The sequence below is a fragment of the Malaya genurostris genome, chromosome 1 (genome assembly GCF_030247185.1).
Source record: "Malaya genurostris strain Urasoe2022 chromosome 1, Malgen_1.1, whole genome shotgun sequence".
Taxonomy (NCBI): Eukaryota; Metazoa; Arthropoda; class Insecta; order Diptera; family Culicidae; genus Malaya; species Malaya genurostris.
Window position 1 is genome coordinate 117,676,277 of NC_080570.1, and position 60,948 is coordinate 117,737,224.

General features: G+C 38.3%; 1 protein-coding gene across 1 annotated transcript; it reads right to left on the bottom strand.

The window, feature by feature from the left end:
• Positions 1-38,441: 38,441 nt before the first annotated feature.
• Positions 38,442-58,252, bottom strand: LOC131425575 (transcription factor btd). Its single transcript, XM_058587566.1, has 3 exons — positions 56,914-58,252; positions 41,966-42,315; positions 38,442-41,890 (listed from the first exon to the last, which is right to left on the bottom strand). Exons 1-3 carry the CDS (start codon positions 56,983-56,985, stop codon positions 40,342-40,344), a joined length of 1,971 nt encoding a protein of 656 aa, XP_058443549.1. The 5' UTR covers positions 56,986-58,252; the 3' UTR covers positions 38,442-40,341.
• Between the last annotated feature and the right edge of the window lie 2,696 nt (positions 58,253-60,948).

Genomic DNA, 60,948 nt, shown 5'->3' on the forward strand with positions numbered 1-60,948 from the left:
TTGATGTTAGTATTTTATTTGCAAGATTTTTTTCAGCGTCGGAAGATAATCATCGATCTGTCAAAAATAACCATGCTTTTGACAACTTTTTGACAACTTCAAAATAACCGCTCAAGTGTCAGATTTCAACCGAAAGTTAAAATTAACCGCGAAATGGTTCACAGCCTAAACATGGAAATTCTTCAGAAATGTGTGAAATTGGGTAAGGTTAGGTGTTGTCGGAGTCACAACTTTTTAAACAGAAACCAGTGCAATATTGATTTATTATGATTATTGAACTACGATTAAGGCTACGAACCATTACAGCCTAAATCTTAGTTTACACAAAAAAAGTAGTAGTAATCACTTTGAAATTGATTTTTTCTACTCCGAGTTTGCTTTTATTGCTGATGTCTATTTGAAGTATTGTATCAACCCTCCATTTCTTCACGCTTAAAAATAGTTACTCAAAAATGAGTAAGATCCCACTCATCTATAGAAAAAGTGGAACAACTCTAATTTAGAGTAACTCCTTAATTACTTAAATTTGAGTTCTTCCACTGGAAACGATTTTTGGGTAAAATCTACTCATTTACTAAGTAATGCTTTATTTACCCATGTGCCAAAAATAGAGTAATTAGTTATATTCTGAATGAAATTTTATTCCACATATACCAAATTTGCGTAAAATTGCTCGTTTTTTTAATTTTATTGTATTAAAATATTAAGTAATTGACACGCAATACATAAAATAATCATACTGTGTTTATTTATTATTCCGTTTACAATTGATTTCTAACTTCGAGATATCATATCAAGTGGCGATCGCTTGGAGTAGTGTGTCAATCGTAGCTTAACCCACAAGTCAGTACTGCTCAGATACCAATCAGACACTTGTTCCTAATAAATGACACACTTGAGCATATTGGTTTCCATTCTGGAGCACAGTACGGATCACTTCTGGACACAATAACTGCGTCGATGGCACAACCAAGAGGACAGTCTAAAAATTGTAGTTTTTGCAGACACAACACCGTTTGTGTTAAGCGACTCACTCTTGAAATACGCGATCTCACTGACAAAAAATAGAACCTGTTGCTACAAATGGTTATTACAACTTTTAGACTGATCTTGCAAATAGTAACATAAAAACGAGTTTAACTTGTTAAAGTCAAATTTAGAGTAAGAGTTACTCATTATCATTGATGATAACTACTCAATTTTTGACATTTCCATGTATCATTTGAAAATGAGTAACTAGTACTCAAACTCTGAGTAACTTTTTCTAAGCGTGTTGGTTCCAATTGTCATTGACAGGTTACTCAGTTTCGCGGCAATGTGCTAATCGCACAGAAATTATCATTTTTTTAATACCTGAAGTTTCATTCGTTTGATTAAAAACAAACAAACAAACGTGATCACTGGGTTCATCATTTTCCGAAGACAAAAATTTTGCGTTAGGGAGGAAAGCAAAAAAAATTAATCAATTCCATTACCATTTACACGCTTTTTACCATCATTTTATACCGTTCCATTATCGTTCGTAAGAATTAATAATAATAATAATAATAATAATAAAAGTATCCGCGTTAGGAACGAAAGTGAACTGGCCGCTGCTGCTGCTGCTGCTGCTGCTGCTGCTGCTTCTGCTGTTGATGAAATGGGGGTCTTTAAAAAGATCCAACTGCCTTGCGCCTCCATTTCGCTTCCATCATCCACTGGAAGGCTGACGGCAAGCTGTTAGCACAGGAAAACTGATGACTTTTCCTGCCTTCTGTTTGTTTCTTCCCTGCCCTTTCCCGGAGACTTCCGTCGGGGACCCCCGAGAACCGATGATGTTGTTTTGTTTTTTTATATGAGTTATTTCTACGGCAATTACTCTGCACCTCTTTTATGCTCTCATTGCTCCTCACTTTGGCCGCATGTTCCAGTATTTGTCCAACATTGTTTTGGTAGTTGTTGTTGTTGTCTTTGGGTGCCGTTCGGAAGGCCAGAACGACGCACTGTAAGGCAGTGTGTAAATATCCACAGATTGTTTCAGGTCCCAGCGACCCCGGTCTGAAACCAACGGCGCCAACTGGGGGAACTCATCAGCGGAATAGATTTATTTATTCTGTTGGTTTACATTTTCTCCGCTCCACATTGTCCTATAGGTGGTGGTAGTGGTGGTGGTATCTACTACACTTGCTAAATTACGAATCTCCCCCCTGTTTCGGAGGCGACGATTGACGATGGAAATGAGGGCCATCAGTTTGGAATCGCTGGAAAACGCTGTAATGGATGATGAACTCGGAGCCCCGGATGATACGCTGATGTACTCATTTGTGGCTGGATTAAAGGGCCTGTGCTGGCGAAAAAAAGGTGTGGCTTGAAAATGGAGTGCTTGCCGATGAAATATAATTTGAATCTCTGTAATAGCGTGTTTAAAATGTAATACCAACGTAACTGTCGTGGGCAGAGGCAGTGTAACACGAAAAGTACTATGCCGCTTTTCCAGTCGCACCCGGGGCGTCGGGGTTGGGATGAGTATATTGCCGAATTAAGTGCCCGTAATTCAACAAAGGAAGATTTATTGCTCCACACTCCCCGGCTAACAGGCAAGATTTCGTGCAGCACAATTAACTACGCCAAAAAAATATGCCAGACAGGAGTACCCATTTTGAAGCGGAATGTGAAAACTTCATTTAAAGTATGTTACGCTATATCATTTGAAGTTAACTAGTATATTAGGGAGTGGATAGTTTTTTAGTCCCCTTTAGTAGCTTATTGGAATCGTGGAAGAATCCTATAATTAAAAGTTTGTTTTGAGTTTTGTTTGACGGTTAGTAGGGCACTAGTCTTATAAGCCAGTTGTCGTCGGTTTGAGTTCCGAGCAGGAAGGATTCTTAGTGTCAATCAGTTCATGCAATAATTAGGTGGCAACAAAGTTCCCAAATTTAAATCTGCCTGTAGTGCTTGGTGTCATCTACTAGTTATAGGTTTAGTTTTAATTGTTAGCTTTTATTGTTAGTGTTAAGCCCTATTGTATCTGTTGGATTATTGTTATCTGTTGATACAAGAGATGAGGAGGTTTTATGCTTGCTGGCGAGAGAGATTGCCAACTTTCATCTCCATCGTGCTTTTCCCTGCTTCAAAAAAAAACAAAATCAACAAATATTCAAGTTTTAATTCACGCTACAAAAATCGGTAAAATTTGTGTTTCTTCTTTAAATTTATCTGTTTAATTCATTGCGTTCTGTTTTTTTGCCTTTCTCATCAAGAAAGGTTATGCAATCACTGTGAAACCCGACTTTCGAACCAAAGCCCGGAAGGCCGAGTATCATATGGGGCAGTCCATGAAAGACGTCACGCCGCAAGGGGGAGGGGGGTGTTTCATAAAACGTGACTTCCAATATTCTCAATGAGCGCATTTTTGAAATACCTAATTATATTACTGCTTTGCCCTATTTCCTGAAAAAAACTCCACAATAAACGTTTACATTCTATAGGAAAACGTGTATTTGTTGATGTAAAAGCTTCTTCTTGTAAATTCGGAAATGAATGATGCAGGAAATCATTTCTGTTGTGATCAGCAAAAGTGCACGGAGGAGCGAGTAAATTAGCGAAATTAATAAATAATACCTTATGATCAAAAAAGAACCGGAATTTTCATTTTAAAATTCCCGCGCTTGTCCAATCAGTAAACTTTTATTCTCTCAACGTTGGCGTGTTGCCGTCTTTGACGTCTATACAAAGAAGTTGAAAAATTTCCGTGTGGCGATTTTTATAATGGATGAAAATTTAGAACAACGGGTCGCCTTCGAAGCGCCATTCGGTCGATTGTTGTGCGGTTTCGACGTCATATTCATAGATCCACACCTCATCACCAGTTATGATGCATTCGATGAATGTGGGGTCACTATCTGTGTTGGAAATCATCTCTTTGGCCACATCAACACGACGCTGTTTTTGAATGAAATTCAGTTTTTTTTGGCACCAGCCGAGAAGCGACGCGTTTCAAACCCAAAACATCAGTTAAAATGTGTTCGGCTGATCCATAACAGTTCGGCTGAAAAGTTCGTATCGTTTAATAGAAACACACATTTTTTTTGCCAAAATTCGTTTCTATTATTCAACATAATTGCCATCAGAGGCGATAAAGCGACTATAGCGATCTTCCAACTTTTCGATACCATTTTTGTAGTACGATTTGTCCTTTGCCTCAAAATAGGCCTCAGTTTCAGCGATTACCTCTTCATTGCTTCTAATTTTTTTACCAGCGAGCATTCTCTTGAGGTCTGAAAACAGGAAAAAGTCACTGGGGGCCAAATCTGGAGAATACGGTGGATTAGGGAGCAATTCGAAGCCCAATTCGTTCAATTTCAGCATGGTTTTCATCGACTTGTGACACGGTGCGGTCTTGATGAAACAAAACTTTCTTCTTCTTCAAATGAGGCCGTTTTTTTAAATTTCGTCCTTCAAATGCTCTAATAACGCTATATAATAATCACTGTTGATGGTTTTTCCCTTTTCAAGGTGGTCGATGAAAATTATACGATGCGAATCCCAAAATACAGACGCCATAACCTTACCGGCCGATTGTTGAGTCTTTCCACGCTTTGGGTTCGGTTCATCGCGTGCAGTCCACTCAGCTGACTGTCGATTGGACTCCGGAGTGAAGTGATGGAGCCATGTTTCGTCCATTGTTATATATCGACGAAAAAATCGGGTTTATTTCGATATAACAGCTCCAAACACTGCTCAGAATCATCAATTCGTTGTTGTTTTTGATCGATTGTGAGCTCACGCGGCACCCATTTTGCACAAAGCTTTCTCATATCCAAATATTCGTGAATAATATGTCCAACACGTTCCTTTGATATCTTTAGGGTGTCAGCTATCTCGATCAACTTCACTTTACGGTCATTGAAAATCATTTTGTGGATTTTTTTCACGTTTTCATCGGTAACAGCCTCTTTTGGACGTCCACTGCGTTCATCGTCTTCGGTGCTCATATGACCAGTACGAAATTTTGAAAACCACTTACGAATTGTTGCTTCGCCCGGTGCAGAGTCTGGATAACACTCATCAAGCCATTTTTTGGTATCGGCGGCACTTTTTATTATCAAAAAGTAGTGTTTCATCAACACACGAAATTCCTTTTTTCCATTTTTTTCACAACAACAAAAGTAGCTTCACTCAAAATGCAATATCTCACAAACTAATAATCAGACAACTGTCAAATTTATACACGTATCTTTTGAAGGTTGGTACTAACTGAAAACGGTATGGATTTAATTCTAGTTGCGCCCTCTCATAGAAACGATACGAACTTTTCAGCCGATCTGTTAAGAGATGCCCAACAACACAGCAATCTCTCTAATCGGTACAAAACGATTTTGATGTTGTTGGGCGGCCAGGGATCTCATCATGATCCAAGCTTGTACGACCACCTTTGAAGCGTTTATACCACTCGTATGCCTGTGTTTTTCCTAGACACGATTGGCCAAAGGCCTTTTCTAACATTTTCAACGTTTCGGAACACTTAAATCCATTTGCAACACAAAATTTGATGCACGCACGTTGTTCTAAATTTTCATCCATTATAAAAATCGCCACACGAAAATTTTTCAACTTCTTTGTATAGACGCCAAACAAAAACTAATCGTACGATATGCGTCAAAATTTGACAGAATGTGTATAAAAGTATTGCCAACGTTGAGAGAGTAAAAGTTTACCGATTGGATAAGCGCGGGAATTTTAAAATGAAAATTCCGGTTTTTTTATCATAAGGTATAATGTGAGTAAAAAAGAAAAAGATGCCTTCAAACGGTTTAACTTAAGTTATGCCCTGATAATTTTTTCAGTAATTTGATTTTCTAGCATTGATAATAGTAGGGTAAGGGCTCCCTATTTCATCTCATTTGCAAGGACGTCGCCTTCAAACCTCGATTTAGCCACTAAAATCACTATAACTATTTAATATTACTGCTTCATTCGCCTTGCTCCACATTGAGATTTGATTCACATTCCTTGGAAATTAAAATAATGTTCATAAAACAGCAAAAAACACTTATGAAATGTTCACTACTCTGCTCCTAATTTCATCTCAATGGATTCTTATCCATCCTATCGTTGATCCTTTATTCATCCTATAAATTAGCAATGGCGACAGCAATCAAAACGAAATATTCCACTATTACACTCTCAGGTTCAAAATGTCAGAATTCTTCTTAAAAACGGCCTAATGCCAACTATGAGACAATATACGATATTTTTAGAACCAGTTTGAAATCATTTCAACGTTTAAAAATTTTTCAGTCGTTTCCGTTACTCCTCGCTTTAAATTTAAAATTTTACTGAAAAGTTAATTTGGTGAACTTTAAATAAAACAAAACTGTGATTGTTACTATTTATTCATTAGCCCTTCTTAAAACAAAGTGTAGAGCCAGAGATGCCATTTATACAGATTATATGTATTGTATAGATTTCTGCGTTCGCATGCTGGTTTAAATCAAAGTACCGATTTTGTAAAGATTTCCTAAATTTATTACAGATTTGTACAGGTTCATATAAAAAAAGAAATAAAAAATTAGACTTTTCTCTCTGAGTTTCTATTAGTATTTGATTGCAGTGATTCTTTAAAAGTTTATTAATCAACGAACAAATCACATGTTAAAGTGGAAATCTTTTATGTAGATAATTGATTATGAACACTGACAAACATTTATATTAAAATTTGGAACCAATTTGAACTATTTGAAGCCAGATATTTTCATAGAATATGTATTACGTTGCATAGAAAGTCTATGTCTGGTCTATCTGTTTTCACTAATAAAATGATGTTAACAGATTTTATTAGTGAAAACAGATTTAACATCATTTTATTAGTGAAAACAGATAGACCAGATATAGAGTTTCTATGCAAAGTAATACATATTCTATGAAAATATCTGGCATCTCTGTGCACAGCCGATGAAACACACACACTTCACAGCGTTATGTTGACGTATAGCGGAATGAAACCAGTGCTACTAGATTTGCAACAATGGTTATTTCAGTAGTATTTAACATGCTCTTCCTGGTAATATTCGATGCCAAAACAGTTTTATTGAAACATTAATATCAATAATATAATTAATCTAATGTCACGGATACCAAAAAACATACTTTTTGATGAGATTTTGAAGAAGAAAAACAATTTTTGTTTTGTAACATTATGAGATAACTTGGCAACTTTGCGAAACCAAATGAGATGAAAACAAAGCGCAATCAAGTGAACTAAGTGAAAAACTTTCATCTCATATTTTTAAAGACTTTTATTGTTTGTCGGGTAGTTTTTGAAGTTTTAAATCGTTAATTAATCAAGTGGCAAGTGAACATTACCAATTATGAAGTCATCCAGTATTCAATGGTAGTGTAATTGTGCGAAAAAGTGATCATGTTTTGAGACGAATCGATTAGTAGATAATCAGAAACATGACGAACTGTAAATCTTGCGACGAAAATGTGTCCTAAATTGAAAAGTAAGTTTATTTTTAATGAAAAAAATTATAAACGAAGAACTTAAAACCATTTCTTTCAATAGGAAACTGTGACAATAGCTTTTATAATCATTTAAAATCATGTCACAGTTTGGTTCAGGTAGGTTGTAAAATATTATTCATGTTTAAAGTAATGAGGTGAAGGGATGAGATGGAAATAGGAGCTCAGATGAAACAGGGAGCCGTTACCCTATATCATAAGAATTTCTCTTATCTGATTCTGATGCATTTTATTCAATTGTACTCCATTTGAAAAAGGGCGGGAGATCAACGATTTCAGACGTAGATCATGTCATGTCTTATCTTGATCATATGTGATTTTCCTCCACCAACATCAAAGCTTATCGAATCATCCAATGATTGAACTTACATAAATCAAGAATCATTTTAGCTCAAAATCACTACCCATTGTGTGACGGGAGATCAGTACCGATATTGATCGATGTGATTTAAAATTCACTGATCAACTGATCTTGAAAAGATTCTCCGGCAGTTATCTCGTTTTGATGAGGTTTTGGTCTTTATTTTCTCAGTAAGGAAATATTCTTTACCTAAAACAATAATATATCTGTGTATCCCTAGGAGGAATAAAACATTCCAACCAAATACTTTTGTTAATTTATATAATTGATATTAATAAAATAATTCCGATGATTTTGTAGTATGAGGGATATTTTTTAATCTAATGACAGCATGTAATAAATGGATTTTCCCTCATATTTGTATGGTTTCTTATACATATTGAGTATGTATTGAGATGAATTTTATTTATTTTGAACTCCTGACATTTGACATAGGGGGGTGGGGGATCTTTGCTGCAATGACAATGACAAAGGGGGGGGGGGGGGAGTCAAAAATTTCCGAAAAAAGCGTGACGTCTTTTATGGACAGCCCCCATACCATTCGATTCAGTACGTCGAGTATGCAAAATGTCTGTGTGTGTAACGTTTTTTTATACTAACTTTTCGCGGAGATGGCTGGACCGATTTTAACAAACTTAGATTTAAATGAATGGTCTAATGGTCCCATACAAAACTTCTGAATTTCATTTAGATCCGACTTCCGGTTCCGGAATTATAGGGTAAAGTATGTAAAAATTTTCATACCATCATTTAGAGGGGCGAAACAAAAACCGAAAGAAAAATTCTAAACTGACCCGCAAACTGATAATCATTACCAGTAGACGCCAAACAAACTGATTTTGGCTATCCTGGTTCCCAGTTTCCGATTCCGGAGGCACAGGAAATAGTGGACATAGTATTTTCTCAAATGGATCTCACTCAGTTTGCCTTCACATCTCATCCAAGTCAGTCGATAAAACAAAACCGCTTACGCTCGGGACAGAAGAAACCAAGTACAGTATTGTGTAGTGAACAATAGAACGACCTCGAAAAGAGTAAACTTAGTTCTATAAAGAGTTGAATGCAATTCAATTCGCTAAAGACAATAATAATGTGCACTATGTGGAGCATGAATATATCAAGTACAACATTCCAGTATAGATGGAAGATATCCCTCAAGCGTCATCGATCCTTATATTCGCAAAACTATGTCCCAATTTCTTTCTATCGAAAAAGAAAAGTGGAAGAATTTTTTCCCCGGTATTCTAGATTGGCGTACGTTTGTTACCCATGCGCTTGAGGAGGCCTATACCTTCTTATGTGACATTCGGTCAGGATACAAGAATACCGTGCAAATCACTTGTTACCTATGACAATCAGATGGCCACATGTCAATATTGCCAAAAAGCTGTTCACTACGGTAAGCCATGTGATAAACCGGACAAGGAGACAACTATACCAAAGGACAACGGTGCTTCCTTCACATCAACCCCAAGCAACCCCAGTACACCTGTGACAGTCACCAACAACAATGAAGCATCCCCTTCAACGAAACCATCCAACGTAACTCCTATAGAACAAAGTACACCAGCTGCAGTTAACAGCTTACCATCCAACCAACCAGCAACTGCAAACAATGTACAACAAGGCGCATCTACAGCAACTAGTAACGAAATCAACAACAATACCACGGCAATGAATGACGAGACGAACCGCGAACAAACTGCCCCTCAATCCTCGCAGGGGGAAAATGAAAGCTCCTCTCCCCCTAGAAAAAGGGTGACAACGAGATCCAATACAAAAAAAATTATCTAAAAACTCAGCTAAATCGGCCACGTAAAGCTTGTACGCAAATAGGCCTGAATAAAATATCTTTTAAATAAAAAAAAATGTTTTATTCGGCTGATGTAATATAATCGGCGGCATGATTAAAATGGGATAACGCTGACCATAATTTTTTTTTAATTGGCGGTGTGTCGAAATTATCGGCGATGGCGGCCTGGCGCGGCGGAGCACAAGTCTATATAAAACATCTTACTTTTCAGTCAGATCCAACTTCCGGTTTCGGAGATACAAGGTGATTAGTATAAAAATGTCTATTCCACATAAATTAATCAGGCTTATCGGGTTTGCCGATTTGGATAGTCGATAACCAAATAAACTTATTTTAGTTTTAGTGGTATTCAGTTTTCGATTCGGGAGGTACCCAAAATTTAATTCGCACTACGATTTTTCAAAGATGTCTACACTGATTTTCAAACATTTTGAAACAAATGTAAACTATACAGCTACTCAGGTGAATTTATCAGATTTCGGCTACACTGATTTTAGAATTCCGGTTCCTTATGGTACCATACAAAATTAATGAGTTTTATTCGATTCCAGCTTCCGATTCTGGAATTACAGGGTGATGTAAAAACTCATCACCATGTAATTCCAGAATCGGAAGCTGGAATCGAAGAAAACTCAATAATTCCGATATTCAGGAACCAGCATAACTCAAACCGATTCGTATGGCCATAACACATGGATCAATAACATAAGTCCCGAGACTAACAATGGAAACAAAATTTTTTTTGCAAAATTTTTTTTTATTCATCAACATAATCACCTTTTAGGGTGATACAAAGGTTCCAACGTTTTTCCAATTTTACAATACCAAGTTTATAAAAAAAAATAAGCTTCAGTTTCAGCGATGTCCTCCTCATTTGAGCCAAATCTTTTTCCATGGAAAGCCAGTAGTCACGAGGGGCTAAATCTGGCGAGTATGGGGGGTGGGGAAGCAGATCAAAGCCCAATTCGTTCAAATTCGCCATTGTTTTCATCGACTTGTGACAGGGTGCATTGTCTTGATGAAAAAGGATTTTTTTCTCTGCATGTGCGGTCGTTTTTTTGCGATTACCTCCTTCAAACGCACCAGTAAGTCAATATAATAATCACTGTTGATCGATTTACCTTTTTCGAGGTAGTCAATGAAAATCACGCCATGCGTATCCCAAAAAACTGACGCCATGACTTCGCCAGCTGACTGCTGCGTTTTCGGACGCTTCGGACGGCTTTCGCCAGCTGTGCGCCACTCAGATGACTGCCGCTTCGACTCTGGAGTGTAGTGATGTATCCATGTTTCGTCCATGGTCACGTAACGACGCGAGAATTTTTTTTTGTTGCGAGTAAATAGCGATAAACTACTTTCTGAATCATCGACTCGTTGCTGTTTTTGTTCCATCGAAAGCAATCGCGGCACCCACTTGGAAAAAACCTTTTTCATGATAAATTTTTCAAGAACGATAGTAAATACACTTCCATATGATATCTGTGTCACATTCACATTTTCCGGTGTAACGGCTTCCACAGGTCTACCCGAGTGTTCCGCGTCATTTGTGTCGGTACGACCACGTTTGAACTCGGCGAACCACCGACAAATCGTTGCTTTTGATGGACAAGAGTCCGGATAACATTTTTCAATCCATTGTTTCGCTTGCACGGTGTTTTTACCCATTAAAAAACAATGTTTTATCAAAACACGAAACTCGGTTTTTTCCATTTTTTAAACAAACTACAAAACGACTTTACTCCAACCTCGATAACTCAGCTGTTTCTGGTCGGATCGAGTTAAAATTTTAACCCATTTCAAGCAAAGGTTAGTACTATAGAAAGACGTGGTTACTGGTTTACTACGAGCGCCATCTCTGCTTTAGTCTCGGGACTTATTGATCCATGTGTTATGACGAATAAATTGCAATATTTTTGAGTCCAGCTTTGAAGCTTTTCGGGGTTGTCGTCTTCTATATCGGTATGAATTTTCAAATTTCATCATTCTGTAATTCCATCGGAAGTCAGAATTGGATAAAATTTATTGTTTATTGTTTATTGTGGAGCAGAGAAAAGCCCAGTGGAGCTGGTTTAGTTAAAACTTTCTCTCCAACAGGCATAAAACCTCCTCATCTTTAACTTCAACAGATTACAATGATCCTAAGGATACATAACACATAATATCTTAAAACTAAAACTTAGAAATTATACAATGATGAGAGAATACTAATACTAAATAACAGTTCGGCGGAAAGTTCGTATCGTTTAATAGAAACACACATTTTTTTGCCAAAATTCGTTTTTATTATTCAACATAATTCCCATCAGAGGCGATACAGCGATTATAGCGATCTTCCAACTTTTCGATACCGTTTTTGTAGTACAATTTATCCTTTGCCTCAAAATAGGCCTCAGTTTCAGCGATTACCTCTTCATTGCTTCTAATTTTTTTACCAGCGAGCATTCTATTGAGGTATGAGAACAGGAAAAAGTCACTGGGGGCCAAATCTGGAGAATACGGTGGATGAGGGAGCAATTCGAAGCCCAATTCGTTCAATTTCAGCATGGTTTTCATCGACTTGTGACACGGTGCATTGTCTTGATGAAACAAAACTTTTTTCTTCTTCAAATGAGGCCGTTTTTTTTTTAATTTCGTCCTTCAAACGCTCTAATAACGTTATATAATAATCACTGTTGATGGTTTTCCCTTTTCAAGGTAGTCGACGAAAATTATACCATGCGAATCCCAAAATACAGACGCTATAACCTTACCGGCCGATTGTTGAGTCTTTCCACGCTTTGTGTTCGGTTCATCGCGTGCAGTCCACTCAGCTGACTGTCGATTGGACTCCGGAGTGAAGTGATAGAGCCATGTTTCGTCCATTGTTATATATCGACGAAAAAATCGGTTTTATTTCGATATAACAGCTCCAAACACTGCTCAGAATCATCAATTCGTTGTTGTTTTTGATCGATTGTGAGCTCACGCGGCACCCATTTTACACAAAGCTTTCTCATATCCAAATATTCGTGAATAATATGTCCAACACGTTGCTTTGATATCTTTAGGGTGTCAGCTATCTCGATCAACTTCACTTTACGGTCATTGAAAATCATTTTGTGGATTTTTTTCACGTTTTCATCGGTAACAGCCTCTTTTGGACGTCCACTGCGTTCATCGTCTTCGGTGCTCATATGACCAGTACGAAATTTTGAAAACCACTTACGAATTGTTGCTTCGCCCGGTGCAGAGTCTGGATAACACTCATCAAACCATTTTTTGGTATCGGCGGCACTCTTTTTCATCAAAAAGTAGTGTTTCATCAACACACGAAATTCCTTTTTTTCCATTTTTTTCACAATAACAAAAGTAGCTACACTCAAAATGCAATATCTCACAAACTAATAATCAGACAGCTGTCAAATTTATACACGTATGTTTTGAAGGTTGGTACTAACTGAAAATGGTATGGATTTAATTCTAGTGGCGCCCTCTCATAGAAACGATACGAACTTTTCAGCCGATCTGTTATACTATTCTAATTACTAGAACCTATCGAGACTGATAACTGAAAAACAGCTATTTTAGAACATCACGAGAATGATGAAGGTCAAATACATTGCAGCAATTGCTAAATAGGCGGCACATATTAGTCAAAGGTTCGCAATAACCGTAGTTAGTTCTAGATGAGGGTATTTTTCACTAATGTCATTTTTCATGTGTTTCACATATTTTGTCAAACTAAAAGCCCAGGGCCGGGCTAGGTTGTTTATAACTTTTTCCCTAATTTTTATTTAGCAATGAAAAAATTCGCATATATGCTCAAGAGCTGTATCTTTAAGACAGCGCAAGAAGTCTAACCAGAATGAGTACAAAAATTCCGATAACTCGGCCTACCATCCCCTGTTTCTCCTATTTAAGGTAACAACTACTATTACTGGATTATATATTAAACAGCCAATAAATTTCATCCCATTTAAAACTAGGTGAAAAGTAGGATGGAAAATATTCACATAACTTTTCACGCAACTATGACGTAATTATTTTTTTGAGTGTATGGTTTCGAGAAAAACATTGAAGGTTTTTAGTTAGGGGAGACCGGGTCAGAGCCGGACTTTTTGTAAATTGAAAAAAAAACCTTTTTTAATTCACCGAGTTGTGTAATGATGCCTTTCATATATTACTCATACCGTCATGAATTTTCCTGTAAAATTCTAAAAAAAACTGTTCATTGAATTGAAACAGGAAAGTTTGTTTGGATGTAATCTAACAAAATCTACAAATCCGGTTCACATTGTAGTTCCGGAACCGGAAGTCGTATCCAAAACAAATTCAGGAATTCCGCATGAAACTGTAGGACTTTTCCTTTGAATCTATAAGTTTGTGAAAATAAATTTAGCAGTCTTGGGAAAAAATGAGAAAGTTGGGTTTTTGTGGGTTTTGACCATTATTTCCAATCCTTCCGAAACTGGATGCCGAGACCATAGCCTTTTTTCATAACCATAAGACCTTCTAAAGGGTGATTTTATAACAAGTTTGACAATGATATAAGACACGATTCACGCGTGATTTGTCAAAAGCAGTGTTGCCATTAAGACGCGAGCACAACCATCACCTATTTCTATTTGAACATAAGTTCGTGAAAATCGATCTAACCATCTCTGAGAAAATAGACTGCGATTTATTTTGGCGAATTTGAACACTACTTTCGGTGCCCTGTAATTGTGAAACCAGAAGTAGGATCCGGATTAAATTTCACAGTAGCTTTTGAGACAATTAATTTTATTCAAGATTTGTGGAAATTCGGTTCGAGCATCACGGAGAAATCGAATTGAATTCTACTTTCGAAGTTTTCTCTTCACTATTTTCGGTTCTTTCGGAACAGGAAACTGAAGACCAGTAGTGCCGAATTATGTTTGTATACCTACAAACTAACAAGATCTGCAAATTAGAAGAATTTATCAGTCAGTTTTATTTGATTTGTACCTGTTTTGTCCATCGTCTATGAAAAAAATACTCATGAAATTGATAGTAATTTCGGAACCGAAAATTGGATCCGGTTCAAACATTCAAGAATTTTTAAAGAACTTTTAGACCTTTCATTTAAATCTTAGCTTGTGAAAATTGGTTAAGCCGTTTCCGAGAAAATTGAGTGTACATTTTTGCATTAATTTTCACACAATACCCTCCAACACCGGAACCGAAAGTCGGATCAGGATGAAGTTCAATAGCATGCTATAACATTCGGCCGTCCGGACCTCGGTTGAAAAGTCGGTTTTCACAGTGATTGCATAGCCTTTCTTTATGAGAAAGATAAAATGTTAGTAGAATTTATTTAATTACTCAGTGCATTATTGAACATATGGCGTTATTCATTGGTAACTTTTTTGTACGCAACCGCCGCTGATGTTTTGCAGTTTCATACACAATATTGTTCGAGAACGATTCAGTGGTAGCACCAAACAATAAATCGCATAAAAAATATGCTTAACAACCCTCCAGTTCCGGGACTGAACATGCTTTCACCGGAAATGTATCGGATATCCGAGAGCTCTCCAATGACACACAACTATAGGAAGCGCACTCTGGCAGCATAAATAACTCATCGGATGTTGACAAAAAGATACACTCCATCTCCATCTCGTTCCATTGCCGGCGTTGTGCAGATCGGATCGAATCGGATAGGTGCTTATTTTATCAGCAGCGAGGGGACATCCGAGTCGAATAAAAAAATGAAACGGAACTTCCACATAGAGCCAGTGTCGTCGCACAGAACATACATTCAGTCTTCATTGCTGGAAGATGGTTCCGGTTGTTTATCACAGCAGTGTGGGTCGTTTTAGTTTATTTTTTATTTTATTTCTCTGTGCCGAACAAAAACCCTCTTATTTTCGTGTGATGGATGTGAGCCGGTCCAGCTAGGAAGGACATCGTCGATGAATAAAATAACAATTTTTGTGAGTAGAGCTTCGAAAGAGGAATTTTAACCCAAAGGGACGCATGATGCTGTGGGTTACAAGTTGGCTTTTTCGTGTGGGAATTTTATCAGATAAAAATTGCACAGTTTTTTTTTTGGAAAATCTTCAAAATTCGTTCAATGCTAAGATTAGGAAATTTTTCGAAACATCTCTAGACACCTTGAATCCAAAAGTAAATTAACGATCGAAGATGATTCGTTCGTTTTAGCAGACTCCATGGAAGAGAAAAAATCAACCTTACGGCTTTCGGGTCTTTCCCATGACCAATTCAAACGGATCAGCCGCCGCCGCGTAATTGGTCCATCAAATAAGTCAATAGATATTAACTAAAAAAGATAATAAAGAGGGGTTTGCCTAACTGACTCCCGTGACTGCTGTTACTGCGGCTGCTGCTGAGACTGGCTGTAAGAGATGATCCCAAAAGATGATCCCGTAGCAGCGGGAATAGCTTTTAGCTTTTGGATTTCTTTCACCCGGGCAACATTCTCACCTCATTGTTATTAATTGAGGCGCTCGTATCTGGCCACTGCCGTTCCCTCTGCATAAAGGAGAATAATAGAAGAGTAGGCCGAATAGATTAGGGCTGGCCGCCGCCGTCGTCGGGGTAACCAACCGGCCGATCAGCAGCCGTGAGGTCACGCGGTACGAGATATTGCGCAATTTCATTGTGGCTGTTCGTCGAGAAAAGATATTTTCCATTCTATTTGGTACAGTGATCTGATTTCAGGGCGCCAGACACCTTGCCCGTAGGAAATATCCCAGTAAGCAATTCAACAAAAGGTTTTCAAAATCGTTCGACACTAGAACCGTGCCGAAATCGTTTTAAACGATTTGCCGCAAAGATCCAATATTGGTAAAGCTACTTTTTTTTTCGACAACACGAAACTAAGCAAGCGTTGATAGTTTATAGAAGTATGAACACAGTTCGAGGGGGACGGCAGTGCAAAAATGTGTTTCAGATTGAACAGGAACACTCACTTCTTACCTTTTTTACCGTAGCACTAGTTCATACACGGTTTTGTTTATTTGTATTACACTTAGTTACGGTTGAAAATAGATTGATCGTCTTCTGTTGAGTTTTTTTGCATCCTGTGAATAAAACCTTTTTGAAATGATGTTCCACTAATATCAATACAAACTGAAGCTCAGTTTTCAAAGATAACAAAAACTTCGAAATTTTCATAATTTTTTGAGACGGAAGACTTCATGTTCTTTGAAAAAATAGTTTTCTATCATGTTCTTTGAAAAACTAGAAAAAATAATCATTTTTTCTAGGTGATATTTAAAATCCAATATTTTCAGGAACATCACTGAGTTGAAATAGAGAAGAAGTTTAAAGAGATTCCATGAAATATTTGACTGTGCGTACGGTGCTGTCAACTAGTCAAACTTTGTGTTGACATTTGGAAAATGTCAAATGTCTTTTTTTGACTTTTTTCCTACGATTGGAAACGCTTTAGAAAGGATCGATATAGTTCTTTTGGATAAGTGTATTTTGATTGGTTTTTATTGACCTTTTGTCACAGACTAACAGACATGACAGTATGAGTAAATTCTTATCAAAATAATTTTTCGTGATTCACTAGTTCCACCTATATTGTACTGCGCGAACTATTTACTATCGGTACACCCCTTGTGGTATGCGAAAGTTTTTTTACTAGTTGGTTTCCCCTCGTTTGTCAACACCGATCAGCTGCTTGCAGGGATGCCTGATTTCATCATAATATTTGGAAATGAATCATCACAATAAATTATTGGATTACGTTGATAATATACTTAACTTTTTCAGCGATGTTGGAAGGTAACCATTTATTTTTCTCAACGTTGCTCATCTAGATTATTTTTTATTGTGTTGGTAATTTTCATCCGAAATTAAGTGGCGGTAGACCAGAAGCAAGTAAATATTGTAACAAAACGGGTTCGATTTTGTACTGCGTTGGAGGATGAGAAGTAGCACAAATATGTATATAGTTTTGGCAATATGTATTAAATCTGTATCCTGCATGAAATTCGCATGGACGTAGACAAATCAATACATTACAAGTAATTCTGTATGAATGGCAACTCTGTTGGTAAATGAAAAAAATAAACACAGTCTAGATGACAGAAAGGATATTTTTGATAGGGTAACGTGGCGCCATCATGACACAGGTGAGTACTGTCCCAAATAAAGGAATATTCGAAATGACCGTTAAAATGATTGACGAATCTAATTTGAGTGTCCTGTCTGTTAGTCTGTGCTTTTGTTCCGGATTTGTCGTCCCCCTCGATACAGCTAGTGTTTTGGATTTCGATTTAGATGCAACAAACGTTTCCGAACCGACCTGAGTGTGTAGTTTTTTTCCCACTTGCTAGGAGTTATGACAGCCGAAATTCTAGTAGGATACCGGAAGCTGCCAAAATAACGTAAGCAAAGTTGTGTCATTACTCAATAAGACCAAACCAAACACAAATAATAATACCTCTTAGTCCCATACAAACGAACCGGCAATGTTTGGTTCACAGCCTGAACAAGTAAGCCTAGCAAATTACTCCCTTTCATTGCGATAGTTTGAAAATGTGGAAGGAGATCGTTTCTGTCAACGCTTTATGCTAGTTGCTACGGTGCAAAACAAACTTGTTTGTTTATGTTTATCGTTACTGTATTAAACTGCAACAATCAGTCTAAATATCACCGGCACTAGCACAAAAGATGAAAAATGAACACAAACACCCACGAATCTACAAATATTAATACAGCTAGTCAGCCACGTACCCAGAGGGGGGGGCCCAAGGGGCCCGGGCCCCTCCCGAAATCAAAAATAGATATATAATTATTTAGAAGGTCTCAGACAATAATGTAATACAATAACAGTTCCAGTGGAAAAGTTTAAAGTGTATGTTAAAAACACTCGTAAAAGGCACACCGAGAATTAAATACATAAACAATCTTCAGTAACATTATTTTTTTTATCTTTGGGCCCCTCCCGAAACGAAATCCTGGGTACGGGCCTGCAGCTAGTAGTATATTCATGATGGCTTAACCATTGAAGATTATTGTTTAACTTACATTTCGCTTGTGATCTTGATTATCAGATGAAAACTGTTTATTTATTTTTCACTATAATAAACAGTAACTATGGTGAACTTGTTCTTACCCTTCAGTGTTGCTAGTTTTATAGAAAACTCGTTAAAGTACATTGTCACTCTGATAGTGTATCATGACAGTGTACCGCACGATGCAAAATGTGTCCTTGAAAATTTGTCGAAGTATTCCGTATAATAATTTGTATTTGACCAAACTGTGTGAGTTTTCATCTTCTCAGATGCACATAAATGAAGAGCCGCAGTTCACGCAAAGTTACTATTGGGAACATGTAACATTATGATTAGGATATTACATGTCTTGAAATTATAGGAAATGAAGAAAAAAAAATGGTACCCACTTAGACTTCAGCCTAGAATCATTACACAGTAAAAAGTTATGAAATTTACCGGTGACATAAATCCGCGTATGGCTCAAATCATAAGAACGTAATTTGTAAAATGACTGAATTTTACAAGAATGATTTACATATGTGTCGAACATACTCTACTTTTAAAAACGACATGTAAATTTACATGCTTCAGCACATAAAAATATGTCAAAATGCGTGGAATATGTGTTATATCTAAATCCCAGAAAGTATGGACGCAAACAAAAACCGCTGCCATTTCGCAATGGTTCAGAATCTGTCAATTTTTATGGCTGCGTCCTGTTGTTTACACTCTTCTCTAAACACTTGTGCAGTTGTTTATTCGTTTTCATTAGTTTGTTTCGAAATGCGTGGCCTTTGTCAGAACTACGTCGAAAAATTGTGTACAAATGGTGCACAGAACGCGGACTGTCACTGAGAAAGATAGCAAAAATGGAAGGAGTAAGTGAAAAAGCCGTGCGAAATGCAATCAGGAAGTTCGGTGAGGATAACACCTTTGAGGATAGACCGAAAACGGGTCAAAAAATAGTCCTGCTAACCCTCAGTTGGATAAACGTATACTGAAGGCGTTCGAGCAAAAGAAGGAGGTTTCAGTTCGGGAAGTGGGCACTTTGAAGTCAAATGTTCTTCGAACCTATAAGAAACAAAAACAACCAAAACGTACTTCGAAACAAGAAGCATCGATCAGGCCGAGGGCTCGAAAGCTGTACAATACGATTCTTGCTGGAAATTTGAACTGCATAATCATGGACGACGAAACCTACGTGAAACTCGATTACAAATCCTTGCCGGGACCACAATATTATACGGTGCGAGAAGGGCAAGTGTTAAACCAGTCCGAGACATCGATTGAAGTCGAAAAATTTGGTAAGAAAGTTATGGTCTGGCAAGCAATTTGTAGCTGCGGTAAGATTTCGGAACCCTTCATCACCACTGCTTCAATGAACAGCGAAGGAATGTTTACAAAAACGACTTCTACCCATGATTCGAAGCCACAAGGATCCTGTTATCTTCTGGTAAAATCTTGCTTCTTGCCACTACTCGAAATCAACGGTAGAATGGTATACTACCAAAAATGTCACTTTCGTCCCAAAAGATATGAATCCACCAAATTGCCCACAACTTCGACCAATTGAGGAATTTTGGGCATTAACGAAGGCACAGCTTAGGAAACATGTCTCGGCAGCAGAAACCATTCAACAGTTCGAAAACGATTGGAAAAAAGTGTCAAAACTTGTCGCCAAGAAGTCTGTACAGAATTTAACGAGGAACGTTCGCAAGAAGGTGCGCCAGCTAGTCTACAATGGCTAAGTAGCAAATATTGAGAATAATATTCTGTTGTTGTAGTCTAATATTATCAGTATATCGAATAAAATTTGAATATCTAATACTTGTGAATTATTTACACCGAAATCAAAGTGCGTCCATACTTTCTGGGACAGTCTTCATAACATAGCTTTTGCACTACCAAACATGATATGCTAAGCTTCTTTCCTCAATATATCAGTATTTTCGTTTCATTTTTCTGGTCTCAAGAATCGTTTTATTTATGGATGTACATAAAATATCAAGAATTTCAAATGAAAGTGACGTGGTGAGAGAATGACGCAAAATTTTGACAGCTGTCGGAATCTTGCAGGCTTCTGCCGGCTGCTAGAATTTCTCACAAGCGGGTCTATTTAGAGGAGCCGCACACCAAATTATTTTTACGGATGTCGGCTGCGATGTCAACCCTACGGATTTATCCATAGATCTGTCTGTTTTACGAATCTACTGATGAACCTCTGGACATCTACAGATTTTGCATTTTTTCTCTGTATACCAATGGAAAATAACTAAATATTGTTAAAATATCTCCATAAATTTTCAGGATAGCCAAGTAGAAAAGTAATCATACATCTATTCTCCACCGATCACTCAGTTTAGTAAGTCTGCATTTATGGTTTAGAACTCCAGGCAGTTAACTTTACGTGAATAGTGCAATTGAAACCAAATCTACGGATATGACCGCAGAGAAAAGTGGCATCACTGGAGGTCGGTAAAGTTTTACCGACTTTAAAACAGCTGAACCTTCAGTTTAGTAAAAGTTTCATTTGCTGAATAATCGGTAGAATTGCACTCAACTTCGATCTGTCATAATTCTACTATTGAAAACTACGTTAACATTCCATAGCAACAATACAACTTTGGAGGGAAGTAAACATATGTAAACATATCGCACACAATATTCTGTTACTTCATCCACTTTAAGTTGAGAAGCTGTAAATATGTTCATTCAAAGAGAACTTATCATCAAGAATCAGTGTGTAAAGACTGTCCCAGAAAGTATGAACGCACTTTGATTTCACTGTAAATAATTCACAAGTGTTAGATATTCAAATTTTATTCGATATACTGATAATATTAGACTATAACAACAGAATATTATTCTCAACATTTGCTACTTAGCCATTGTAGACTAGCTGGTGCACCTTCTTGCGAACATTCCTCATTAAATTCTGCACAGACTTCTTGGCGACAAGTTTTGACATTTTTTTTCCATCTTTTTCGAACTGTTGAATGGTTTCGTCCTCCGAGACGTGTTTCCTAAGATGTGCCTTCGTTAATGCCCAAAATTCCTCAATTGGTCGAAGTTGTGGGTCCACCAAATTGCCAATTTCGGGACGAAAGTGACATTTTCGGTAGTATACCATTCTACTGTTGATTTCGAGTTGTGGCAAGAAGCAAGATCTGGCCATAAGACAACAGGATCCTTGTGGCTTCGAATCATCGGTAGAAGTCGTATTTGTAAACATTCTTTGATGTATATTTCGCTGTTCATTGAAGCAGTGGTGATGAAGGGTTTCGAAATCTTACCGCAGCTACAAATTGCTTGCGAGATCACAGCTTTCTTACCACATTTTTCGACTTCAATCGATTCGAATCTCGGACTGGTTTAACACTTGCCCTTCTCGCACCCTATAATATTGTGGTCCCGGCAAGGATTTGTAATCGAGCTTCACGTAGGTTTCGTCGTCCACGATGCATGCAGTTCAAATTTCCAGATTGTATTGTACAGCTTTCGAACCCTCGGCTTGATCGATGCTTCTTGTTTCGAACTACGTTTTGGTCGTTTCTGCTTCTTATAGGTTCGAAGATGCAAAGATTCCTTAGCACGAAGAACATTTGACTTCGAAGTGCCCACTTTTTTGACCACATCCCGAACTGAAACATCCTTCTTTTGCTCGAACGCCTTCAGTATACGTTTATCCAACTGAGGGTTAGCAGGACCTTTTTTTCGACCCGTTTTCGATTTATCCTCACCGAACTTCCTGATTGCATTTCGCACGGCTTTTTCACTTACTCTTTCCATTTTTGCTATCTTTCTCAGTGACAGTCCGCGTTCTGTGCACCATTTGTACACAATTTTTCGACGTTGTTCTGCTGAAAGTACACGCATTTCGAAACAAACTAATAAAAACGAATAAACAACTGCACAAGTGGTTAGAGAAGAGTGTAAACAACAGGACGCAGCCATAAAAATTGACAGATTCTGAACCATTGCGAAATGGTAGCGGTTTTTGGTTGCGTCCATACTTTCTGGGACAGTCTTTATACAAATTTTTGGTAAATATTTTAGAGCTTTATACTCCTGTAAATAGTCCAATTCGTGCTCCGTTGTCTTCCAAGCTGTCATTTCAAGCAATCATTTGGAAATTTTACGAAGACAAATCAAACCAATTTAGAAGAATAGTTCATAGTTTATAAAAATTTCCATGCAATAGTGTAATGTTTACCGGCAATCACAATGACTTACACATTCTTTCAGAATCACAAGTTTCATTTCACAGCAGAAAAAAAAGAACATCAACTAACCTTAGCCAGCAGTATCGGTTCAGTAGTCCGCTAAGTTAGAACCTGGATTCCCATCATTTGCCCACGATTTCGACACAATCACTCACTCCTAGATCGTCTCAGGCTCCGAAATTTTATCGACTCATTCTTCTAAACAAGCTAGCCAGCCGAAGCGAACTGTTAGGGGCCGTTTGTATTTCTCCGTCCCGTAGACGTCTTGGCGGTGATTTGAGCTGTCGGCTTGTTAAACTACCGTCGTATGCCTTCTGCGAGTCTTCTTCATCTGAAAATTACCAGAGAACAGGAAAAACACGAGCAGTGCACATAAACGATCTCTGCTGCCTTCCAACTCCGGGTAGTGATGCTGCGATTATTGGTGCAGTGAATCCGATCATTACCCGATCAATTGGTGCTGCTCCTGCTGCTGCTGCTGTTGATTGAGGATTGCGAGGAAGAACGACGAAATTCTATTCTGAAGTCGCGCCAATTACGGGATGACGGGTGCAAACTTCAGAACTAGCCGACTCGGCTCGGACGGGTTGACGGGGGTACTATTTCGCCATTGTTCGAAGCTGAAAAAGGAGAACAGCAATTAGAACACCACCGCCAACCGGTGCCGAAGGAACTTCGTGGCTGTTGAAGGTGGGAGGAAGAACTAGTTCTCAAGTGTCCGGTAATCACACATAATTTTCTCATTTTCCTTGCTCTTACTTGACGAAAAGAATATGATCGATGTTTCTCGCTGTTCTGATCGATATAATTAAGCATCCCGGTCAGGATGACTTGTTTGGAAGACTAAGACGGGTATTTCAAGTGCTTCCAGAACAAGGATGTAGGCAATTGTGTTAGTTTTTGTTCTGAAAAGTAACTAGACTCCGTTGACTGAAACGTAATTCCACTGTTTCATGTTGTTTCCAAAGATGTGCCTGAAGCTGTCAAAGATGAACTTGATTCATCAGAAGTTCATTTGTGACGTCATCGTGTAGAACCTAATTCAGCAATCGTCATATTCTAAACGTGTTTCCTGCTTTTCTCTCTATTCGGAATCAGTTTCCAGTGGAAGCATAAATCACAACTTGGCTTCTAAACGTGCTAATTCATTCGAAACAGAAAAATTGCCCGATCGCTGTCACAAAATGTCACTTTGACGAAGGAGCATACACTCTAATTTTTGGGTTAACGACTTGGATTCATTGGGTTGGGTACATACTAAATAACACTGACAGTGTTCAGCAACGCCTACTAATCGTGTGTTGCACCCGTCTACATCAATTTCTGGTTGATTCCCGCGCTCCATTCGTGTCCTCACCCGATGGACGATGGTCGAGGAAAACCAAGCATTGAGAGATCAGATGAGAAGGGAAGGACGCAACATTTTCACTTCCCGCCGCAGCTCGCAGCATTCTGGCTGCTGCTCCAGTCACTCACAAATACGCCGAACGGAAACTATCGCAATCTGTCATCTTTTCGTCGATTGGGAAAAATCTGCGCGCCCCACTCACAGTGTGTTCGCTTGCTGGTGGGGTGCAACGATGCGCGATGGCCGTAGGAAAGAGTCGTTAAAAAGTGTATAATTTATGATTTTAGATCGTGGCGGTGGCCGCCCCTCGTGGCCGGGAACCAGCGCGTCGAAAGGAAATCAGATCGGTTTGAATTCGTCTTCGGCTGGAATAGGCTCAGCCGAACCGCGGGGAACGACGTTCAGACGGATGGTTTCGGCTTACTTTGGTTGTCGTCGACGTCGAGACCACCGGCGTCGTTAAGTGAAAAATAGTCATTTGGCGGGGTGTTTCCTGCTCCACAATAGACCTGTCGGATTTTTTCAGCCGTTCTACCTTGCACGGATAGTTTAGATAAGCTCTACCTGAAGGAATACTGAGACTCTGCTGCATATCTTAGATCGAATAACAGCCACTTGATCAATACCCTAATAGCAGCTTTCAAACGAGTCCAAACAAGTTGCATTCGGTTCAGTCATCTTCAAAAATAAAGCATGAGCGATGAGAAAATATTCATTTTTTTCTATTAGGTAAATTTTCCCTTAAGTGAAATCATTTGAGATCGAACTGGACCAGATGGAATTAACCAAAATATTCGGCGTTTAGTCCGAATTGTCTATTGCAATTGTAATACACGGAAATAAAATGAAATCTTTGTTTACTGAAGGCTTAATAATTCATAAATTTCACTGTTTTGCTTTTGCCGGATTTTGGTAATAACTGATATTTATCAAATTTGAGATTGTCGAGACTCTGCAATTTTATCTTTTGCCGAGATGATTACCGAGTACTCGGTGGTGCCAATCTCGGCAATTATTTTACCGAGATTCAACGAAAAAAATAAGTGTGTAGAGCTCTGTGATCTGTGAAAGGATTTACAGAATCTAACCATCAATTACATTGAATGTAGACTCAAACATGTATTGCAACAAAGCAAGAGCGTTTCGATATTAAGGTTTTCTAGCTTTTTCTGTCTAAACAAGACATACGGGCAAACAATACCAAAGGCCTTAGTATATTAGAATGAAACGAGCAGCAGTATTGTGCCGAGGTACTTTATTGGGAGAACACTTTCCAACGGCGATTTGCATTTCCCATTTGCGGCAGTGGAAGTCGTCAGAGCTTGATAGGGGCGCTGTGTTTGAAAATACCCTTGCGCAGTTAAGTTATCCGAAGTTTGGATCGGAATTCATTGTGATTCATGGATTCCGAATTAACTGCACCTACTGATTTCGCCTGGAATCCATTGTTTCATCTTATTTGGAATCCAATCGGAAATCTCAATGAATTCCGAGTCCAAATTCGGACCGCCTCAGACACAATTCAAGGCACTTTTCAGTGCCACAGAGGGGAATACTTTAAAATTTCTCCATTTTGAAACAAAAGAATCAAATTTCTCAAAAAGATAGTTTTGAAAAAAGTTTGCGTCGTCACTAACACATTGAATTCCGACGGGCTGCACAATGCAAAAATAAAAGCATTATACCAGTGTGGTACCGCGCAAAAATATATTTTCTAATGAATATTTTGTACTCGTTGATTTTCGAATGAACAGATATAAATCAACAATCAATCGTATTAAAATGGTTTAACCTAAACCGGCTGCTCGGCCATCCATGGAAGTTGACCATCAATGTTAACTTCCCTCTCTGAGCAGCCTAGATAGCCGTGTAGTGTCGGTAGCGGTTTCCCAACTGGCTAAGAATAACGCTACGGTCCACCTGTACCGTTGGTATAAGTCCACCAAACAGGTAAGCCGTGTGGCATCCGGCGGAACTATTTTTTACCAAGAATTGATCCACTGGTTTCCTGTTCCATGTCGTAAAAGGCCACAAAAATAGGAACTTCTAAGTCAAGGTGTATTTCCGTGCCGATGGCTGAATGGCTGCAGGAGGGTAAACATTGCAGTCGTAAACGGAATATCCTGGGTTTTTTCTTCAAGGTGGTGTACTATCCCCACTTTTATGGAACCTAGTCGCTGATGGTTTGTTAAGGAAACGTAATAACCTTGGATTTCCGACTTATGGTTTTGCCGACGATTATCATATATTGATGACCGGTATAAGCATTAACACTCTCTTGATTTAATGCAGCAAGCCCTGCGATCTGTTGAACAATGGTGTTGTCAGGTTGGATTATCTGTAAATCCGGGCAAAACATCAATGGTGCTTTTCACTCATCGTAGGATAATTACAGGAGCTCGTCCGTTGCAGTTCTTTGGTTCAGAGGTCATTGTGGTCGATCAAGTTGAATACGTCGGGGTTATTCTTGACTCAAAACTGAATTGGTCTGCTCACATTGACTTCAGGATTGAAAGAGCCTGCATGGCTTTCGGCCAATGCAGACGAGCTTTTGGAAAGTCATGGGGACTCAAACCCATATATATTCATTGGATCTACACAACTATTGTTAGACCAATTTTGGCACGTGGATGTCTTGTATGGTGGCAGAAAGGAGAAGTCGCGACAGTTCAGTCAAAGCTAAATCATCTCCAAAGGATGGTCCTAATGGCGATGACAGGAGCATTCACGACAACTACTAATGCTGCTCTAGAGGCGCTACTGTGTATTAAACCACTACATGTGTTCCTAAAACAAGAAGCATTATCTTGTGCATACCGTCTTAGGGTTACAGGGCTTTGGAACAGTAACCCATTAGATTATGCTACCAGCCACACTCGCTTGTGGTCTCAAATGGTTACGTGGGATGAGTATTTACTCGCTCCTAGTGACCTAACTCTCACATGCAGTTTTCCTTTTAAAACATTCAATGTGAGCTATCCTCTTCGTGAGGAATGGTTGTCTGGTTGTCTGGAACGACAACTTGATGAACACATAGTTTGTTTTACGGATGGTTCTCTGTTGAATGGTCGTGCTGGTGCTGGTGTCTACTGTCGTGAAATGAGGCTGGAGCAGTCTCATTCACTTGGTAGATACTGTACTGTGTTCCAAGCAGAAATCTACGCAATTCTGTGTGGAGTACAATCGGCACTTCAGCAGAGGATCTGTGGTAAACGTATTTATTTTTGTTCCGACAGTCAGGCAGCCTTAAAAGCACTCAGTTCGAATGACTCACGGTCGAATCTAGTGATCACATGTCGAACTCAAATTGAAGACCTCAGCATTTCGAATGCTGTTTACTTCTTATGGGTACCCGGCCATTCTGGTATTACTGGAAATGAATGGGCTGATGAGTTGGCTAGAGCTGGTGCAACGAATGATTTCGTTGGTCCTGAACCAGCTTTACCACTTTCAACTAGTTGGATAAAGCACAAGATACGTTCTTGGGCTGCATCCAAACATACCAGCTACTAGCGCAGCTTGCAAACTTGCGCTCAGACAAAAGCATTTCTACCAGATTTAAATCTGAAAATGTCAAAGTGTCTACTGCATTTCTCCAAATATCATTGAAGTATTCTGGTCAGAGCTCTGACTGGACATTGCAAACTCAATTATCGCATGGCTACTATTCAACGTGCTGAGTATTATTCGTGTGATTTGTGTAAATGCGATTATGGTACTTCATATCATGGTTGAGTCTGTGTATGCGGAGCTAAAATTGAAGGATATTCTCTCGTTTCTCACCCAATGTGGTAAGGAGCTATAGTCAGAAGGGTTCATCGTTCTTCCTGGAGTGAATGAATCCCTTCTGTATTCACCTTAAATAGGGTTTAGCAGATTGTTTGGCATCCTTTGGGGGGTACCGAATTTACTTCTGCTCGTACATACTGCGAGTCGTTCTGCATTCTTCCGAGAGTGCAGAATGGTGTCGCTTTTGTAAGATCTCTAAATCCTCTCGGGGGTTGGAGGTTTTATTAACAGCAGACTGTTCGGGACCTCGTAGAGGTTCAGAATTTCCTTCTGCTTCCACTAAATGTGATCCTCAGCAGATTGTTCAGCATCCCTTAGGGGTGCAGAATTTACTTCTGCTTTTATGTGTTTTTGTGTCGTCATTTTTTCCCATCCTCCTAGTCCAACCCTTACCATTTCCTTTCAAACCTTCCCTCTTATATATCGGGAAAATGATGCTAAAAACATATTGATGGCAAGGCACAAATCTCCAAATATCAAGGGGAACGTGCCATTTGAGCCAATTTGTTCTGATTCCTGATTCCTGAACCTAAATGTGGATAATAAGCGCGCTTAGGTTTTTCATTATCAGCACAAAATAATTCGAGTATGGCAGTTGATAGCAACAAGACTTTTTATTGCTCCGGTGGTAACTATCAATTATTTGAATCCAACTTGTCGTTTCAAGCATCATCGACAACATAAAAGAAACTATTCAGAACCACCATTATCATGAAAAATTATTTCTTATGGTTTCATATTAGATATTAAACTTATTGTTGTTATATTTCTTTTATTTAGCCCAAAGTTTAACTTGTATTTGTTGTTCGTCGGAGTTGATACCGTGCTTTAAAGACTGTCCCAGAAAGTATGGACGCAAACAAAAACCGCTGCCATTTCGCAATTGTTCAGAATCTGCGTCCTGTTGTTTACACTCTTCTCTAACCACTTGTGAAGTTGTTTATTCGTTTCCATTAGTTTGTTTCGAAATGCGTGGACTTTCAGCAGACCAACGTCGAAAAATTGTGTACAAACGGTGCACAGAACGCGGACTGTCACTGAGAAAGATAGCAAAAATGAAAGGAGTAAGTGAAAAAGCCGTGCGAAATGCAATCGGGAAATCCGGTGAGGATAACACCTTTGAGGATAAACCGAAAACGGGTCGAAAAAAAGGTCCTGCTAAAACTCAGTTGGATAAACGTAAACTGAAGGCGTTCGAGCAAAAGAAGGAGGTTTCAGTTCGGGATGTGACCAAAAAAGTGGGAAGTCAAATGTTCTTCGTGCTAAAGAACGTTTGAATCTTCGAACCTATAAGAAGCAGAAACAACCAAAACGTAGTCCGAAACAAGAAGCATCGATCAGGCCGAGGGTTCGAAAGCTGTACAATACGATTCTTGCTGGAAATTTGAACTGCATAATCATGGACGACGAAACCTGCGTGAAACTCGATTACAAATCCTTGCCGGGACTACAATATTACACGGTGCGAGTAGGGCAAGTGTTAAACCAGTCCGAGACATCGATTGAAGTCGAAAAATTCGGTAAGAAAGCTATGGTCTGGCAAGCAATTTGTAGCTGCGGTAAGATTTCGAAACTTTTCATCACCACTGCTTCAAAGAACAGCGAAATATACATCAAGGAATGTTTACAAAAACGACTTCTATCCATGATTCGAAGCCACAAGGATCCTGTTGTCTTCTGGCCAGATCTTGCTTCTTGCCACTACTCGAAATCAATGGTAGAATGGTATACTACCAAAACTGTCACTTTCGTCCCAAAAGACATGAATCCACCAAATTTCCTACAACTTCGACCAATTGAGGATTTTTGGGCATTAACGAATCAGCTATTAACGAGGTAGTCGAAACCATTCAACAGTTCGAAAAAGATTGGAAAAAAGTGTCAAAACTTGTCGCCAAGAAGTCTGTACGGAATTTAATGATGAACGTTCGCAAGAAGGTGTGCCAGCTAGTCTACAATGGCTAAGTAGCAAATGTTGTTGTAGTCTAATATTGTCAGTTTATCGAATAAAATTTGAATATCTAACACTGTATCTAACGTGCGTGTGTTTTACAGGTATTAATTTTCCACCGTAACTGATTTCTTTAATACATTTTCTGGTCGGACAATAAGAACGATCAAATATTACTTACGAATCGCCATCAAAATTAATTCGAGAGAACTTACGCATTTGCACTTATAACTTGCTACATGTATGATGACAAAATGTGAAAATCTCGGTACAGACCGATTTTGTGAAATAATAATATTTTACGATTACGTATAAAAAAATTCTCCAAAAAGAGAAACGTTTCTGTCTCATGGGATAGATAAATAAACTGAGCCTAAAATAGATGTTTTGTGAAGTTCAATTTAAAAAATTTCTCTCTCTATACTTTGCCGTGTTCTTAAGATCCTTACCACATCATGATTACTCAGGCCCGAGTATTGCAGAAAACACATGTATATCAAGCCTTCAGTCATATGTAATTATTTACCGTCCAATAAAATCACAAATCCTATAAATTTTTTGGTTTCTTAGTTTTTTAAAAACAGATGATTATAGTCAAATTTGAGTGAATGTTATACCCACTGCAAAACTTTATTTACCTAAATCGAAATAATAAACAGTGCCCATGGATACACAGCTGTTTAAAAAATGTAGGACTTCAGCGTTGTCAGTTGTACAGACAATTCATGTAAGTAAATGTCACGCTGACAGTGTACGTTGACAGTGTACCAAAAAAGCAAAGTCCTGGCATTACATTCCTTTTGTGGAATTTGGCCTTTCTGTTTCAACAGACTTCGCAGCCGATTCTTAGTGTACAGAATATCATTGCATGGCTAGTACTATGGGTCCTACTGACACTAATACCGTTTTCGTTTTTGAACCTAGACACGGGCGACTCTGACTCCGAGTAAAACGAACACGTGGTACGCGCCCTAAACAACAACTCATGAAAAAAAGAAAAAATAAACAAACTTGCAGGTATGCGTGGTGCGACCCGAGAAAATTTTCAGAGCGAAACTACGCGATTGGAGTCCGATCTAGAGCGACCTCAGGTTGCTAAAACAAACATATCAAACGTTGATTGGGCGACTCTGGGTCAGCTTTCGGGCTGCTCTGATCAATAAACGAAAACGGTATAAGAATCCTTCCAGGTCGGGGCTCGAACATACGACAACTGGCTTGTAAGACCAGCGTCCTATGCATTGAACCGCCAACCCGGACGACAGTGTACCACAAATCTTAAAACGTGTCCTCAAAAAATTATTGGAGAACTCCGTATTATAAATTGTGTTTGGTTTCAAGTACAACACACAGCGAAGCGTAAGCCTCCATCATTTTAAACTACAACGCGCGTAAGCGGCCGTAAATTTCTAATGATCGATATTTTCAATCAAACAGTTCAATCAATCGCCATGCTTTCGAATGTGCGATTGCACGAAAGTCTCCTTCGATTGATCTTCTACACGCGGTTTTTACCTTTCTCATATAGAAAGACTATACTATCACTGTGAAAACCGACTTTTGAACCGAGGCCTGGAGGGCCGAATGTCATATACCATTTGACTCAGCTCGACGAACTGAGAAAATGTCTTTGCGTGTATGACACTCGATTTTTTCAGGGAAGGATGGACCGATTTTCACAAACTCAGATTCAAATGAAAGGTTTTACACAGATAAAAATATTTTTCGAATTTACATTTATTTTCATGCACATATATGGAGCAGGCAATTGAACGGAAAGTTACAGCGCAAAAGTAAGCGGTTTGTAAAAATTCAGTCTTGTTCAATGAAAAACTAAATAAATCTTAATGTAATTTTACATCAATCATGGTTTTAAATCAGTTTTTCGTTTCAACTGATGTCTATTTCATAGTACCATCGGTTTACATGTCGTGTAAGTTTCATGTTTTTCTTTCTGTGTATGGTCGTATAGCTTGCTATTGAATTTCATTTGGATTCGACTTCCAGTTTCCAAGAGTTACAGGGTAATATGTGAAAATTAGAGAAAAATGTGTATTCAATTTTCTCGGAAACGGCTTAACCGACAAACTAGGATTCAAATGAATCTGATTTCCGGTTCCGGAACAAAAGCGTGATAAATGGAAAATTACCAATTTCATGAGTATTTTTTCACGAACAGTGTTGAAAACAGGTACAAACTCCATAAAACTGGCTAATAAATTCTTCTAGTTTGCAGAACTTGATTGGACACTACTGGACCACCTTTTCCTGCTCCGGAAGCACCGAAGGTAGTGAAGAAAAACCTATTTTAATCCACCTAGTGGTGTAATGATGCCTTTCTCATTTTCATTTTCTTCTGTATATTACAGCAGGAATTCCCCGAAATACTACAATCTAAAAGAGTTCAAAAAATAGTTTTGAAGATTTCTGTTGCATAATACTACTACATTGATGCACTACATTTGAATTTAAGCTAGTGAAAATCTATTCAATCTTATGTGCGAAAGTGAAGTGAGCACCATTTTATCGTATTTGATTATTATTGCCGGTACTTCCGGAACCGAAAGCTGGATATCGGCATAGTGACATTCGGTTCATTCAACCATTAGTGTATGAACTACACATTTAATTACGGTTCTCTATGACGATTTGAATGTGGGAAAAAATGTAGTCGGACTTGAATAAAATTTAGCAAATCACTTATGGGACTATCAATGGTTTATTTGGTTACAGAGTTTAGAGAAAATCGCTAGTCAATATAAAAAGGTAGCAACAAATTATTCTTGAAATTGACGTTTTCATGCTGAGCACCGTATCTCCGAAACCAGCGGTTTGATCCGAATGAAAATTGGGATATTCTTATGACATCTTAAGAACTTCCATCTCCAAGAAAAGCGGGTGACATTATTCTCAAATTTTTTGTGCTTTATTTCAAATTTTTGGTGCAATTCCGGAACCTGTAATTCCGGAACCGGAAGCTGGATCCTAATGAAATTCCGGAACTTTGTATAAGACCTTTTATATCAATCTAAGTTTGTGAAAATCGGTTCTGCCATCTCCGAAAAAAAATGAGTGACATTATATTCACATTTTTAGTGCACTATTTCCATATTTTTGATGCATATCAGCCTGTAATTCCGAAAGCGGAAGTCGGATCCAAATAAAATTCCGGAACTTTGTTGGAACCATGAGACCTTTAACTTGAATTTAAGTTTGTGAAACTCGGTTCTACCATCTTCGAGGAAATTAAGTGATATTAATTTCACATTTTTAGTGCATATCATCCTGTAATTCCGGAACCAGAATTCCGATCTAGATGATATTCAGGAACTTTGTATGGAACTATGAGACCTTTGATTTGAATCTAAGTTTGTGAAAATCGGTTCAGCCATCTCTGAGAAAAGTGAGTGACATTATTTTCACCATGTTTGGTACATATCACCCTGTAATTCCGGAACCGGAAGTCGGATTCAAATGAAATTTGGGAACTTTGTATGGGACTGCGAGACCTTTCATTTGAATCTAAGTTTGTGGAAATCGATTCAGCCTTCGGGGAACGTGCCATTTGAGCCAATTTGTTCTGATAAATGGATAAATGCATGCAGAACTAGTTCTTTTGAAAGAATGAATGAGCTGTAGTTCGTTTTTCGAGAACGGTAGTTCCTCTGTGCAAATTCAAATTCGTGGAACTTTTTTTTTTGCTCGCACAACCTGTTGTCGAGAACGGTAGTTCTCTAATAAGAAAGCTTTATCACGAAACCTCCATTCTAATTTGTGGAACCTTTTGTTTTGCTCGCTTAACCTACCGAACCTAAGTTCTAGTTCAGTCTTTGAACAAACAAACACATATAAAAAGAACGAACGAACGGCTCTGGAGAACTAGTTCTTTCGACAGAACTCTGCATTACTGAACGGTTCTTTGAAATGAGCTATTTTACCCATCTCTGTCCGAACCCAAGTTTTGTAATTTTAGGAATGATTGTATAAACACCAGGATGGTGTATTTTCAAAGCCAGATACAGGAAATTTGATCATGTTTATTAACCCCGTAGAACCAACCAACATTGGAACAAAAGATTACATGCAATTTGGGTTAATTCTACTTTTTTGCTGCACATGAAATTATTACAATTGTAAGAGTAGATGAAAGTATTTTAATTACAAAAGCGCTACGTTTGATTGTGAGGTGCAATTGTAATCTATCTATAATCTATAACTATATATAAAAATGGATGTAAATTTGTATGTTTGTAACGCGATAACTTCGGAACTACTGAACGGATTGCTACCAAACTTGGCACAGGTACTTCTTGTATTTCAGAGATGGTTTAGGAAGTATATTTATATGGGAGGGAGCGTAGCAAGTGTCATAAACAAGGGGGGGTCATGGAAAAATTCATATAACTTGACAAGAATCGATACGTTTTGAAGACCGTAGAACCATTTTGCATACCTTAGATATGACTATATGGGGGGTGGATGTAACATAGCAAGTGCCTTTAAACAAGGGGGTGTAATGTTTAAAACGGCATAATTCCGGAACGACTGAACGGATTGCCACCAAACTTGGCACAGATACTTCTTGCTCTTCTGAGATGATCATAAGGAAATTTTAATGGGGGAGAGAGCGTAGTAAGTGTTCTTAACGGGGGGAGGTCATGAAAAAATTTGTCTAATTTGACGAGAATCCATACTTTTTTGAGACCATAAAAACATTTAGCATATATAAGATATTATTCTATGGGGGGTGGATGTAGCAAGTGCCTTCAAAAAGGGGTGTGTAATATTTCTAATGGCATAACTTCGGAATTACTGAACGGATTGTTATCAAACTTGGCACATATACTTCTTGCTCTTCAGAGATGGTCATATACGTATTTTTATAGGGGGAAGGAGCATAGCAAGTGTCATTAACAAAGAGGGGTCATGAAAAAATTTATATAACTTGATGAATGGGGGATAAATGCAGCAAGTGCCTTTAAAAAGAGGGGTGTAATGTTTGTAATGGCATAACTTCGAAACTACTTAACGGATTGCTATCAAACCTGACACATGTACTTTTTTTTGTTTCGATTATAGAGGTTTTAACCTTAAGGTCATTCGACTCTTCGGGCCAGAAAAACTTTCTGACCCTATGTGCGGGGTTGGGAATCGAACCCAGGAGGGCTGCGGCAAGTGTCCTTAACATAGGTGGTCATTAAAAATATGATCTAATTTGACGAGAATCGGTACTTTTTGAGTACACTTTTCGCACAACTGAGATATGATTATAAGGATATTCTGTGGGGAGAGGGTGTAGTAAGTGCCTCTAGAAAGGAGTGTAATGTTTGTTACGGCATAACTCCGGAACTATTGCACGAATTGCTATAAAATTTGGTACAGTTATTTCTTGCTCTTCAGAAATAGTCACAAAGATTTTTTTTATAGGAGAGGAAGCGTAGCAAGTATCATTAACAGGGAGGGCTATGAAAAAAATCATAAAATTTGACAAGAATCGATAATTTCTGAAGATCACGCAAACATTTTCCATACCTTAGATATGATATATATGGGGAGCGGATGTTGCAAGTGCATTTAAAAAGGGGGATGTAACGGCATAACTCCGACACTAATGAACGGATTACTATCACACTTGGCACAGCTGCTTTTTGCTCTTCAGAGATAGTTGTAAGGGTATTTTCATGGGGGAGAGAGCGTAGCAAGTATCCTTAACAGGGGTCTTGAACAATTTTATCTAATTTGACGAGAATCGATACTTTTTGAAGACCATAGATACTTTTTGCGCAACTTAGGGTATTCGTGTGGGATGGATGTAGTACGTCCCTCTAAAAAGGGGATGTAATGTTTGTAACGGCGCAACTCCGGAACTACTGAACGGATTGCTAACAAATTTGGCACAGATACTTCTTGCTCTTCAGAAATGATCATTAGGACATTTTCCGGGGGGAAAGTATGTAGGAAGTGTCCTTAACATGGGCGGGAGAGGGTCAATGACGAAATTTGAAGAGAACCAACATTTAGACTAGAAGGGGTTTTTGAAAATAAATTTTAATCTCCCATTTTTTTTAAAACAAGAGAGTGGCAAGAATTTCAAGGCCGTATTTTTCTTTTAATGATTTCAAAGGATCTGGTTCCATTTTGCCGGAAAATTCAAAGAACTAAGGGAAAATAATCTTTCTGTCTATGACCGAAACAAACTAAACGAATCGCCACCAAGTTTGGCACATGTACCAAAGGTGGGAATCGATATTTTTTTGAAAGCAAAAAGGAAGTTAAATTAAAATAGATTATATGGTTGTTTTGAGGGTGAGAGAGCGGAGTAAGTGCCTCGAACATGGAAAGTGTAAGAGAAAATTGATCGGGTTTAATAACAAATTGCTACTTCTTCACGAGTACAGTATATTTCTAGCAACTAAGTGAGGTTCACAAAAATATTCACAAGAGGGAAGGGGAATAAGTATTCTCAACAATAATCTGAATTGACGAAATCATACAATCAATGTTCATTTTATTATGCAAATTGAACAAACTGTCGACTCAAGGTAATATAAATAAGTTTGCAACAATATTTGTATTAACTGAATCGTTATTTCATAAGTTTTCCTCCTCGATGAACGGCCAAAATGGTTGAAGCCTTGGTAAAATAAATTATATAAAAACATTATTCTATAGTACGAATGTAGTTATGATGTTAAACAGCCTTTCGTTATAAAATAATCATTATCAGATGGAAAATTTTGAACAATTCATGATATCATAAAAAAATTTATAAAAAGGAGGGAGTAGCAAGTGATTATAGCCCTGGAAGCCAAAGGAATGTGACGAGGAAGTACGGAAGTGCATTACAAACACATATACATACGAAACTCGGAGGTTACTAAGAAGGTATTTATTGAAAGGTGTTTTAAATGTTCCTAACAAAAAGGTTCAAATATAAAACTGACCCAATTTGTCGAGAATACCATGAAAATTATGATTATTGTAAGATCTGAGATGGAACACTGATCATTCGCAAGCAACGCCGGGTAATTCAGCTAGTAATAAATATAGGACCAGTAGTTCTCGGTTAAAATGCATGCTAGGCATGACAATCTATTTACGAGTAATTTATAAAGTCCCCCAACGAATCCTATTATTCGTCACCGGAACAAGAATTTTCACTCATAAGACACCGTTTCTCTTCAAAGTGAAGTTTAATGGAGAAAAGTTTCGTTGAATCCGGAATAAACATGTTACTATATTTGCTTGACACAAGTCAATTCGAACCAGAACCGATCGCAGATATCTTTTTGTTTTAATTTCCGCAATAAAAAACACAGTATGTAAACGATTTAGAGTTAGATTTGTTTACATACCTTATCTTCAATAACTAGTAACCATGGTTATGTTATTCAAAATCAACAGTTTTTCGAACTGTGTTACCAGATTCACAGAATAAATATGCAAACTCATTTTGACATTTTGAGTTACTGAGAGGTAGTTAGATTTGCTGTACAGTTTCAATAGGCGAGTGGCAGGTCGTGTCGTCGTTGCATACTTTAACTTGATATTTTTCCAAACATAAACAATCATTGTCATTGTTACGACGCATCTAGCGATCACAGTGAACCGTGCCCATCAAGGGGTCCTGTTCAAAAGATACATAAGAAATAGCAGACTACTCTATCTTCAATTTATCTTTGATTTAACTAGGTTCAAAACTGTGCCAATTCGTAGGTCATATTTGTTGTTGACAAACAAATCAATTTCGGCTATTCAATGAACAGTTGTTTTTGCGAATTCCACAGTAATGTTTGTGATGTTATGAGTGATATGAGAGGTATCATTACATTACTAGACGGAATCAAACAGGTTTTTGAATATTAATTTAATTTACAAAAAATTTATGCAGAAATATGAAATAATTATAGTGATTTTAGTGGCTACATCCGGTTTTTGAGGCAATGTCCTTAGAAATGAGATGAAATAGGGAGCCGTTACCCTACAGTGTGCAAAATAATGGAAAAAAAGTGCACTCGATTTTCTTGAAGACCGCTCGACCATTTTCGTAATTTCAGGTTCAAATAAGTTATCTTACAATCTCATAGAACTTTTGATTTTTTGTTTTAAATATTTTATATGGATTTTATTCAACTATATGATGATGAGTATTGAACAATTTCGATCCGTCCTTCAAAGTGGTGATGCAAAATTGTAAATTGTAAGTCTAGTTTGTAGATTAAACTCCAAACAGGAACTTTTTTCGTTTACATAGAATTTGTAATGAGAAAAGCATCACCATCACTTCGGACGGACATTTGATTACTTACCTTCACGGAGAGGTTGCCATATCAATCGAAAGAGAAAAATAACAAGTGAAAACTTCAAACATTTGTAGAGCAAAATTTGTCAACAAAAACATCTCACACCATAGCTATACACTGAAAAAAAAAGAATCGAATGGAAAATGTCATCACTATAAAAAAAACAAACGTGCAGTTTACTTTTTCAAATGGACATTTGGAATTGCTTTATCATTTTATTTAAATTGGAATTCATAAATATATATATAACATCGAAGATTTTTTTATTTTCATTCACAATTGTTGAGGTTTTCATAAAACAGATTTGCATCTCTCTTATTCATCGATAGGTGTCTCCACTTACAAGGTACGAACTCTTACACGGTAAAATGTTGATTTTTTGCATTTTTTGTTTTAATTTTTGCCTTCTAATATAATATAGCTTTATAAAGTTTTGAATCTTTGCTTGGTTTTAAAAACATGTATCTACACAGGCTTGCGGCGTGGGGCAGCGTAAAGAGGACTTCGTTTTTTTTTTCGTAATAATCTTGAGTAGAAGGAAAAACGTTTGTACAGTATTTATAAAATACAGAGCTTTTCGCGCCTGTGGAGCGCCAAAAAGTTGCAATTTGACTAAAAACTACTTGCTTGCATCTAAGTTTACGTTGCGCCAGTATTTGGAGGGGGGGTGGAGTATCGAATGTACACTTTCATCTCCTTTTCTTCTTCTTCGTAAAATGGATGGATGGAACCGATGGCATTCGTTATTGCTTTTCGCGACTTGTGCAAGGAAAAATATCATTCATTTTTATTTGTATTTATTTAGTTTCGTGCGCTTGACGAAAACATTTAATAAAAACGTCGAAGACAGGGGGAAGCATTGATGGGGAGTTAAACAGGGTGGAACAAAAGAGAAACGTTCTTTAACACTAGAAATATACACGTTTTTGTACATGGATCTTTCGCTCAGCTCTGGGCTGAGAAGTAAGAAGTACGCAATTTACTACTTAATTGTAAACATTATAAATTACTATACATCAACAAGCCGCCGTCCGATGCCAGGATAGATCCCGTTTGTAGTTTTTTGTTTTTTTTTTCACGCGGTACTTTTTTCTTTTAATTGGGTACTCTCTACACTAGCAAGTTTGGAAATGGTTTTGTCTGTGTGTGTGTGTGTGTTTGTATGTGCGCGAGAACGAATTAATTAGTTAGCGGCATTGGCGGCGCATCGCTTCAATGCGCGCAGCAGTGAAAAACATTGGCGAATAAAAAGATTTGAACCGCTCACCGCTTAATTTAGGTTTTATTTTTGCCTTCGCGTTCACATTCCTCGCTTGTTCGTCCGTTTGATAGGCGAATGTCTAGTTAACTAGAGCCGCTATTTTTTCTTTACTTCATTTTTCTGTGGTGCAGTTGTTCTGCTTTAGAAAGCACAAATAAAAGACTCTGGGTCTGGGAAAGATGATTAATGAAATTATAAATAAATTTAATTACTTTTTACAATCGCTAATTTCACCGCTGTTAATGGCGTGCTAACATGCTTTCGACGCGGTGTGTTTGAGTATGCTGCTGCTGCTGTCTCTATTTTCTTGGGGGGTTTGTAACATTTTCCATCTTTCCGCTCGCTGACAATTGTAGGAACATAAATAAATCATGACATAATTTAATAGTTTCCAGTTTCGTTTCATTTCGTTCGCGCTCGTTGCTCACAGTCCTGGCAAACCGAAAGTCAGAGTCAAGCAGAACCAAAACTTTCGTACATTGGCACTCGGGAGAAAACGGATTGAGAGGGGGGTGTAGATGCTGGTGGTGAGCTGTTGTCTGTGACTTAAGCAACTAACGAAACAAACATTTTCCCGCGGCGGCATCGCGCCTAACGGAGGCAGAAAAAGGCGCGTACAACAGAGGAACGCAACGCATGCCGGCAAATTCGGCACCACAAGCAACAAAAGGAACGTCATAAAAATCTCACCATTTTGGATGGATTGTGTTCGGGCGACAACAAAAGAAGATACCGTCCCTATTAATACAGTCAGTCGGAAACAATGCGGCAGTTTCTGATGCTAGTAGGCTGTGGTATTGAGCGCACAGTTTGGTTATTTGAAAAGTTCGATCTCCTGTTGTTGTTGTTGTTGCTGCTGCTGCTGCTGTAGTTGCTGATTATGATGATGGTGATGATGATGGATTGTGTAATTGTTCATCATCATATTGTACGCCGAGGCTGCCGACGGGATTGCCGACGCCACCGGTGAGGTACCGTTATTGTTATTGTTGTTGTTCGATTCGTTGATGCTAGTACTGCTGCTGTCATAACTACTGCCAGTGCTGCCAGTATGTTGATGCGGATGATGATGGTGGTGGTGATGATGCGGGTGACTGGGATGGTGATGGTGGTAGGCAGAGGCCGCTCCCAGTTTCACATTGGAGTAGGCTGCCGCATAATTCGAAGCCAAATCCGCATTGATGTGATAGACTTGGGCTTGCGAGTGAGGTAGTAGATTACTGCTGGCGTTGGAGCTGCTAGTACTCCGCTGATGATGGCCGCCGCTGGCACCGTTATCGTTGTTCAGTAGACTATGACTATTCGTGTACTCTTCCAGCTTCACTAGACTATTGCTAACTTCACTTGCGTTGTTATTGTTATTGCCGCTGATTCTTCGTTCTAGCGAATCACCGCTGCTACTAGTCGAGGTAGAGAACAGATTCGTTCGACTCTGGAAGCTACTGTCGCAGTATGGGTTGTGGAATAGATTTTTGCTCGGAACACTGGCATCCTGCAGGAACGCACTCTGGAAGTAGGACGACGGATGGTGATGGTGGTGGTAGTTCACCGCGGATGACTGATACCCACCGCCCTGTCCGTACTCTCCCATTCCGGAAAATACGGTCTTGCCCGTGCCCTCATAACCCTTCTCCTGCTTGATGTGAGGCATTCGTATGTTCGCGTTGATATCCTCCTGTTGTTCGATGGCCTTCGACTTCTTCACCTTGGGTACCGTCAACTGTCCTCCCTTGTCCGCGACTTCCAGCTGTCTCTTTCCACTTCCCTCCACTATTTTCCCTAATCGAACGTCATCCTTCTTCATCTTCGCTTCTTCCGCTTTCTCGCTTTTCTTCGCTATCTTCTTTGCCTTGTTTTCATGCGTTTTCACGTGTTTCGCCAAATGATCACTCCTCATGAACTTCTTACTGCAGATACTGCACGTGAACCGTTTCTCACCGGTGTGAGTCCGAAAGTGCCGCTGCAGTTCGTCGGATCGCGTGAATCGCTTCCCACAGAACAACCACTTGCACAGGAACGGTCGTTCTCCGGTGTGCCACCGTAGATGAGCCTTCAGGTGACTGGTTTTGCCGTAGATTTTCTCGCAGCCCGGTATGTGGCAAATGTGCTGCCGCTTACCCTTCTCGTCCGGGCCGACAACCGGAGGTAATCCGGACAATTCGTTGATACAGTTAGGACAGGTACAACGAGCGCATCGTCGCTGCGCCTGAGTTTGATGTGAGTAATCCTCCAGTTTTAGCCCGTACGCTTCTCCGTGCCAACCCTGGTACATGGATTCCTGGGCAAACCACGGATTGCTGGCCATGTTGTTGTAGTAGCTAGCCGCCGGGTACTGGTAGGAAGGATAGTGCATCTGCTGGGACCTATCGGAAGACAAAGAATATACGACAATGCATCAGTCGATCACAGGTCGTCCACGGTGGTGATGTTTCACTTACCGTGCCGTCATTTCGAGGGCCGCAGCCGTTGCCGGACTCTGCTGAACCATTGCGCCGAAACCGTACGCGGTCGTGGCGGCAACGGCAGCCGCTGCTGCCGCACTGGTCACGTCTGGGCTGGCGGCGTTCGAGCCGCCTCCGCCGGTAGTGCTGAAACTGCTACTGGCAGTACTGGTGCCACCTCCGATACCACCACCACCACCACCTCCACCGCCGCCTCCGCCGTTCGACGACGCAATCGACTGTGTCGGTGAGAGGCCGGCCGATCCGAGGGATGCTACCGAACCGAGACTACTGACGGACGGTGGCTGAGGCGGATATTGATACGGAAGGATGTTTAGCGGTGATAGCTGGCGGAAGAGAAGGAGAAGAAAGCAAAGTTTTGAGGTTAGATGTCAGTAAAAATAAAGGAAATATTTAGCAGAAAGTTGCTTGAATTTTATATCACATCAAAGAAATGGAGAGTAGTTTTGAGGTCTAGCCAGTCTGTACTCTGTTTTGAGTGGATCTACATCATCATCTCAGCCTTTATTTGAGACCAATTCACTTTAAATGATCATGAGTACATGACATTTTCTAACCCACAATGTTTGGTGCAAATTTCGATGAGATTTGATTCAGTTATAGTTATTTTACAGGCCCCCTACTTCATCAATCCAAAACTTTGCACCCGAGTCATAGTAAAACACAATCGTAGCCAATCGCTAATTAGCTTAGCAATTCCCAAAGTGATCCGTACCGCCCATTAGTGGGCACTAGTTCGCCTTCAGTGGGCTTCAATTTTCGAACGGATAATTGATGAGCAATGAGCAAATTCGGTGAGTGGTTGAGATTTTTGGTGAAAAAAAAAAGCGGGTGGGTAATGTTAGAGACATAACCGGATGATGTGAATACGAATAAAATGGTCGGTTCATTTTCTATGATGTTAAAGAATGTGAACTCTGCACCTGGAGTTCTGAAGCTGAATTTTGGAGCCGAACGTTTGAACCGAATTCTGAAACTCGATATTGATGCTATATTCTGAAACTGAATTCAAAAACTGAATTCTATATATGGATTGTAGAACTGATCACTCAATCTGTGTTCTGGAACTGAAATCGAGACAAGGATTCTGATTCGGGACTGAACACCGAACTGTAGACCAGACTGATGGTTTGCAGTTCTAGAATCTTGATCAGGAATATTGTTCAAAAATCTTAAGAATCCTGAATTCAATTTAATTTCCACAATTGGAACCAAACTCTAGATCAGTATTTTGCAACTGACATGAAACTGGATTCCGAAATGCACTGAATTCTGGGTTCGAATCGTGGTCCTGAATTTTGGTCTGTGGTTCAGAACTCAGCTTCAGAATTCTGTTTCACAATTCAAATCCAAGTCCGAAATTTCCGGGTCCAGATCTAGAATCTAGAATCCTGGCTCAGAACCAAGTTCTGAGATTCGCTTTCAGTTTCAAAGCTATGAAACTCAATTCTGGCCCTGGATTCTGGAGGATGCATTGAATTTTAGAGCTGGATTTAGGAAAAAAGTCCTGATCTTGGATTCCAAAATTAAACATTAGAACTGAACTCTAGGATTGGATTGAGAACCAGGATTCTGGTCTGAGCTGCACGAGTCAACTACGTAATGAATGTAGCATCCAATTTTTATCTTTTATGAAACTTATTAAAGAACTTTTATTTCGAGTTATTTGTTATTATTATATTCCAAACTGATCTTACCGCCGAAAAAATGAAAACGATTAAAAACATTTTACTCAATCATATCATAAATTTTGAATGGGCGCTCAATAGTAAATTAGGACGTATTCACGTCAAAAAGAGCCGAGAAAAATAGGAAAAAGATGTCTGTTTTGAATCTATTCACTTCCGATTTGCATATTTCAACAGTCAACAGATGAGTAATTCTAATAGTTCTTTAGATAATATTTGAAACCCTTAGAAGGACTGATTTTGCATAATGTTCCCCGTCGTTCACTTTTCGTTGTATATTTTTCCAATGGAAACAACCAGCAGCTGGATGGAACAATCATTCTTGTTTGAAGCGGAACTGGCTCTGCGAACGTCCCACAGCAGAATTGCTCACAGTGCCGATTGATTCCATACTGAACCAATTTTGGTTAGAAGATTTCTTTTCACGTGACTTCGTTTGCAGCTTTTTCACAAATGGGCGGCCCCAACGGTTGGTATAGAATTTTGATGTCGATTACTTCATTTCGGATGTGCATAACTATCAAAATTCTGTACGGGATTTATTTCCGGCGTTCAGAAAATTCAAATTGTGGAATTATCTACGATAATTAACGCTGTTCGTAGCATTCTTTTCGAACGCGAAGCAGTACACAAAGATAATCAAATTACAAAATTGATGATTTTTATCTCCGATTAGATAACAGAGCTGTTTTTGTTCCCCATCGCTATCCACTTCTCGTAGTACTGAAAATGCTATCATAAATTGATGATCATATTTCCGATGAAATGTAGCAAAAATTATGTTCATACGTTAGATACAACAAGAAATATTCACGGCAAAACTTTCGAGTATGAAACTATATGTAAAAGTAATTAATTTCGAGTAAACATAGTGTTGAACGGAGAAAAAATTCAACAAAAAGAGCTTTTGAGAAGACGTGGGTCTGATTTTTGTACCGTTTTCTCCAAACAAATGCAAATTACATCGAGATTTATTAGTTGTTCCATTGTATTCGATAATCAAATATACTCAGCAGTGTTAAAATTTAGAAAAAAAAATCAACAAATCTGTTCTTTTAAGGACCAAAAACTGAACCTCCAAAGAACAACGCAATATTCTTCTTCACTATATGGGATTGAATTAAGAAAACTGTTGCCGCATGTAAGCCGGATTTCGATTTCGGAGAATGGTTTTGAGTTACTAAACAACATGCTGGCAACAATTGGACTACCAATAAAGAAATTTCCTGGTCGAGCGTGTACCATTTCTTCTTGTACGTAAGACAGAGAAGAACCAGTTTATTTGAATGATTGGTTATTAATCGGAGAAGCATAATCGTTAGCCGTCTGCAACAATCAAACTAAGATAGAATTTTCTAATCGTCGCCTTTGTACTTAGAGATGATCGGGTAAGCATTTGTTCAAACCCGAACCCGACTATTACCCAATAAAAAAAATAAAAATCTTTTCCCGTACCCGACCCAAACCCGAAAACGATAATAGAAAGTTTTAAACAGATTTAAATTTAGGTCATAATTACAACGAAACCTCCATTTCCGAACTAGACACCGAAACCTTGAAAACCCTTTTTCAAGAAATATAGATAACTCAGAAGTCGCCATCTTGAATCTCAAACATCGTTTTCCGTAATCCAAATCCGTTCCAAAAAATACCCCTATTGTAGTGGTTTCCATGGAATATCGATTACTCGGAAATCGATTTCATTTTAAGCAAAACCCTCTTTTCTACGTAGAAAAAAGTGTACGTAAACGGAGATTCGGGTGTACACATGAAATAATAAAAGAAAAATGATCACGAAGAATATTCGGTAAACTTTTCACAAATTCATGAAATTTAAGATCCAATTAACGTATTACGTTAAATGACTGAATTTCACAAGAAGGTCGTAAATCCGTGTCAAATGTACATAGTAATTCACGCAAGAACAAAAAATTACATGTTTCAACGCCCTTGAAAATAAATCAAAAAGCTTTATTATTGCATTATTTAAACTGTAAAAATGTGTCATGTTTGATGCTCGAACATTTTGGTCTCTGAAGACATAAGATTACGCGATTTTTTAAGTGTAAAATTAAGCCATTTCTAAATGCTCACTTTCTCCTCTGTAACTGTCAGTTTCAACTGAAAAATACAAGAAATAGTTCATAATTGTGAGCTATTTTCTTGTGGTCATTCTTCTCACGAGACAACAAATATTGTCAACTCTATTTTCGCGGTTGCGAATCTAACCCAGACAGAATGCGCCATGAATTTACTTAATTTTGAGTGTTTGAGGTAGTTGGCAAGCCCAGTTCTGAAATCCAGTTTCTGAATTCAAGACCAGAATCTCTCTTATTTCCCGAATCCAGAATCGAGATCCAGAACTCTGAAATTTGGTTCCAAAACTCAGTTCAACAATTCTAGAAGATTTTTGAATTGAATTCTGGATCCGAATTTAAAAACTGAATCTTAGACCACAATCCTGTAATTACAATTCAGCTGCAGACCAGAAATCAGGTCCAATGTTCAATGCTTGGATTCAGATTACGAATTCAGTGTCGAACCACCAGAATTCTGGTCTCGAACTCAGATCCAAAATTCAGCTCCAGAATACAGATTCAGTGATCTGTTAAACAATCTAGATTCTGAATTCAGTTCCTGAATCTAGCATCGAAATTGAGTTTCAGAATTCAGGTCTAGCATTCGACTCCAAAATTCAATTTTATTCGTATTCATGTCATCCGGTCCGGTCTCATGACATCACCCACTCACCTTTTTTCAAATCATACTGGCAATTCGAAGATTTTGTGACAGAAAAACCGTCTTATTTTCATTCGAAATCAACCAATTTTTGTCTTTTTCAAATCGCTAACTTTGAACGCTGCGAAATTCTCACGACGCAAATAGGTGGTAATCTGAAAGAGCTAGATATGGTGAGTAGGCCGCATGCGACAGCACATCCCACCCGAGCTGCCCAATCTACTTCCGAACTGGTTTTGAAATTTTAGACGACGCATTGCCATGATTAGTATCACCTTTCTCCGTCAGACGTCATATTCTAGTCATTTCAACTGAATTGCTTGGATCATTTGTCGTTTGTAGCCTAACGCTTTCATTCGGTTTCGGCAGCTCATAACAAATAGTACTACACTGATCTCTCCAAATACAGAGCGTAGTGTTCTTGCCGAATCGATTTGATCATTGTTAATGTTCCTTCCGAACTTTTTCAATAACATTTCAGAAATAGTTCGATGGTTTGTTATTTTTCGTTCAATTTATGTGGTATCCATTGTTCCATCTTCTACACTTTTCTCATGGCTCTTAAGTACTCGAAAATGGCTTGTTTTGACAGATATCATGCCCCAGATAATTGTTTTTGAGATTCTTTGGATCACCTACATCCAATATAGCTTGCAATTTGTTGTCTCAATATTGTCGGACAAATGTCAAAACAATGAAAAAAAACTTCAAGAGTAAAAGTTCAATTTTTTTGTGCCTTCAAAGGAATGCTCATTTGAAGCTTATATATCTAGCGCATCGGCACCAGATGGAAAACGGTACTAATAATAGAAATGCTAACAAAAAGGCACCATCAAAAGCACCCATTGTCAGCTGAAACTAAAAATGGCTCCGATCAAATAATACACAATAAAAGAAGATAAAACAATGCTACTTCCGATGAGCAGTCAATGGACAAACAAGCGTTTAGCGAACCAATCGCTCTTCAACCATCAACCATGTGATGCACTGGAAAAGAAATTTAATTAATTTCTTTAGTATGCGATGTTATATGATAAATCGACTCTGTTTAACTTCTCGGACTTTGAATAATGTCAAATAAATTAAATCGAGTATCGTTTGTGGTATCCGTGTACCGTTTAAAACTTGTACACACAAAATTGAATCTCAAAATTCAGGTATTTATCCAATTATCATAAAAGGGAATAAAAAGAAACAATTGAAGTTAGTTTCGGCATCCGCATTCTTCATTTATTCTACATTTTTCACTATTTTTGGTTATTTTAAGATGTGCTCCTTTCTATCTTTCATTTTTCTATTGGGCGCAGTTCCGGAGTGTTTAGAGGGTTCAGACCTTTCGGGACGAAATCGACATCATACGCCTTATATCACTCTACCACGTACTCTGTATAAGTGGCATGATGCCAAATCCACCCAGAATCCCGTAGGACCGTTGTCAGCCTTCTGAAAAGGGAGAAGCCGCTTTTGGAGACTCTATCCCAAATACACCTGTCCATTCATGGTGCTTGCAGTAACGAAAGGCACCCGCTTTCCGCAAGAACAAATCGCTTGCCAAATTAAGAACTTTTCGGCGAACTCCGACACCTTCTGTTCTGTCATCGTCATCATTCTGAAAATTTTTGCGCGCCTGATGAAAACAACTCGCTGAGTGTAAACAATAACAAAATTATAATTAGTTTTACCCAACGGATCAAGAGATTGAGCAATTTGAATGTGTGCGGATTACAAACGGTACACCCTTGAAGTGTGCTTCAATAATCCATGCTTGTCCCTTGTGCAAATCTTGTATTCACTTTTCAATTAATTCAACTGGGGGTCAACTTTAAAAGAGGATTCAAAAATCTTTAAGTCTTTATTCAAAACATATCGTTACATTAAAGGGTGGCATTATGCAACCAAGTCGTATCGACTTTCTTGTGGAAATACTCGTACAAACAATCGTTCGATTCGAGTCTCCTAATGCAACCCCAGCTTTCAGACACATCCGACACAAACGTACTCTGCAGGAGACAGTTTTTTGGCAGTTCGGTTGTTGACAACTTCTAAAAAAATCAAAAACTGCAAATCAAAATAATCAATGAACAAACATAACCGATTGAAACGTCTGATCTGCTTATTTAAGGAAAACTTTTGAATATTGGTTTGAAATCTTTGCACACTCGATACTTTTATATAAAAAAATATTAAATAATTTGTAGCCAATCTGAAATCAAACAAAATTCCTCACAATCTGAACCAACTAATGATGAATAACTTCAACTGAGATTAATCGTAGTAAAACTGTTACGAAAGTTTGTATGTCATTTGTACTGCTAGATTGTCGAAGCCAACCAACAAGTTTTATGAATCTGAAATCTAACGAACGAGTAACTAACTTTGCCATATTGAGCAATCAGAGGGAAAGCCTTGACCCAGCTGCCTGATCTCAACTCTCTGCATCCGTATTCAGATAATTAACTGACGACTGACTGACTGTGTGTGGTTCGTGAAGTGCAATCAGATAAGCGTTACGTGTGCGCTCCGTAACAAATCACACCTTTGTTTTGTATGGAATGATTTGCGATACGCTCTGGGGCGCGTTCTGTTGACTCATTTGCAAATTCCATATGCGAAATAATTTATTTAGCCAAGTTATTCGATAGACTGTTATATGAAAAATCTAATTTTGGATTCAAAATGTATGTTAATATTCTCCATTGTTATTTTTTAACATTATATTTAATAAGGCACACTGCCTTACCTCTTTAGCTCAAAGATGCCAAGGGAATCAACAGTATTTTGTCGATTTTAGAAATTTAGATTTTTTGTGACCTATAAGCCATATTGAGCATAATTCCACATTCAGAGTAGTTTATTTTTCTAAACAATTTCCCTGGATAGGTAAATATGCAACTTATTGTAAAATCGCAGAGGTGCTATGATTGCTTAGAGATGATGTATCAGGTATATAAGCTTCAAAAGAGCGTTTACTAGAAGACAACAAACATTGAAGTTGTGTTGGATGGATGTACATGACCAGAAGAAACTAAAAAACAATATGTGTCAAACGCCTTTCACGCAAGAACAAAAAATTACATGTTTCAATGCGTGAAAATAAACCAAATAGTCTGAACGTTAATAACAATAAAATAAAAAAATAAACTTCCAAAAATATCAACCAAAGATGGGACTTGGAATTTTCTTCAATCTGGGGAAATCTATCTGCGTCAATTGAACTACTCTGAATGTGATGAATCCACAATCCAGAAAGAACTGCTAATTTAATTTAAGTTCAGTAAAAGGTTAGAAACGATAAGAGAATATATGGTGTTGTTTAAAAAACATTGATATTTTGTAAATGTTTGATTCCCGAGTTAAAAGGATCACGATTTCTGAACTGGGCTCATGACTCAAGATATTATTCCACAGAACGAAAACGCTCGCATTAGCAGAATATTTAAGGATTCTAACTTCACCGAACTAGTATCGTACGCGTCGTTATGAATGGAAATAATAATAAAAAATGCTTTCAGCCCCATAGTAGGAGACTTGTTTGAAAATTGGGACGTCTAATCCCTTCGGCTTACAAGCACATGCGTACGTCCTGTACCTATGGGTAGATTCAATACAGAAAAGGCACCCGTAAAGACGTAAATAATGTTACCGAGAAGTGTTACCTGTGAAGAATTTCCTTGATAATAGGGTAACAGCAAATCACCGAAAACGCCTTTGTTCAAACACAATTACACGTTGAATTGTGTCCTGGAGGAGAAGTAGGCCGAGTGCGAAAAAAAATGACCGTTACAAAAAAAAATAGGTAGTCTTTTCTTTTCCGCAAATTGTATTTAGTTCTGTTTATCGGGACGACAAATTCACTTTTTGGTTTCTGGCTAGAATTGCTCTGGAAGTAACGAAAGCGTCACCAATGTATTAAATACGTGATACAGAGTAATTTAGATAAGCAAATATACTTTCGAGAGTGATTTTATGATGTGATTTTGGGACCCGAGTTGAGAATTGAAATTCCTGGTGATGGTGATCGTTCAAATACCACTCCCAAAACATTGCCGATATGGATAAAAGATTGACGGACTAGATATATTTACGAGTCCTAAATAACTGCATAACTTGTAATCCCCTTTTGTAGGTTATAAGCGGAATAATAATAGAAAGTAAATCCTGTTTTACTTTTCATATCAGAGTGCATAAAGTTGCATATAGATTAAAACTCTAATAAAGGCTATAAATTTGAGTTTATTCTTGACACCTTGTGCTTGCGTTTTGTTAAACCAAGTTAGAGGCATGTAAACAGTACTAATGTAAAGTAAAAACAAAGAATAGATGTAACGATAAAAAAACAAAACCTCATCTAGACTTCGCCTTTGGTTAAATCAAGTTACCTTATGTGTATGCATACAGTAGCAATGAACTGTCACAAAAATTAGGTTAGCTGTGACGATGAAAATCTTGATATCGGTTCCGTTTTCTCTGAGAATCAGATCGACATGACATAAGTGGTAAGACACCGTAATATTTCAGTATAAAGTATGTTAAAAGTATTCAAATTCGAAAGATTGCTGGATAATTTGAAAATAACAAGTTTAATTTACAGTCATAGCTAATCTTAATCTTTCTGAAGATTCATTGTCACTTTTTGAAGGATTTTCAACGACGACAAACGACTCAACGACGAAGCATTACCGTATTGCACATAAATTGGCCTTATTTGATTTTTGTTACGTCTGCTTATTTGTGACTAGTTTGCAACAAGAAATTTGAGTGATTGTTACTAACATCTAATCGTTTTCGTGACTCAAAAAGCGCAGTTTCTACTAGTGACTAGTAACACATTGGAGATCGGTTGAAAATAAGTTGTCGTTACGTTGCAATACCATGCTGAATTAACATATCTTTCCATAACAGAAAAATAACCTGTTTACAAGTAAACTAGTTAAAATTTAGTCACTATTAGCGTTGCTAACATTGATCGAATCCAGAATGCTTTTCTATCAACAAACAAAAAGCAGCATAATAATTGAAATTACAAACTTGGTTCGATGTACAAATTTTACAATGATTTTTAAACTGTCGATCAAAATACAATTTAAATTAACTGGTTTGTAATATTCCTTCAATCAAAATCTGCTTATGAAGATATGAAAACCAAACAATGAAATTACCCTACGCTCCAAATGTTCAAAATTAAGACATTGAGCCACTTATTGTTATTGTCAAAAAGAAGTTTCGAAAGTGATATTCTTGTTATAAATATATTGATATACTTCTTACTTCTTGAAATTTTCTAGGTTGCATTTTCATTATCAATACGTTGCAGAAACCAACGGATAGCTATCTGAATGAGCGAAAAAACTGTATGTTATAATCTTGTAATATATATGTTTCTGCTGTATCAGTAACGATTTCGATAGTCCCACGACAAAAGGGCCTAACTGTAAATGAGAGCCTCTCTTTGTTTACTTTCTCTTTTGATTATTACGGAGCCATTATTGCAAATTCTCTAAAGTTTCCAATATAAATCGAAAGCTTGTAGTTTTACCTTGAATGTTTTGCGAAGAGTAAAACGTCATATATGAAATCAGTTCGGCAAATCATGAAAGAGAAATTAAACAAAGAGAAACTGTCATTTGCAGTTAGGCCCTTTTGTCGTGGGACGGTGGGATTTGTACACAGGCTTACGTGTTTATAATAGTTCGCAACGGAAAATAAACTTGTTTTCAACTAATAGTTAAAAGTATAGATATTTTTGAATAAAGTAACGAAAATTAGTTCAATATGACAAAAAGATGTGGTGATTGTAAACTTAAATAACTATTTGATAACTAATGTCGGTTTCGCTTGAGAAAACTGAAACTGACCCAGAGTAGTTTCATCCAGCAAACACTTTCAACGGAACTGTGTTAGGTTCGCACTTTGCAACGGGAATTTGAGCAAACCTGATATGAAAACCTGGTTCAAAACTGACTCGATTTTCAGTTCAACAACTTTGAAATTAGGTTCGAAACTAGCTTCAAACAAACGGCTTGACAGCAGTTAGGTTGGAAACTGGGTTAGGTTTGGCATCAAGCGAAAACGAAATAATTATGTTATGAAGAAACATTGTTGTTACCTTTTTTTTAACCAGTGTAACATAAAAAAACATGTTCATGCTCTTTTTTACACCACAGTTTGGACTTGTATCAGATCTAGTGGCGGATTGCTACTTGGGAAGTGCTAATTACCAGAGAACTATCTTTACCTATATGGATTCCTATCGAACCTTTACTCATCAGTTAGTTTTGTTCCTAACTATGGTCAAAGAATTTGCCTGGTTCAGAGGACGATTCATGCTATTTATCTGGAAACGGTCAAAAACTAATCAGTCAACTTTGAGGACAAATTCCATACGACCGCTGATAAGTTAAGTGCCAAATTTAAAATCAAACTTTTGGCAAGCATCGCTTCATCTAGAATTTCTCTTCACTGTTAAAATTCGATTCATTGACGTAAAATAAAACACGTGAATTGGAAAAAAAGCGCCTATATTACTATTTTCGTAACTAGTAAACCCTAGCAAAATATATTGAAAATTATGACTGAATTCAAGAAGCCGCAACCGCAAGCGACAGTTTCTTTGTTGATGTAAGTACGATTCAGACGATCTATCACCTTCCGTCACAGTTAACTTCACCATCAAAATCCGAAAGTTGAATGAATTCTACTGAAGCCCGTCACAGGAGACATCGACTTACCCATCACGCTATACTCGCTATACTATTTATCTGATTATAGAGCAATATTCGAGTAATTCTAACGATGTTTGTTTGTTGATATAGTGACAATAACAATTGTGGTTTTATTCACCAGTATTTTTGAAACAGTTTCATTTTGTTTGAATCTGTTGTTTTAAACAGCCGGGATTTTTTCTGCACGTCGGATATCTGCTAGTTGTAGCATGTTTTGATGAAAAGGCACTGCTAAGTCAAAATCTAATCTGAAAAATACGTTGACGTTTTAACGTCTCCAAAATTAAGGGGTCCACAATTCTGATTCGGGAACGAAAAGAACTCCGTGTTTTCTAAGATAATTAGCGAATACAGTTCTCTCGACTCCAACAAACGAATTTCGGCTGCACAATTATGAAGATTCACATTAATTTTGCAGTACTGACAAATAGTTGACGGTTTCGGGTATCATTTAACACAAAGAATCGAATGGTGAACACCGCAACGGCCTACTAATAAAGGGGGGAGAGAGTCAATAAAGAGAAACTGTCACTTACTGTTGCAGCCACTTCATCAAAATTTATCTTAAAATGAGAACCATATTAGTGAATAATCATAGTTCTGCTATGATGCAACATAATTGGCTTTCATTTAATAAATGGTTACGAGTGATTTGACAAGTGTCTGTATTTTTGTTTTCCTGTGTAAATTTCAGCAGCCCGAAGTAAGCTACCTTACCCAGTAAACAATCCTAGATGAACATTAGATTAGGTCCTAGCTGCAAATGATAGTTTCTCTTTGTTTACATTTTCCTTAAATAGCGGATTTCAAAGTGATAGTTTTTCGTTTTCTCTGCGAATAGCTAGAGAGGATTACTAAAAGTACCGTAATAATCGGAATAGAACGTAAACAAAGAGGATCTGTCATTTGCATTTAGTATTTGATCAACTGTTCATCGAGAATCGTTTTGGTAAACAAAAAAATCGATTCATGCATGAATATCACTTCAATTCAATGAGTTTCTTATTGTTAAGTAAAAACAAAGGGATTTGTTTTAAGATTTTTTGTGGGAATTCACTTATAGATGCTAGTTCGTCGCTTCTCCAACTTAAATATGTGTTTTCTTGGATGTAATCAAATCTATTGCTATTGAATCGTCTTAATATATGTGATATGAGAAACAATTGAACTGGTAAATCGTGATCTATATATAAAACAATATAACATTAATATGAAACCTATACAGCATCTGTCGGCATCGGTATATCTTATCGTCTTGATGTGCATTTCAATAAGTACATGCATGGCTTGCACAAAAAAAATCATTGTTTTTTCTTTCATTTGATGAGCCCAACAGAATTTTCATGAATTTATTGTTTTACATGTAGCGATAGTTTATATACTTTACACATGATATCAAGGATTTTGACAATATGTAGCTATGGAAACACGTGACGTTTTAAATATGCACACTACGATCACGCAGTTTCTATAGTCAACTGTTCAAAAGTTTGTTTGAAATCACGTAAAAAATGTCTATTGTCTCTCGAACAAAAATTATTCACGTGTACGAACGGAAAGCAAATTAATAAAATATACGAAAAATGAAGTATTTTATGACCAAATTTTGCCATCGCTGTCAAATGACCACCAGACGTTTCGACGGTCGTGAGAAAAATATTCGAAGAATACTCAAAAAGTTTATCCAGATATTAAACACTGGTGATATTGATTCGTCCACAATACTGAGCTTAACGATGTAAAATGTCTATCTACATGGCAGTCAAAACAGTAAATCTGAAGCTCATGAATAAATAGAAAAATATGAAGAACTGTATCCCTGGTTGGCAATTGATTCGGCTAATCTGAAATCATGAATTAAATACAAACATTTGAATTATTTTGTTTTGTTTACATTCTTCAATACCCAAAATTGAAAGCAGACATTCGTAACTAAGACTTCCGTGTCTGTGATTAGAAAAACAATTTTTCGACCAAGGTTGCTAGCTTGAACGAATTTCGAAATCATTTCATTTTGGCATTGCCAGCAACTGAGGAGTAGTTAAATTTACGATACAGCTTTGAGTACACATGGCTTTGCATACGGCGAGTGGCAGATAATGTCGTCGGTTTATTGCTTTATCTTCACAGCAAATCGATTGCAAATATTCTCCGTCAAGTAGGTGACATTAGTATTGCCCAGAAGATGAGAAAATTAACTTTCGAATCATTTAGCCTTTGACGAGGAGGAAAAGAAACACAAAGCATCAAATGACCAAACAAAACCGTCGTTCAAAACTAATAACAAAAGTAGTCGCATCGGTTTGCAGTAAAATATTCGTGTAAGGGCATTCTTTGGGTCCAATTATTTACGCTAAAAAAACTCGATTCTAGTGTCAGAACAATTAGGTTAGGTTACAAACAGATGATAACTACCTTCCAATTCAGAGTTGAAAAGATGTCCGTTTTCCTCATTTATCTTCCCAATTATTCATAGCATTTTCGCTTGAAGCATTACCCAACCCAGCGTTGACCGAAACTGCTGTCAAATATATGAATTTGACAGTAGTTGGGATTGGAACTGGGTGAATTTTGGTTCAAAACAGAATCGACATAAGAAATTATTTACACAGGGTAAATTTCATGCTTATTTCGATATTATTGTCGTTTTCGATTGATAAATCTGGAACAGACCAAAGGTAGTTACATCGAACAATTTTCACGAAGCTAGGTTGGCTTTGAACTTAGCAACGGAGGTGTGAGCAAATCCGAAAAATGGATCAGGTTAGAATCTGACACGAATTTTAGTTCAGTGGCTTGAAACTGGTTTAAAACAAACGACTTTTAAGCAGTTCGGGAGAAAACTGCGTTAGGGTTGGCATCAAGCGAAAATGACATTACGATAGTCCCACGACGAAAGGGCCTAACTGCAAATGAGAGCCTGTCTTTGTTTACTTTTTCTTTTGATTATAATTACTGTAATTATTTGAGTTTCCACTATAAAACTACGAAAGCTTGTGGTTTCAACTTGCGAAGTTTTGCAAGGAGTAAAGTGTCAAATATAGAAACAATCTGGTAAATCGTAAGAGAAAAAGTAAACAAAGACGAACTGTCATTTGTAGTTAGGCCCTTATGTCGTAGGACTATCGATTAGCTTAGTTTCACTGTTTTTCAAAGAAGGGCGAATCTTACAAAAGTAAACAAATCGAGTTTCGCTTTCCAAAGAATAAATGCTTTAAACTCCTGCAATTTTTTGTCTAGAAATATTGAATTTGACACAAATCTTAATCCTAGTAGTACAAGGATCTATTAAAAGGCAAAGCTATCATTCAATTTGTTTTCTTAAGTTTTGTTTTGAAATGAGCGTAATGAAAATAATGCCTTTTTGAATTGCATTTTGGATGCTGGCTAAGAATAATGAGTTCGGTAATTACAAAAGAAAAAGTGATAAAGCTTATCGCCAAGGTGCAGTATTGAAAGATGACGTCTATCGTAGTTAAAAAGTCATTCATGTCGTTTTCGCTTGATGCCAAACCTAACCCAGTTTCCACCATAACTGCTGTCAAGCCTTTCGTTCGTTTTATAGCAGGTTTGCTCAAACCCCCGTTGCTAAGTGCGTAACCACCACAGTTTCGTGAAAAGTGTTTGTTTGATGGAACTATCCTGGGTCAGTTTAAATTTTCTCAAGCGAAAACGACATTAATTAAAGTCTGCAACTCTGCAAACCCCATATACTTAGCCATAAGAAGAATGGCGGCAGTCCAAAAACAATACAAAAAATCTTTCAACAACTAACCTGCGCCTGACTGCTGCTGTTCCACTGGTGATGATTGTGATATTGGGTCATAAAACTCGGTGATGCCATCATCTTGAGGGCCCACAAAGTGATCTTGACCGATTGGGTCCTACTGCTGCTGCTGCTGCTGTTGCCGTTCCTTCTTCAACCCTCGAATGCACTGATCCAAACACCGTTCTGGTGGCACTCTGATCTTGTTTATTTTTTATTTAATTTTTTCTCTGTTAGAGTTTCCTACTCGTTCCTGGCCAACGAATCGCACACCGCAAAAGCAAAAGGTCAATCGTTGTTCATCCCCCCGGAACATCAACAACTTGTTCCTTGTAGCAGGACACAATCACTTTAATCCACCACACACTGGATCATTTAATCTCATTTAATTGCACTTTCCACCTTTTGCTGCTGGTGTACACACAGAATCTCCCCCACAGTGGGTCCGGTTGGGGTCGTCCGATGGTCAAAACATCAACAACAGAAGAAAAAACACGATCAACGGCACAAAACTACATACACGTAACGTACACACACCGTTGCAGCCCCGTACCGGGCGAACGTTAAAACAAAAGGGCTCCTTCAAAAACAAAACACGCCAAAATCCGGTCAAAGAGGGATTAACACCATGTAATTCTACCGGGGCTCGGATAATCTACTCCGTCCGTCCGTTCGTTCGTTCGTTTTCGTCCAAGCCGTCGTATGTTTCGCGCTGGCTGGATCGCGGTTTGGCGCGCGCGGTGTTCAATTTTTCTTCGCAAAGATCCACCGAAAATCGGGTACTCCAGCATCCGCGAGTCGTTGTAGCTGCTGCTGCTGTTGCTGCTAGCTTCGCCGAGATGCTCTTGATGAGAGAAGCAGAAATTAAACTCTAAACACTATTATTAAGTCCTCTTCTCACTGGCGTTCATTAGGCCGCGGACTTGAGCACACACACTGTACGAACAGGAAAAGAAGAACTGTCGGGACTGCACGAGCGAGCGAGCGAGTGAGCGAGAGGGAGCGAGAGTGTACAGTATGTGTACAAGCGGAGCGGAAGGTCGGGTACGAGTGCGGCGACGAAGGCCCCCGAAAAAATCGATTCGCACACCACCAACCTTTTCCTATCTATGAGTCTCTACTTGCTTGCTTGCTGGGAGCCGAAGTGCAGCCGAACGCTCTCGCACACAGCGCCAACCACGAAAACACACAGCGAACGATAAGCTCGCTTCACAAAACACACCGCAGCAGACACGTCGTCGGTTTTTGCTTCTTCTACGCCTGCCGCCGATCTGCCTTCGAAAGTCCAACTGAGCGCGAAGCGAAGAAAAAACTTATAATTATAGGTTACAGATCGTTCGTTTTTCCCTACTCATCCGGCAGACGAATTTCAACTGAGATCAATTTTTGATTTTATTTTATTTTCCTAAAAAAACACGACAATCCTGTTAGCAGCGCATCAGACTATCTCGCTCGCACCGACCCTACCCGGCGGCGAAACCCGTCCGTCCGTCCGTCCGACTGTCTCTGTCTTACACTCGCAGTCCGAGTGGAATCGTCGATGCTCGAGGATTTACCCCAGCGGGATGTGTGTGATGATGACGACGACCGAGGACGAACGTGACGATGATTCGGTACTTTTTTTCCCTGTACATACCACGCACACAGCTAAGCATACACACCACATACACACCTTCGGGGGGAAGAAACGCATAAGCAAGGACTCTCTCTCGGGTACGCGTTTGATTGTACCGATATACGTACCTACCGGGTGCGACTAGTGATGATGGTGATGGTGTGTGTGTTCATTAATAGCAGGGTCCAATCGCGATAGGCTATATTTAAGCAGGCGTGGCCGACACCCAAACAGTTTATTAACTACACGCATACGCACACACCCTCTCGTTTCGTTTCGTAGCCAACGATCGGTCAAACATGGTAGGAGGTTTGGAGGAGGTGATGATACGAGGCCGCTGCACAGGTACAGCTTGTTTCGCTCGCACTCACTCACTCACTCGCGACCGACACTGCTGGTGTGACGACGACCGAGGGAGGCAATGATCGACGATGGTGTGTTGTGTTGGGTTGGCATTTGAAAAAAAAAACCAAATAAATAAGGGAATGCGATTGACCGAACCGAACTAATGAGAATGATACCGATGTGATGACGTGCCAGTGATAAGACTGATGATGATGACGATGATGATGGGCGATGGTTTTGAAAGTTGACGATCGACGCTGAAGGGATGATTTCCACGCGCACGAAGGATGGAAAATGTAGCATTAGAGTGGGGACTCAGTCAGCTGGGGGAACTTGAACAGTATGAGTATTTATTTCAATGTAAAAAAGCGGTTTACTTTCCTCATACAGTAATGAACAATCGCAATCACATCCTTCGTAACGTAGCTTGTGGAAGATCACTTAGCTTCTAGGTTATGAGAATCATAACATTGATTTGAATTTCTGGATTCACATGAAAGTCACTAATACAGACGTTTTTAAGTAGTAAAAAGTAATCAACTGCTTATAATAAACTCTTTGGAATCTTTGGTTGTAACTCATTTGACCAGAGCCGTAGTGAGCATTTCTGGCGCCCGAGCCAAACTCAAAAATAGTCTTCGCCTCGTCAATTTTTCATTTTTCTGAAGGGTTATCTCAAGTAACATTTTCAATTTTAGTAAATACTTGTAGCTCTCTTGAGTGTTACATCATAAACCGCGCATTGAAACTGTAACCGCAAATCTAATTTCCGAAATCGAAAAAACAATTTTTTGTTCGATATCAATTGTCTTGGAAAAATATGTTTATGCCTAATATAATAGAATTGCATGAACCATCGATTAGTATAATATTATATGAAAAAAGATGGGTGGGTAATGACAAGGAACAAAGTGTGGAGGACGTGAACTTGAATAAAACTGACATGATTATGTCACAATTCTAAATATCAATAATCATACATATTAGATAATTGAATGTATGAATTTTGCAGCTTGTACTGCTCTGCTTCCTGAATTGCAACGATGCATCTATACAAAAGTATGACTAGCCACAGCAGTATGACAGCCACAACAGTCACACACGTTTCTCAAAAATGGCTGAACCGATTTTCACAAACTTAGATTCAAATAAAAGATTTTATGACCTTATACAATTTTACTGAGTTTCATTGAAATCCGACTTCCAGTTCGGGAATTACAAGGAAATATGTGAAAATTTATAAAAGAATATGCAATCAATTTTCTCGGAAATTTCTTGACCAATTTTCACAAACTAAGAAGCAAATAAAAGGGCTTGAAATTCTTTAAAAAGTCCCCGAAAAGTTGATCTAGAATCGACTTCCGGTTTTGGTATTACAGTGCGATTAGTGAAACTGTTCAATTTCATGAGTATTTTTTCACTAGCGATGGCGAAACGAGGTGCACATTTTTATAAAACTTACTGCTAAATTGATCTAGTTGACGGATCTTATTAGTTAGTGAATTTATAAAACTACTTTGAAACTACTAGTCCCCGGTTTCCGCTTCCGAAAGCACCGATAATAGTGAAGAAAATCTCCAAAAACGGAACTCCCGTCGATTTCTCATCAACGGTCAAGCCGTTTTTCACGATCCATTATTCAAATTAAGGCTCTCATTGTCTTTAAACATACTGTGCAATTTCATCCTGATCCGACTTCCGGCTCCGAATTTATAAGGCGAGGAGTGTCATAACATTCAAATTCAAAATGACGATGCAGGGGAACGGGTATAGCGTTATGGGTAAGTCGATGCCTTTCACGCTACCCACCTGGATTCGATTCCCAACCCCGCGCACATAGGGTCAGAACACTTTTCTGGCCCAAAGAGGTGAATGACAACAATGTTAAAATCTCTACAATCGAAAAAAAAAATGACGATGCAAAACTGGTACACGACGGTACGTGCGGCTTTGCTTCATTCACAGCGTGCTTTGTTCAATTTCGTATAGCGTGCCGGGTTGCCACATTAAAAGTTATATTTTTTAGGAGAAAAATATATAAATTTCTAATCCTTTCATTCAATTTGTACCTACTTGTTAGTGTT

Bases quoted from the DNA above. Each gene is read 5' to 3' on its own strand.
- LOC131425575 (XM_058587566.1), bottom strand. From the start codon at position 56,985: ATGATGGCATCACCGAGTTTTATGACCCAATATCACAATCATCACCAG. The intron at 42,316-56,913 runs GTTAGTTGTTGA...CTCTTCCGCCAG, and splicing joins ACAGCAGCAGTCAGGCGCAG to CTATCACCGCTAAACATCCT. The intron at 41,891-41,965 runs GTAAGTGAAACA...GTCTTCCGATAG, and splicing joins GCCCTCGAAATGACGGCACG to GTCCCAGCAGATGCACTATC.